The following is a 71856-nucleotide window of genomic DNA, read 5'->3' on the forward strand; positions in this document are numbered from 1 at the left end:
CTGATGCATATAATGCTATAAGTTCGGGGTGCCGCCATTGTGAAAGTGTTGGACTTTTCACACCATATTGTGGGGTATGTAAGCCCCTGGTGTATTGGCCGTACCAAAGTGTACGGTTGCAAGGCGTCGTTAATGAACACACATATATATATAATAAGAATGCAATAATAGTCGTGATGTTATGCATTGTTTATTCAAAAAGGTGTGTTAAGCAGAATGACACAGATAGTGCGATAAGCAAAGAGTAGGACTATGTCCCTTCCAAGGGCAAGCTGAGGAATGATATGAAATCGAATATTTCGCTTGTTACTGTAATCAACCTGGGAATTATGTGGTATGACGTAGCTGTCTGCCTCCTTGGTTGCTGCATCATGTGTTTGGCAATAGTGCTATCGTACCGTGTTTCCAGAGATTAAGGTCCTGAAAAAAAATAAAAAAATAACCAAACAGGAAGCCCCTAGTGCGGTTTAAGCCGCGTCTTGGGGGTGCCGCAGTTGTGCCCCCCTCCCCACCTGTGCCCATGGTATTTTTAATGCGTAATTATGTACTCGTGGCACAAGTTTCGCCGTTGGGCTGGGATTTGGGGGGGGGGCCATATTGCTACGCGAGCTCAGATTGCGCCAGGCGGTCTATTTGCCGATTGCCCCGAGCGCGCTTGAAGGTGTCCGGGCTTTGAAGCACCGAACTGGTTGATTGCCTTGAGAGGCGGCTTTGCACTTCTGCTGCGAGGGTCGCGGTGTGCTCCTCTGTTCAGAGAGAGCGCTCTGTGTTTCCATTGACTGTAATAACTCCGCGAGGTCCTGGCATCTTGAGCTTGAGGTATGCATAATGCGGTACCGCATTGAATCTAGCGAATGCGGTTCACCCGAGCAGCGCGTGATAACCACTGCGGAACGGGACTATATCGAAGATTAACTCTTCGCTTCGGAAATTATCCGGGGATCCGAAGACCACTTCCAGTGTAACTAAGCCTGTGCAATGGGCCTCCACACCTGGAATGACGCCTTTAAAGGTCGTTTTTGTGGGTTTGATCCTTGAGGGGTCTATACCCATTTTGCGCATTGTGTCCTGATAAAGCAGGTTCAGGCTGCTGCCGCCATCCATAAGGACTCGAGTGAGGTGGAATCCATCAATAATTGGGTCTAGGACCAGTGCGGCAAATCCGCCTTGACGGGTACTAGTGGGGTGGTCCCTGCGATCGAAGGTGATCGGACATGAGGACCAAGGATTGAACTTTGGGGCGACTGGCTCCAACGCATATACGTCCCTGAGCGCACGCTTCCGCTCCCTCTTGGGGATGTGGGTCGCGTATATCATGTTCACCGTCCGCACTTGCGGGGAAACCTCTTCTGCCCTCTGGTGTGCGGTTGCCGGGGCTCCTCTTCGTCATCGCTATGCGGCCCCTTGTCCTTGTTTTCGGCAATTAACTTGCCGGCCTGCTTGAACACCCAACAGTCCCTGTTGGTGTGATTGGCTAGCTTGTCTGGGGTGCCGTGTATTTGACACGAGCGATCGAGTATACGGTCCAAGCTGGACGGACCCGGCGTACTTTGTTTGAATGGCTTTTTCCGCTGACCGGGTTTAGAGCCTTTGAATCCGGCATTGACTGTCGTATCCTCAGTATTTTCGCTGTTAATGCGGTGCTTATGTTTGTTGCGACGTGACCTGCTATTGCCGTCCTTGGTATCTGAGGTACCATGGTTCTTTGATATATTATTACTGCGAGCCAGCCAACTATCTTCTCTCGCACAAAAGCGGGTCATGAGCGTCGTGAGAGCTGCCATAGATTTCGGCTTTTCCTGACCAAGGTGCCGGGCTAACCACTCGTCTCGGATGTTGTGTTTGAAAGCCGCTAAGGCCTCCGCATCCGGACAGTCGACGATTTGATTTTTTCTTTGTAAGGAACCGAGTCCAGAATTGCCTGGCCGACTCTTCTGGCTGCTGAATTATGTGGCTCAAGTCATCGGTGTCTGGTGGTCGCACATAAGTGCCCTGAAAGTTGTCGAGGAATGCGGCTTCCAGATCTTCCCAACAGCTAATGGAGTCCGCTGGCAAGCTGTTAAGCCAATGCCGCGCTAGTCCTTTGAGCTTTAGTGGGAGGTATTTGATGGCGTGTAAGTCATCACTGCGGGCCATGTGGATGTGGAGGAGGAAATCCTCAATCCATACTGCGGGATCTGTTGTGCCGTCGTATGATTCAATATTTACAGGTTTGAAACCTTCTGGGAATCGATGTTCCATTACTTCGTCTGTGAAGCATAGGGGGTGTGCGGCGCCTCTGTATTGGGCTATATCGCGACGCAGCTCGAATGGGTCTTGCCCGCTGTGCTCGGCCTGGCCGGATTTGCTTTTACTGTATCCGGCGTGACGTTTATCGTCTTGCAGAGTGGTGCGCTGTTGTGATCCGTAGATCGATCTTGCATGCTTTGCTTTGTCCTCCAATATGTCTCGCGGGTCTGGCATATCTCCCCATGACTTTTTATTTGAATGGCGTCGGGGTGGAGGTTGAGCTTTTGGCTGGAATGCCTCTCTATCGTGGCCACGAGGTGCCCGATCAGCCGTATCATACGCTTATTCCTCCAGTCGGGGTAGTAACCTGCACTTTGGGTAATTCTTGGAGGGGCGCTCGAGTTTATGTTCCTCGGCCGCGAGGACTTCAGTCCATCTGTCAGCTAGCAGATCTTGATCAGCTTGAAGTTGCTGCTGCTTTTTCTTCAGGCTATTTGTCATGGCCATAAGCCGGTGCTTGAAGCGCTCTTGTTTGATGGGATCCTCTGGTACGGCGAATTCACCGTCGCCGAGGCTTGCCTCGTCTTCGAAGGGGGGTATGTAATTGTCATCCTCCTCCTCTCCGTCTGCCGCTCTCTCAGGAGAGCTGGCTCCTTCATCCTCCTGCTCCAAATCTTGCTGGAGGGGATTGTTGTTGTCTTCGGCACTATCCGGAGTGTTATTATCTCATGTGCCGGTATCACCACTTTTGCTTTGGCGGGACTTAGAGCGGCGCCGCTGACGTCGGCGCTTGGGTTGCTTCTTGGAGGGGTCATCCTCCGCTATCTCGTCGCCATTGCCTTCGTTGGGTGTATCCACCATGTATATGTCATATGACGAGGTGGCTTTCCAATGCCCTATAGGCGCTGGTTCATGTTCGTCTCCTACATCGTCGTCCATACCGTCGATGTCTTCGGAGTCGAAATCGAGCATGTCGGTTAAATCATCGACAGTGGCTACTAAGTGGGTGGTGGGTGGGCGTCGAATTTCTTCGTCGTCCGTATCCCAATCCTGTTGGCCATAGTCCGGCCAGGGCTCTCCTGACAAAGAGAGAGACCTTAGTGAATTCAGAATGTCGCCGAAGGGCGAGTGCTGAAAGATATCCACGGCGGTGAATTCCATGATCGGCGCCCAATTGGATTCGATTGGCAGGGGCGCGGATGGTTCGGAGTCCGGAAAAGAGTCCGGCACCTTGGAGTCACGGGCTACGCAGAGGGTTAGGCTGGTGTTCGGCTCGATCACCGTTGAGACTGCAGCCCCTGAGGCGGTGTCTAAACACCCATCCTCGATTGGCGCAGTTGGCTCCGAGCTAAGGGTCGGAGCCGATGCGGGTGCGGCCTCTGGGGTACTGTTCGGCGGTAGAGCTAGGTCATACCCATCGTGACAGTGCGGCGCGCCCAGCTGTGGCTCGAATCCGTCGAAGATCAAGTCTCCGCGGATGTCGGTCGTGTAGTTCAAACTTCCAAATCTGACCTGACGGCTAGGGGCGTAGCTTTCAATCTGCTCCAGAAGGCCAAGCGAATTAGCCCACAGTGCAAAGCCGCCGAATACGAAGATCTGACCGGGGAGAAAAGTCTCACCCTGGACCGCATCGCTATCGATGATAGTAGGAGCCATCAAGCCTAACGGCGACGACACAGAGGAACTCTCAATGAAAGCACCAATGCCGGTGTCAAAACTGGCGGATCTCGGGTAGGGGGTCCCGAACTGTGTGTCTAGGCCGGATGGTAATAGGAGGCAGGGGACACAATGTTTTACCAAGGATTCGGGCCCTCTTGATGGAGGTAAAACCCTACGTCCTGCTTGATTAATATTGATGATATGGGTAGTACAAGAGTAGATCTACCACGAGATCAGAGAGGCTAAACCCTAGAAGCTAGCCTATGGTATGATTGTATCTTGTGATTGTTGTCCTACGGACTAAAACCCTTCAGTTTATATAGACACCGGAGAGGGTTAGGGTTACACAAGGTCGGTTACAAAGGAGGAGATATCCATATCCGTATTGCCTAGCTTGCCTTCCACGCCAAGTAGAGTCCCATCCGGACACGAGACGAAGTCTTCAATCTTGTATCTTCATAGTCTAACAGTCCGGCCAAAGGATATAGTCCGGCTGTCCAGAGACCCCCTAATCCAGGACTCCCTCAATAGCCATCATGCATCTTTGAAAGGTAGCAGGTGCATTACACAATCCAAAAGGCATATGTGTATAGGCAAAAGTACCAAAACGGCAAGTAAATGTAGTCTTTGATTGATCTTTGGCCGACATAGGTATTTGAGAGAAACCAGAATAACCATCTAGAAAGAAAAAATGTGTATGTTTGGATAATCTTTCTAGCATTTGATCGATAAAAGGTAAGGGGTAATGATCCTTTTTAGTGGCCTTATTTAATTTACGGAAATCAATTACCATCCTATAACCTGTAATAATTCTTTGAGGAATCAATTCATCTTTATCATTAGGAATGACAGTAATACCTCCCTTCTTAGGGACACAATGGACATGACTTACCCACTGACTATCAGCAACGGGATAAATTATACCTTCCTCAAGGAGCTTTAGTATTTCTTTTCTTACCACTTCTTTCATTTTAGGATTCAGCCATCGTTGATGATCACGAACTGGTTTAGCATCTTCTTCCAAATTAATTTTATGTTGACATAGAGTGGGACTAATGCCCTTAAGATCATCAAGAGTATACCCAATAGCAGCACGGTGCTTCTTCAGAGTTTTCAATAATCAATCTTCCTCATGCTCTGAAAGGTTAGCACTAATAATAACATGATATATGTTTTTCTCATCAAGATAAGCATATTTAAGAGTATCAGGCAATGGTTTAAGCTCAAACACGGGATCACCCTTGGGTGGAGGAGGATCCCCTAGGATTTCAACAGGTAAATTGTTTTTCAGAATAGGTTCCTGTTTAAAGAATACTTCATCTATTTCCCTTCTTTCATTCATAAACATATCATTCTCATGGTCTAGCAAATATTGTTCTAAAGGATCACTAGGAGTTACGACAATAGAAGCAAGACCAATAATTTCATCCTTACTAGGTAATTCTTCTTCACGGTGTCGTCTACTAAATTTAGAGAAATTAAATTCATGAGACATATCATCTAAACCGATAGTAACAACATCCCTTTTGCAATCTATGGTAGCATTAACAGTGTTCAGGAAGGGTCTACCAAATATAATGGGACAAAAGCTATCTTGTGGGGAACCAAAACAAGAAAATTAGCAGGATATTTAGTTTTCCTGCACAAGACTTCAACATCTCTAACAATTCCCATTGGTGAAACAGTATCTCTATTGGCAAGTTTAATTGTGACATCAATATCTTCTAACTCAACAGGTGCAATATCATGCATAATTTCTCTATAAAGGCTAATAGGTATTGCACTAGCACTGGCACCCATATCACATAAGCCATGATAACAATGATCTCCTATTTTAACAGAAATAACAGGCATGCCTACCATAGGTCTAGGTTTATCTTTAGCACACGGTTTAGCAATTCTAGCGGTTTCATCACAGAAATAAGTTTTAATATCAATATTATCAGACAAGAGATCTTTAAAAATAGCAATATTAGGTTCAACTTTAACTTGCTCAGGAGGTGTATAAGTTTTAATATTGATTTTACGAACCACAGTTGAAGCTTTAGCATGATCCTTTATCCTAACAGGGAAATGTGGTTTCTCAACATAAAAAGTAGGAACAATAGGATCATTATAAGTGACAATCTTTTCTTCAACTTTAATAGGTGCAGCTACTTTTACTTCTATGGGAGGATGACATTTAAACCACTTCTACTTGGGGAGATCAACATAAGTAGCAAAAGATTCACAGAAAGAAGCTACTATCTCAGAGTCAAGTCCATATTTAGTGCTAAACTTACAGAAAACATTGGTATCCATAAAAGATTTAACACAATCAGACCTAGGTTTCATACCTGACTCCTTACCTTTGTCGAGGTCCCAATCTTCAGAGTTGCGTTTAATTCTTTCCAATAAATCTCATTTGAATTCGATAGTCTTCATCATAAAAGAGCCAGCACAAGAAGTATCAAGCATGGTGCGATTGCTATCAGAAAGCCGAGCATACAAATTTTGAATAATCATTTCTCTTGAGAGCTCATGATTGGGGCATGAATATAACATTGATTTAAGCCTCCCCCAAGCTTGAGCGATGCTTTCTCCTTCGCAAGGCCAAAAATTATATATATAATTGCGATCACGATGAACAAGATGCATAGGATAAAACTTCTGATGAAATTACAATTTCAATCGTTTGTAATTCCAAGACCCCATATCATCACATAGCCTATACCATGTCGATGCATCTCCCTTCAAAGATAAAGGGAATACCTTCTTCTTAACAACATCTTCGGGTACACCTGCAAGCTTAAATAATCCACAAACTTCATCCACATATATTAGATGCTCATCAGGATGTTTTGTTCCATCTCCTAAAAAGGGATTAGCTAGCAGTTTTTCTATCATACCCGAAGAAATTTCAAAGCAAACATTTTTATTTTCAGTAGGTTCAGTAGGTTGAGGAGAAACTCTTTGCTCTACTGGTCGGGGTGAAGATACCCCGAACAAGCCCCTCAGAGGATTACTTTCCATAGTAACAAGTGACAGTAAATTTCAGCACACTGTATAAATTTTTCCTTACCAAATTCCACCTACCAAAGGCGCTCCACTCCCCGGCAACGGCGCCAGAAAAGAGTCTTGATGACCCACAAGTACAGGGGATCTATCGTAGTCCTTTCAATAAGTAAGAGTGTCGAACCCAACGAGGAACAGAAGGAAATGATAAGCGGTTTCCAGCAAGGTATTCTCTGCAAGTACTGAAATAAGTGGTAACAGATAGTTTTGTGATAGGATAATTTGTAACGAGCAACAAGTAAATGAAGTGCAGCAAGGTGGCCCAATCCTTTTTGTAGCAAAGGACAAGCCTGGACAAACTCTTATATAGAGAAAAGCGCTCCCGAGGACACATGGGAATATCGTCAAGCTAGTTTTCATCACGCTCATATGATTCGCGTTCGGTACTTTGATAATCTAATATGTGGGTGGACCGGTGCTTGGGTACTATCCTTACTTGGACAAGCATCCCACTTATGATTAAGCTCTATTGCAAGCATCCGCAACTACAACAAAATTATTAAGGTAAACCTAACTATAGCATGAAACATATGGATCCAAATCAGCCCCTTACGAAGCAACGCATAAACTAGGGTTTAAGCTTCTGTCACTCTAGCAACCCATCATCTCCTTATTACTTCAAAATGCCTTCCTCTAGGCCCAAATAATGGTGAAGTGTCATGTAGTCGGTGTTCACATAACACCACTAGAGGAGAGACAACATACATCTCATGAAAATATCGAACGAATACCAAATTCACATGACTACTAATAGCAAGACTTCTCCCATGTCCTCAGGAACAAACGTAACTACTCACAAAGCATAAACATGTTCATAATCAGAGGGGTATTAATATGCATATAGGATCTGAACATATGATCTTCCACCAAATAAACCAACTAGCATCAACTACAAGGAGTAATTAACACTACTAGCAACCTACTAGCACCAATCCCGGACTTGGAGACAAGAATTGGATACAAGAGATGAACTAGGGTTTTGAGAGGAGATGGTGCTGATGAAGATGTCGATGGAGATTGCCCTCTCCCGATGAGAGGAGCGTTGGTGATGACGATGGCGATGATTTCCCCCTCCGGGAGGGAAGTTTCCAAGGCAGAACAGCTCCGCCAGAGCCCTAGATTGGTTCCACCAAGGTTCCGCCTCGTGGCGGCGGAGTTTCGTCCGAGAAGATGGCTTATGATTTTTTTCCATCGAAAGACTTCATATAGCAGAAGATGGCCACCGGAGGGCCACCAGGGGGCCCACGAGGTAGGGGCGCGCCCCCCACCCTCGTGGGCAAGGTGTGGCCCCCCTGGTGAATCTCTTCCGCTGAGTATTTTTTATATATTCTGAAAACGTCTTCCGTGAAGTTTCAGGACTTCTGGAGCTGTGCAGAATAGGTCTCTAATATTTGCTCCTTTTCCAGCCCAGAATCCTAGCTGCCGGCATTCTCCCTCTTTCTGGAAACCTTGTAAAATAAGAGAGAATAGGCATAAGTATTATGACATAATGTGTAATAACAGCCCATAATGCAATGAACATCAATATAAAAGCTTGATGCAAAATGGACGTACCAAAGCACTAGAGCAAAAACTATATAACTCAAAAGATATAAGTAAAGCACATAGAGTATTCTAATAATTTCCGAATCATGTGTGTCTCTCTAAAAAAAGTGTGTGCAGAAAGGATGATTGTGGAAAACTAACAAATAAAGACTCAAATAATACAAGACGCTCCAAGCAAAACACATATCATGTGGTAAATAAAAATATAGCTCCAAGTAAAGTTACCGATAGAAGTAGACGAAATAGGGGATGCCTTCCGGGGCATCCCCAAGCTTTGGCTTTTAGGTGTCCTCCCAACAAGCGCTATCGTTTAACGCCCTTAGCTAGGCATAACAAGCAAGAATAGATCTAGGTATTGCCATCTTTGGTAGGCAATCCATAAGTGGCTCTCATAATAGATTCATAAGGTAATTTAATTTTATTTCTAGGAAAGTGTTCCATGCCTTTCCTTAATGGGAATTGGAATCTAATATTTCCTTCCTTCATATTAATAATTATACCAATCGTTCTCAGGAAAGGTCTACCAAGAATAATAGGACATGAAGGATTGCAATCTATGTCAAGAACAATAAAATCTACGGTCACATAATTCCTATTTGCAACAATAAGAACATCATTAATTCTTCCCATAGGTTTCTTAGTAGTGGAATCCGCAAGGTGCAAGTTTACAGAGCAATCATCAAAATCAAGGAAACCTAACAAATCACACAAAGTCTTTGGAATCGTGGAAACACTAGCACCCAAATCACATAAAGCATAGCATTTATAATCTTTAATTTTAATTTTAATAGTTGGTTCCCACTCATCATAAAGTTTTCTAGGGATAGAAACTTCCAATTCAAGTTTTTCTTCATAAGATTGCATCAAGGCATCAACGATATGTTCAGTAAATGCTTTATTTTGACTATAAATTGCTGGATGTGAGGAATTTATCTATTAACCATCTGAAAAATGAATTAACTAAATAGAACTTTCCAAATAAAAATGGCAGCAATTCTCGTGATCGCTAAAGTTTCTGTTTTTTTACAGCAAGTTCAACAAGACTTTCCCCAAGTCTTCCCAACGGTTCTACTTGGCACACACACTAATTAAACACAAAAAACACAACCAAAACAGAGGCTAGATAAATTATTTATTATTAAACAGGAGCAAAAAGCAAGGAATAAAAATAAAATTGGGTTGCCTCCCAACAAGCGTTATCGTTTAACGCCCCTAGCTAGGCATAAAAAGTAAGGATAGATCTAGGTGTTGCCATCATAGTAAGATAGACCATTAAAACTCATTTCATATTCTCTACGTTCAGCAGCAAGTTTTCTTTGAGGCAAGCAAAAGTAATCAAAAGGGCTAAATTTAATGGGACAAAAGTCCCCAAGATCAACTTTGGGAGGTATAGGATCCTCTTTTGGCCCTTCGTATTGCACAACCAATTCATCATTGTAAGCATTATTTTGACAGAACTTTGTGAGTCTATACTCAAAAGAATATCCTAGTTCATTATTTAGAATGGCCAAATCATCATTAAGTTCAGAAATTCTATCAACTAAAACATTGGTTGGAACCCTTTTTCTAAGATTTTCATTGAAAGCAACATAGTCTAGAGATTGAAAACGCATTATTTCTTCTTGATCAAAAAAGATAGCCTCTATGGGAGGACGGCAAGCGCCCACCCTATAATGCGCAAAGATTTCTTTGGCCTCTTTCATTATGAATCTAAACTCATGAGCCAAAAAGATAGTAGCGGCACGCTTAACAGAAGAATGCTCAATATTAGAAAATTCTAGGAAAATCCTTTGTATGCAAGGGTGCGTGTGCACGAATTGCCTTTCAAGTTCAACTACAAGCATGGCAATAGCGTATGCAAGACTACTAGTTCTATGAAGGATAGAACTACCTATAGAAGGTAAAGCACCGGCACAAGTAAGGAAATCTTGGATAACTCCTTTTCCAATAATATTACCACTACCAATACGGAATTTTTTGTATGTAAGATAGGGGGTTCTTCAGCAAGAGCATCAGAATTTTTCATGATATTATTATTGTCCATATCGACAATAATTTCCCCAATTTCAGACATAACGGCAGAAAGTGCAAAGGGCAAAAAAAGAGGCAAATCGAGAAAGAGAGGGAGGATAGAGAGAGAGACGGCGAATAAAACGGCAAGGGTGAAGTGGGGGAGAGGAAACGAGAGGCAAATGGCAAATAATGTAATGCGGGAGATATGGGTTGTGATGGGTACTTGGTATGTTGACTTTTGCGTAGACCTCCCCGGCAACGGCACCAGAAATCCTTCTTGGTACCTCTTGAGCACTTGTGTTGGTTTTCCCTTGAAGAGGAAAGGGTGGTGCAGCTAAGTAGCGTAAGTATTTCCCTCAGTTTTTGAGAACCAAGGTATCAATCCAGTAGGAGGCCATGCACGAGTCCCTCGTACCTACACAAACAAATAAATCCTCGCAACCAACGCGATAAGGGGTTGTCAATCCCTACATGGTCACTTACGAGAGTGAGATCTGATAGATATGATAAGATAAGATTTTTGGTATTTTTATGATAAAGATGCAAAGTAAAATAAAAGGCAATAAAAATAACTAAGTATTGGAAGATTGATATGATGGAAGATAGACTCGGGGGCCATAGGTTTCACTAGTGGCTTCTCTCGAGAGCATAAGTATTCACGGCGGGTAAACAAATTACTATTGAGCAATTGACAGGATTGAGCATAATTATTAGAATATCTAGGTATGATCATGTATATAGGCATCACGTCCGAGACAAGTAGACCGACTCCTGCCTGCATCTACTACTATTACTCCACACATCGACCGCTATCCAGCATGCATCTAGAGTATTAAGTTCAAGAGAACAGAGTAACGCTTTAAGCAAGATGACATGATGTAGAGGGATAAACTCATGCAATACGAAATAAACCCCATCTTGTTATCCTCGATGGCAAGAATACAATACGTGCCTTGCTGCCCCTACTGTCACTAGAAAAGGACACCGCAAGATTGAACCCAAAGCTAAGCACTTCTCCCATTGCAAGAAAGATCAATCTAGTAGGCCAAACCAAACTGATAATTTGAAGAGACTTGCAAAGATAACCAATCATACATAAAAGAATTCAGAGAAGATTCAAATATTGTTCATAGATAAACTTGATCATAAACCCACAATTCACCGATCTCAACAAACACACCGCAAAAGAAGATTACATCGAATAGATCTCCACAAGAGAGGGGGAGAACTTTGTATTGGTATCCAAAAAGAGAGAAGAAGCCATCTAGCTAATAACTATGGAACCGTAGGTCTAAGGTAAACTACTCACACTTCATCGCAAGGGCTATGGTGTTGATGTAGAAGCCCTCCGTGATCGATGCCCCCTCCGGCGGAGCTCCGGAACAGACTCCAAGATGGGATCTCGTGGATACAGGAAGTTACGGCGGTGGAATTAGGATTTTGGCTCCATATCTGGTAGTTTGGGGTACGTAGGTATATATAGGAGGAAGGAGTACGTCACTGGAGCAACAGGGGGCCCACGAGGGTGGAGGGCGCGCCCAGGGGGGTAGGCGTGCCCCTACCTCGTGGCTTCCTGGTTGATGTCTTTACGTAGGGTCCAAGTCCTCTGGATCACGTTCGTTCCAAAAATCACGTTCCCGAAGGTTTCATTCCGTTTGGACTCCGTTTGATATTCTTTTTCTGTGAAACCCTAAAATAGGCAAAAAAACAGCAATTCTGGGCTGGGCCTTCGGTTAATAGGTTAGTCCCAAAAATAATATAAAAGTGTATAATAAAGCCCAATAATGTCCAAAACAGAATATAATATAGCATGGAACAATCAAAAATTATAGATACGTTGGAGATGTATCATGGAACTCTCAATGAAAGCACCAATGTCGGTGTCAAAACAGGCGGATCTCGGGTAGGGGGTCCCGAAATGTGCATCTAAGGCAGATGGTAACAGGAGGTGGGGGACACGATGTTTACCCAGGTTCGGGCCCTCTCGATGGAGGTAATACCCTACTTCCTGCTTGATTGATCTTGATGATATAAGTATTACAAGAGTTGATCTACCACGAGATCGTAGAGGCTAAACCCTAGAAGCTAGCCTATGATTATGATTGTTCTTGTCCTACGGACTAAACCCTCCGGTTTATATAGACACCGGAGGGGGCTAGGGTTACACATAGTCGGTTACAAGGGAGGAGATCTACATATCAAAATTGCCAAGCTTGCCTTCCACGCAAAGGAGAGTCCCACCCGGACACGGGACGAAGTCTTCAATCTTGTATCTTCATAGTCCAACATTCCGGCCAAAGGATATAGTCCGGCTGTCCGGCGACCCCCTAATCCAGGACTCCCTCAGTAGTAACATAGACTAGTAACATATGCATGTTACTACTCTAAGTTACTCCCCACTATGACTAGTCTTGGAATGGGGCAACTTCATCCTTGCCGATGTTGTCCATAGCAACAGTCGGTGCACGAGGCGGCGGTGCGCCATATCTGGCATGGCAACAAGCAGGGTTGCGTGTGGAGCGTCGATTCATGGTTGCCGCCATTGCCGGGGAGTGTGCCTCCTCTTCCTGGCGGCAGATCACTGGTGCAGATGTTGTGGTGTGTCGTCCTTGGTCGTACAGATAGCAGGTCGGCAGTTGGAGGGGATCTTCCTTAGGTGGATCCCTTGTTGCCCCTTGTAGCTGATCTGAAGATGGTGGTCACCACCCTCGCTCTCCCCATTCCCCTCCAGACTGGGATGCCAATGACCTCCGTTTTTCCAGATCTGGTGGTTAGTGGAGCTTTTGGGGCTAGGGGTTCTAGATCAGGGAAATCCCTGGTCGGCGACGGCCACAATGAGGGCGATGCTCTGGATGCCATTCCTCTTCCTGTAGGTGGCATCAAGATCCAGGTCCAACCCTCTACCTAGCTACATGTCCCAGGTGAAAGCTCAAAATCTCCGGATTGTGTGGCAACGGTGCTCCAGTGTCGTTTCTCTTCTTGAAGGTGCCACCTTGGTTCTGTGGCGTGGTGATCGGGGATTTGGCATTGGAGGTGGGCCATTGAGATAACTTGAGTGGTCTTCCCACTCGGCGACTTGCAGCGACGTAGGTCCTTGTAGGAGACGCTAACAATGTATGGGGTGTCGCTTTTCGAGGTGAGGTCATCGTGTTTGCTGTCCTCTCCCCGGCAACCTATTGGTACATGTCATGCATGCTAGGAGGTGAGCGGCTGATAACCCACAAGTATAGGGGATCGCAACAGTTTTCGAGGGTAAAGTATTCAACCCAAATTTATTGATTCGACACAAGGGGAGTCAAAGAATACTCTCAAGTATTAGCAGCTGAGTTGTCAATTCAACCACACCTGGAAACTTAATATCTGTAGCAAAGTGTTTAGTAGCAAAGTAATATGATAGTAGTGATAACAGTAGCAAAAGGTAACAGTAGTAAAAGTAATGTTTTTGGTATTTTGTAGTGATGATAGCAATAGCAACGGGAAAGTAAATAAGCGAAGAACAATATATGGAAAGCTCGTAGGCAATGGATCAGTGATGGAGAATTATGCCGGATGCGGTTCATCATGTAACAGTCATAACCTAGGGTGACACAGAACTAGCTCCAGTTCATTGATATAATGTAGGCATGTATTCCGAACATAGTCATACGTGCTTATGGAAAAGAACTTTCATGACATCTTTTGTCCCACCCTCCCGTGACAGCAGGGTCCTTACGGAAACTAAGGGATATTAAGGCCTCCTTTTAATAGAGAACCGGAACAAAGCATTAACACATAGTGAATACATGAACTCCTCAAACTACGTTCATCACCGGTAAGTATCCCGATTATTGTCACTTCGGGGTTAACGAATCATAACACATAATAGGTGACTATAGACTTGCAAGATAGGATCAAGAACACTCATATATTGATGAAAACATAATAGGTTCAGATCTGAAATCATGGCACTCGGGCCCTAGTGACAAGCATTAAGCATAGCAAAGTCATAGCAACATCAATCTTAGAACATAGTGGACACTAGGGATCAAACCCTAACAAAACTAACTCGATTACATGATAGATCCCATCCAACCCATCACCGTCCAGCAAGCCTACGATGGAATTACTCACGCACAGCGGTGAGCATCATGAAATTGGTGATGGAGGATGGTTGATGATGAAGATGGCGATGGATTCCCCTCTCCGGAGCCCCGGACGGACTCCATATCAGCCCTCTCGAGAGGTTTTAGGGCTTGGTGGCGGCTCCGTATCGTAAAACGCGATGATTTCTTCTCTCTGATTTTTTTTCTCCCTGAAACACAATATATGGAGTTGGAGTTGGAGTCAGAGAGGCAACAGGGGGTCCAAGAGGTAGGGGGTGCGCCCCACCCTCGTGGAGAGGTGGTGGGCCCCCTTGCCTTCATCTTTTGCAGGTATTTTTCTTATTTTTTGAAAAGTCGCTCTGTGAAGTTTCAGGTCATTCCGAGAACGTTTGCTCCTACACATAAATAACACCATGGTAATTCTACTGAAAACAGCGTCAGTCCGGGTTAGTTCCATTCAAATCATGCAAGTTAGAGTCCAAAACAAGGGCAAAAGTGTTTGGAAAAGTAGACACGTTGGAGACGTATCAACTCCCCCAAGCTTAAACCTTTGCTTGTCCTCAAGCAATTCAGTTGACAAACTGAAAGTGATAAAGAAAAACTTTTACAAACTCTGTTTGCTCTTGTTGTTGTAAATATGTAAAGCCAGCATTCAAGTTTTCAGCAAAGATTATAACTAACCACATTCACAATAATGCATAGGTCTCAAGTTTACTCATATCAATAGCATAATCAACTAGCGAGCCATAATAATAAATCTCGGATGACAACACTTTATCAAAACAATCATAATATGATATAACAAGGTGGTGTCTTGCTAGCCCTTTCTGAGACCGCAAAACATAAATGCAGAGCACCTTTAAAGACCAAGGACTGACTAGACATTGTAATTCATGGTAAAAGAGATCCAGTCAAGTCATACTCAATGTAAATTAACAATAATGAATGTAAATGACAGCGATGCTCTCCAACCGGTGCTTTTTAATAAGAGGATGATGACTCAACATAAAAGTAAATAGATAGGCCCTTCGCAGAGGGAAGCAGGGATTTGTAGAGATGCCAGAGCTCGGTTTTGAAACAGAGGTGAATAATATTTTGAGCGGTATACTTTCATTGTCAACATAACAACCAAGAGATGGCGATATCTTCCATGCTACACACATTATAGGCGGTTCCCAAACAGAATGGTGAAGTTTATACTCCCCCTTCCACCAACAAGCATCAATCCATGGCTTGCTCGAAACAACGAGTGCCTCCAACTAACAAGAGTCCCAGGGGGAGTTTTGTTTGCAATTATTTTGATTTAGTTTGCATAAAGCATGGGACTGGGCATCCCGGTGACCAACCATTTATCTCGTGAGTGAGGAGCGGAGTCCACTCCTCTTGAGAATAACCCGCCTAACATGGAAGATATAGACAACCCTAGTTGATACATGAGCTATTCGAGCATACAAAACATGATATTTATTTGAAGGCTTAGAGTTTGGCACATACAAATTTACTTGGAACGGCAGGTAGATACCGTATATAGGTAGGTATAGTGGACTCATATGGAATAACTTTGGGGTTTATGGAGTTTGGATGCACAAGCAGTATTCCCGCTTAGTACAAGTGAAGGCTAGCAAAAGACTGGGAAGCGACCAGCTAGAGAGCGACAATAGTCATGAACATGCATTAAAATTAATCAACACCGAATGCAAGCATGAGTAGGATATAATCCACCATGAACGTAAATATCATGAAGGCTATGTTGATTTTGTTTCAACTACATACGTGAACATGCGCCAAGTCAAGTCACTTAAATCATTCAGAGGAGGATACCACCCTATCATACCACATCATAACCATCTCAATAGCATGTTGGCACGCAAGGTAAACCATTATAACTCAGCTAATCAAGCATGGCACAAGAAACTATGATCTCTAGTTGTCATTGCAAACATGTTTATTCATAATAGGCTGAATCAGGAACGATGAACTAATCATATTTACAAAAACAAAAGAGGTCGAGTTCATACCAGCTTTTCTCATCTCGGTCAGTCCATCATATATCGTCATAATTGCCTTTCACTTGCACGACCGAATAGTGTGAATAATAATAATAGTGCACGTGCATTGGACTAAGCTGGAATCTGCAGGCATTCAATAAATAGGAGAAGACAAGGCAATATGGGCTCTTTTGTCAGATAAACAATAATGCATATAAGAGCCACTTCAACAGTTTAATTATGGTCTTCTCCTGTTGACCCCCAAAGAAAAGAAATAAAACTATTTACACGGGAGAGCTCCCAACAAGTAAAAGAAGAACAGGAAATATTTTGGGGTTTTCTTTTTAATTACTACTACAAGCATGGAAAGTAAACTAATTAAAAGCTACAACTATTTTTTTGGTTTTTCTTAAGGTTTATTAAACACACAAGAAGAAAGCATAAAAAGGAATATAAACTAGCATGGATGATACAATGAAAAAGTATGAGCACCGACATCTAGCAATGAGTGTGTGAACATAAATGTAATGTCGGTGGGAAATACATACTCCCCAAGCTTAGGATTTTGGCCTAAGTTGGTCTATGGCCATGGTTGTCCTGGCGGATATCCATAATAGTAGTTGGGGTCGTACTGCGATGCAGCGGCTATCGCCTGCTGAGCTGCAGCGTGGCGACGAGCGGCCTCCGCTCTCATCTCGTACTCATCTGCCTCCTCTCTAGTAATAGTATATCTTCCTTTTGCCTGATAATCAAAGAAGGCAGGCGCAGGGAGAGTAATATGGACAGCATGGCGTCTGTCAAAGATTAGTCGATACTGGAGAGGTGATTCATTCCTCTCAACAAACTGGTGGTGAACCATAGCATTAAAGTCTAGGTAAGCAGGTGGTAATTCAATATCATCCTCGTGTATGGCTACACCAAGAAAATTAGCTATGCGGGTTGCATAAATTCCTCCAAAGAAATCTCCATTAAATCTATTAAGATGCAACCTACGTGCAACAATGACTCCCAAATTATAAGATTGGTCCCCTAACACAGCACTCCTAAGAATAATGAGATCGGGGACACACATGTGACATGCCTCACCTTTACCATTGATGCATCTACCTATGAAGAGAGCAAAATAATGTATAGCAGGAAAGTGAATGCTCCCTATGGTAGCTTGTGTAATATCTCTAGATTCTCCCACAGTTATGCTAGTAAGAAAATCTCTAAATTCATATTTGCGAGGATCCCTTATACTACCCATTGTGGAAGTTTGCATGCAGTGGTAAAATCCTCTAAGTCCATAGTGTAAGATTTATCATAAAGATCAAACAGGACAGTTGGAGAATTACGTGAAGTTGAAAATTCAAACCTCCTCACAAAGGTACTGGTGAGGTTGTGATACTGGCTACACTTCTCTTCCTCGAAGCTCACGAGATCAGCGTTACGCAAATATGCGTTGAATTCTTCCTTAATTCCCGCTCGATCCATAAAGTTCTCAGAGGGCCATTCACAAGGACACACTAGAGCGTTTCTTGGTGGCTCATCATCAGCATCACGCATTGCAAGCCTGGGTCCTTGCTTCCTTGAAGAACCACCTTGGAACATTTTCCTAAGTATATTCTTCCTCTGAAAAATTCTGAATTTTTTTAGTAACTTCAAAATAAAAGTAAACCAAACTCAATAATATTGATAGCAACTACTCCTACAAGTGCCTAGGGCCTATATCAGGCATCAAAACTACTTTTGACCATATAAATTTGACATGCAAGCTCAAGAACAGGGTCACCTAAGCAGCAAAAATTTGCAATGAATAAAGCACTAGAACAAAAACTAATTAGACCAATGGAGGAGTCACATACCAAGGAACAATCTCCCCAAGCAGTTTTGTGAGAGGTGCTTTGAGCAAGGAGATCGAAAATGGCAGCAAGATGAGCTAGAACTCGTGCTTGAGCTGGATATTCGTGTTTGTGGGAGGAAGATGAAGTGTGTGGGTGCAGGAATAAGTGGAGGATAGCCACCATGGGCCCACGAGGCAGGGGCGCGCCCTCCACCCTCGTGGGCAGGTGGTTGACCCCCTGATGTGTTCTCAGTGCCAAATATTCTCAAATATTCTAGAAAAATCATATTTAAATTTTAGGGCATTTGGAGAACTTTTATTTTCGAGGTATTTTTATATTGCATGGATAATCAGATAACAGACAGAAAAATATTTATTTTTATTTTCTTTAATATAAATAACAGAAAGTAAAAGTGGGGTACATAAGGTTGTGCCTTCTAGTTTCATCCATCTCATGGTCATCAAAAGGAATCCTCTAACAAGGTTGATCAAGTCTTGTTAACGAACTCATTCCGAATAACATGGAACCGGAGAAATTTCGAATAACACTATGTTACCTCAACGGGGATATGCACATCCCCAATAATAAGAATATCATATTTCTTCTTGACAGTAGGAAGAGGAAATTCAAAACCTCCAAATATAATCGATGGAATTTTTCCAATAGAGTTGATACTATGAACTTGAGGTTGTTTCCTCGGAAAGTGTACCGTATGCTCATTACCATTAACATGAAAAGTGACATTGCCTTTAGTGCAATCAATAACAGCCCCTGTAGTATTCAAATAGGGTCTTCCAAGAATAATAGGCATACTATCGTCCTCGGGAATATCAAGAATAACAAAGTGTTAAAATAGTAGCGTTTGCAACTACAACAGGCACATCCTCACAAATACCGACAGGTATAGCAGTTGATTTATCAGCCATTTGCAAAGATATTTCAGTAGGGGTCAACTTATTCAAATCAAGTCTACAATATAAAGAGAGAGGCATAACACTAACACCGGCTCCAAGATCACATAAAGCAGTTTTAACACAGTTTCTTTTAATGGAGCATGGTATAGTTGGTACACCGGGATCTCCAAGTTTCTTTGGTATTCCACCCTTAAAAGTATAATTAGCAAGCATGGTGGAAATTTCAGCTTCCGGTATCTTTCTTTTATTTGTAATAATATCTTTCATGTACTTAGCATAAGGATTTGTTTTGAGCATATCAGTTAATCGCATACGCAAAAAGATAGGTCTAATCATTTCAGCAAAGCGCTCAAAATCCTCATCATCCTTTTTCTTGGATGGTTTGGGAGGAAAAGGCATGGGTTTCTGAACCCAAGGCTCTCTTTCTTTACCATGTTTCCTAGCAACAAAGTCTTTCTTATCATAACGTTGATTCTTTGATTGTGGGTTATCAAGATCAATAGCAGGTTCAATTTCTATATCATTATCATTACTAGGTTGAGCATCATCTTGAACATTATTATTAGCATTATCACTAGTTTCAGGTTCATTACCAGATTGTGTTTCAGCATCAAAAATATAAATATCATTTGGATTCTCAGGTGTTTCAATAATAGGATCACTAGAAGCATGCAAAGTCCTATCATTTTTCTTTTTCTTCTTTTTAGGATGGCCTTCAGGATACAAAGGTTCATGAGTCATTCTACCAGTTCTAGTAGCCACTCTAACAGCATTATCATTATTCTTATTATTCAATTCATTGAGCAAGTCATTTTGAGCTTTAAGTACTTGTTCTACTTGAGTGGTAACCATAGAAGCATGTTTACTAATAAGTTTAAGTTCACCTTTAACATTAGCCATATAATCACCCAAGTGTTCAAGCATATTTGAATTGTATTTCAATTGTCTACCGAAATAAGCATTAAAATCTTCTTGCTTAGCCATAAATTTATCAAACTCATCTAAGCATGGGCTAGCAAACTTAGTAAACGGGATTTCAGCTTTATCATATCTATACAGAGAATTTACCTTTACTACCTATGTCGGGTTATCAAGACCATGAGTTTCTTCAATAGGAGAAGGATTTGGATTATATGTTTCTTCAACAGGCGGTAAATTAAGACCATGTATTTCTTCAATAGGAGGTAAATTCTTAACATCTTCAGCTTTAATACCTTTTTCTTTCATAGATTTCTTTGCCTCTTGCATATCTTCAGGACTGAGAAATAGAATACCCCTCTTCTTCAGAGTTGGTTTAGGAATAGGCTCAGGAATTGGCTCCGGAGGTGTCCAATTATTTTAATTTGTCAACATATTGTTCAATAGAATTTCAGCTTCATCTGGTGTTCTTTCCTTGAAAACAGAACCAGCACAACTATCCAGGTAATCTCTGGAAGCATCGGTTAGTCCATTATAAAAGATATCAAGTATTTCATTTTTCTTAAGAGGATGATCAGGCAAAGCATTAAGTAATTGGAGAAGCCTCCCCCAAGTTTGTGGGAGACTCTCTTCTTCAATTTGCACCAAATTATATATATCCCTTAAAGCAGCTTGTTTCTTATGAGCAGGGAAATATTTAGCAGAGAAGTAATAAATCATATCCTGGGGACTACACACACAACCAAGATCAAGAGAATTAAACCATATCTTAGCATCACCCTTTAATGAGAATGGAAATATTTTAAGGATGTAAAAGTAACGAGTTCTCTCATCTTTAGTAAACAGGGTGGCTATATCATTCAACTTAGATGTGCCACAACAGTTTCAGATTCATAACCATGAAAGATAGGTGAAGCAGCAAAAGCAGGGTCAGGTTTCATTCTAGTATTTAGAGATTGCTTACTCCATTTAGCTAATAACCTTTTGAGTTCATTTCTATTTTTGCAAGCTAAAATAGCGAAGGAAGCTTCTTGATCAAAAACATAACCCTTAGGAATAACAAGTGATTCTTCATCATCACTTTCATCAGTATCATCAGATTCAATATTTTCAATCTCTCTAGCCCTAGCAATTTGTTCATCAAGGAAATCACTAAGTGGCACGGTAGTATCAGGCATAGAGGTAGTTTCATCATAAGTATCATGCATAGCAGAAGTGGCATCATCAATAACATGCGACATATCAGAACGAATAGCAGAAGCAGGTGTAGGTGTCGCAAACTTACTCATAATAGAAGGTGAATCAAGTGTAGAGCTAGATGACAGTTCCTTACCTCCCGTCGTAGTTGAGGGATAGATCTTAGTTTTTGGATCTCTCAAGTTCTTCATAATGATAAGCAGATATATATCCCAAGTGACTCAAAGAATAGAGCTATGCTCCCGGGCAACGGCGCCAGAAAATAGTCTTGATAACCCACAAGTATAGGGGATCGCAACAGTTTTCGAGGGTAAAGTATTCAACCCAAATTTATTGATTAGATACAAGGGGAGTCAAAGAATACTCTCAAGTATTAGCAGTTGAGTTGTCAATTCAACCACACCTGGAAACTTAATATCTGCAGCAAAGTGTTTAGTAGCAAAGTAATATGATAGTAGTGATAACGGTAGCAAAAGGTAACAGTAGTAAAAGTAATGTTTTTGGTATTTTGTAGTGATGATAGCAATAGCAACGGGAAAGTAAATAAGCGAAGAACAATATATGGAAAGCTTGTAGGCAATGGATCAGTGATGGAGAATTATGCCGGATGCGGTTCATCATGTAACAGTCATAACCTAAGGTGACACAGAACTAGCTCCAGTTCATTGATATAATGTAGGCATGTATTCCGAACATAGTCATACGTGCTTATGGAAAAGAACTTTCATGACATCTTTTGTCCCACCCTCCCGTGACAGCAGGGTCCTTACGGAAACTAAGGGATATTAAGGCCTCCTTTTAATAGAGAACCGGAACAAAGCATTAACACATAGTGAATACATGAACTCCTCAAACTACGGTCATCACTGATAAGTATCCCGATTATTGTCACTTCGGGGTTAACGGATCATAACACATAATAGGTGGCTATAGACTTACAAGATAGGATCAAGAACACTCATATATTGATGAAAACATAATAGGTTCAGATCTGAAATCATGGCACTCGGGCCCTAGTGACAAGCATTAAGCATACCAAAGTCATAGCAACATCAATCTCAGAACATAGTGGACACTAGGGATCAAACCCTAACAAAACTAACTCGATTACATGATAGATCCCATCCAACCCATCACCGTCCAGCAAGCCTACGATGGAATTACTCACGCACGGCGGTGAGCATCATGAAATTGGTGATGGAGGATGGTTGATGATGACGATGGCGACGGATTCCCCTCTCCGGAGCCCCGAACGGACTCCAGATCAGCCCTCCCGAGAGGTTTTGGGGCTTGGCGGCAGCTCCGTATCGTAAAACGCGATGATTTCTTCTCTCTGATTTTTTCTCCCCGAAACACAATATATGGAGTTGGAGTTGGAGTCGGAGAGGCAACAGGGGGCCCACGAGGTAGGGGGCGCGCCCCCCACCCTCATGGAGAGGTGGTGGGCCCCCTGGCCTTCATCTTTTGCAAGTATTTTTCTTATTTTCTGAAAAGTCACTCCGTGAAGTTTCAGGTCATTCCGAGAACGTTTGCTCCTGCACATAAATAACACCATGGTAATTCTGCTGAAAACAGCGTCAGTCCGGGTTAGTTCCATTCAAATCATGCAAGTTAGAGTCCAAAACAAGGGCAAAAGTGTTTGGAAAAGTAGATATGTTGGAGACGTATCAGCGGCTCTGCCTGCTGACGGTGCGACATCCTCCGATCTAGGACGAGAGGGCAGGGGGTCCTCTTCGGAGGCAAAGGCGGATCATGGAACACCAATATAGTTGGCCTCATGGGAGTTGACGGAGCATGGTCCTCCTTTGGCGGCAAGCTGCTCCTTGTCCGCATCCATGGTAGGTTCTTGGTTTCATTGAGAGCTTCAATGCTCAAGCTTGCTGTTGGTACATTTGAAGTGTGTTAGCTGCTCTTGTAGTATCATGTATCGATATCATTTCTTTTTATATTTTGTTGTTTGTATGTTGGGTCGATGCTTTATCTATTAAGCAGGGCGAAAGCCTTTTTGGATAAAAAGTACTAAAAATTTTGATCACCAACCTTTACTAATGCTTTTCGGTGAAGCTTCGGCTCAGGATTGTAGCGCCCTTCAGTGCTTAGATTTGAGGCAAGATGACTCAAAGAAGCGAGCTTCAGAGATATTGTTGAAGAAGCTTGTGACGTATCTGCCCCCAAGCCCAAAGATTAAGCATGGCAGGCCGTTACTCCCTCTATCCATATATATAGGGTCTAATGCGTTTTTCGAGGCTAACTTTGACTAAATGATAGAGCAATAATATATGACATGCAAGTACACAAAGCATACCGTTAAATTTGTATGTGAAAAGAGCTTCCAATGATATCATTTTCACATTATACATCTCATATACTATTAATCTTATCAATAGTCAAAGACAGTCTCGAAAAACGCATTAGGCCCTATATAGATGGATGGAGGGAGTAGCTTTGATCCACTCTAGGTTGCATAGCTGGAAATGAAACACTTTGAAGAGAACAAAAAATATCCTAAGAAAGGCTCAAAAGGAGTTAGAGGAGGTTACAAGAGGTGAGCTGGCAGCGGAGGTTAATAAAAGAACACAAAGGTCTTGCTAGTGAAATTGAGAAGCTCCTGGAACCTGAAGAGATCCACTAGCCAAAGCGCGGAGCAATTGATTGGTTGAAGTATGGGTATAGTAACACTTCCTATTTCCAGAATTTTGCTTCTGACCTCCATAAAAAGAACCACATTGACCGGTTGAAAGATGGTCAAGGTTCTTGGAAGGAAGGTACAACGTATTTGCATCCTCTTATTAATGATTACTTTGCTAACCTTTAGAAATTCATGAATGGGACATCACCCTCATTGAAATGGTTGTCCATCGGATCTCTTCGAAAATGAATGAGGCCCTCTTGAAGCCATATATAACAGAAGATGTAGAGAACACATTGTTTTCCATTGGGCTTTTGAAATCCCCGGGTACATATGGTCTACATGTTGTTTCCTTTAGGACATGTTGGCATTGTGATGCCTTGACAATCAAAGTGCTAGAGGCAATAAAGAATAAATAAATCCCAAAGGGTGGAATGACATAGTAATTGTTCATATTCCAAAGATTGATAACCTGAATAGAATTTCCCAATGCGTTTATCTAATGTTTTATACAAAGTGATTTCCAAGATGATGCGCTCCGCCTAAAAGGTACCCTAAATGAGGTAATATCATCTGTCCAAAGTGCTTTTGTTCCCATAAGGTTAACCACAGACAATATTCTGTTAGCATACGAAAGTATGCACATGATAAATAATGATAAGAAAGATTTCAGGTACTATCTAGTAAAATTGGATATGCACAAGGCTTATGATTGTGCTGAGTGGATTTTCTTCGAAAGAATGATGCAAAGATTGGGTTTTGATAATAAATTTGTGCATTTGATAATGGTTTGTGTGAGAACAGTCAATTACAAAGTAAGATATAATGACAAACAAACGAATTCTTTTGTCCCTCCTAGGGGAATCCTTCAGGGAGACCCTTTACCACCATATTTATTATTGATTTGTGTGAAAGGTTAATCGAGTGTTCTGGCTCAAAAAGAGGAGGTTTGAGGCATCGAAGGTATTCGAGTGTGCAGAAATGCACCATCAATCTCTCATTAACTATTTGCTGATGACTCCCTATACTTTTGAAGGCGGATTTGACTAATGCAACCTCATTGAGATGGGCTCTTGATCACTATTATGAGAGATCGGGACAAATGGTGAGTGAAGCAAAGGGTAGTATCTTTTTCAACTCCAATGTGGATGGTGTTGTCAAAGCTCAAGTGTGTGTTGAACTAAATATTATGACTAAGGCTCTTTAAGATAAGTACATCGGTCTTTCATCTATCGTGGAACTTGATAGGACTACAAGCTTTGTCGGTTTGCTATAGAGAATTATTCAGCTTATTAAGGGTTGGAAGGAGAAACTTATGTTGATGAGAGCAAAGGAAATCCTATTCAAATATGTCATCCCGTCCATTTCTGTTTTTGCTATGTCTCTTTTCAAGATACCAAAAAAGCTTTTAGCGAGATGATGATGTCATGGCAGGATTTTGGTGGAGTGGTTCAAAGGACCAAAGAAAAATGCGTTGGGCTAAGTGGTGGATATTACGTATCCCAGAGAAAATGTGTGGAATGGGATTCCGTGATCTCCATGCTTTTAATCTTGTCAGGCTAGCAAAACAAAGTTGGAGATGAATCTAAAATCCTGAGACTTTGTGCGCTCATGTCCTTCGAGCAAAATGCTTTTTGGATGGGAACTTGTTGAAAGAGGGAATAAAGAAAGGTTTTTCTTTCACTTGGCAGAGCATTGTGGTTGTTCACAAACGTTTTGAATGTACGTGCACATATTTGGAGAGTGGGCTCAGGAAATAACATAAAACATTTGGGATGATAATTGGATTCCCAAACAACCCTTCGAGAACTCACCCTAAATTGTCAAAGTTTTGCTCAGAACGATGGATGAATTGATTCCCCCATTAAGTGGCCGCTGGAATGAAGCTTTGATTAGAGACATATTTCATTCAACTGATGCTGAAAGGATTCTAAAAAATTCATTGAATGAGCATGTATATGACAAATGATTCCATCACGTGGAACAAACACAAAATACTTCTCTTTCCTTGTTCGCTCGGCCTATTACCCTGAATGAGATCACCAATCCGGTAATAGAATGAGAAGGGAGAATGATCATGGCTCGGCAAAACCGAAACTAGTATGGGATATCTTATGGAAGCTAGATGTTCCCAGTAAAGTATTAACTTTTTGTGGAGGGCACGCCATGGAACAGTTCCTAGCATGACGATTCTAGTGGCGAGGCACATTCCGGTTATACTCAATGCCCAGTTTGTCATGCGGGGGCAAAAGATATTAGACACATGTCACATGCAATCGTGTGCATGAAGTATATACATCCCTTGGCATTTTTTATATAACTGAACAAGCGCTCACAGCTGACCAGTCGAGATCCATTGTCCCTGTGGAAATTCTGTGCAATCCTCTAAATAAATCTACTGTGCTTGGTCACATACGAGTTAAAGAATTAGTTTCAGTGGAAGCTTGGTACATATGGTGGCAAAGAACTGAGATGGTTAATGGAGAAACAAAGGCCTCCCCGGCGAGGTTTGCATCTGCTATACAAGCTTTCTCATCAAATTACTCATCAGTTCGAATCATGAAATACTATGGTCAAAACTTCCCCAAGAATCCTATAAAACTGAACAACGATGCTGCTTATTTTGAAGATGGTATGGGTGCTACGAGTGTTGTATTATGCAATGATCACGTTGAGGCTATTGTAGGTGTCATTGTTCAGCTATTTCAAACTGCTAATGCAGCTTCTGCAGAGGCCTTTGCAATGGAAAATGGTCTTGCCCTCCTGGAACAGTTAGGGTGCTCCCCAGTTATCATCGAATCCGACTCTTTGGATATTATTCAGCTATGCAAAGGTGATATGGAAGTCCTAACTATAGATGAGTTTTTGTGAGAGCTCAGATTAATTGGAACAGTCTCATTCCTACATTGTTCAAGGAGTGCTAATAAGGTGGCTCATTCTACCGCAAGGCATGCTTATGATTCAAAGTGTAGTCTATTTTTGGGACGGTGATCCACTCATGTTTGTCATGCCTCTTGTAATAACCAATGTAACGATATTGCAATAAACGAGCCACAAGACATTCTTTTCAAAAGAAAAAAGACTATGATTTGTATATTCTTTTGAGTGGCCAACTACATTTTGTAAGCTCTCACACACAAAAAAACTATTACCTCCATTCATTAATATAAGATGTTGGGGCGGTTTAATTTTAGGACCCTAATAAGTGTCACATGTGTGGCACGAACACATTGCAACTCCGAAAGTTTTTTATGACAAATTTAGTGACACGAGAATGTCAACTCTAATTGTCAAGCGTGGCAAATTTATTTTTCGGATGGCAAGTTTTAGTTTTTCGGGTTTGTTTTTTCTTTGTGGATGACAACTTTAGTTGTTAAAAATATCAGACGCAGAGTGCTTCATGCCACACGTGTGACACTTATCAATTGGGTAATTTTAAACTAACCCAACATCTTATATTAAGAAATGGAGGTAGTACAGGATGTATTTGGTTGCAACCCCGGAGAACAATTGCATGGCCTGAGACCTGCCTGAGATGTGCCTACATATTGTTTGGTTAGAGGCTTGGAATTTGGGATACCTCCCTGGCCTAGAACTGATAGCCTGGCTTGGGCCGATGAATTCGGACGCCTGGCTTCCAGGCTAATGCCACTCGGGACTAATTAGTGCACCTGCATGTGATTATTTATGGTTTGCATGCTAACTGCCGGTCAACTCAACCTGACATGCTGATTTCTTATTGTGTATACGTATGTGTGCCAGGCAAGGCGTTCAACCAAACAGCAGATACACAGGCAAGCCAGACATATTTTCCCATTTCTCCAGGCTACCAGGCATCTTTTTGCCTGGCATGAAGCCTAGGGCATCAACCAAACAGACCCACAATTTGTAAGCTCTTGTGAAAAAACTCATCCCCGTAGTTTCATGTAGGCCATTCTGGCCCATCTGGGTCGTAGCCAGCCCATTACTAACCTTCTCTAGCCATCTCATGTAGACCATTCTGGCCCATCTGGTGTCTTAGCCAGCCCATTTATTAGCCTTCCTTCTCTAACCTTTTCCCCAAGGAGAGAAACGAGAAAGGCTCACCGTGGAACCGATCGAATCGCAGCGAAGCAGCGGCGGCGGCGGCGATGGGGATCGGCGAGCACTTTGAGGGCGTGAAGCAGCACTGGGCGCGCAACTTCGCCTTCCTCGACTACTTCAAGAAGGTCTACGGCCGCGACCAGCCCCTCCCCAAGTGGTCCGACGCCGACGTCGAAGAGTTCATCGCCTCCGACCCCGTCTACGGCCCGCAGGTATCTCCCAACCCTACCCTGCACCCTCTCCGCAACCCGATCCCGATCCCTCTCTTCCTCCCCTTTCTAAATTACGGAGATCCGTTTCCAGCTCAAGGCCCTGAGGGAGTCCAGGAAGTTCGCGCTCGGCGGGGCCCTGGCCGGCGCCGCGCACCTCGGCGGCGTTGCCTTCAAGTACTCCAAGAGCCCGCACGGTACGAAAATCTCTCGATCGATCTTGATTCTTGGCCTGCCTACGTCGTCGTTGCTGCTGTGGCTGATCGAGATGCGGCGGGGAATTGATCCGTGTCTGACTGCCTTGCCTGCAGGTGTCGTGCTGGCGACCGGGTTCGGAGCGCTCACTGGCGCCGTGCTCGGGTCGGAGGTGGCCGAGCACTGGTACGAGCTCTACAAGATGGACAAGCAGGGGGCCAACCTCAGGTTCATCTACTGGTGGGAGGACAAGGTCTCAGGTGTGTTGCTTTCTTCTGGCTTCATTCCACATACTACTTCCTTCTGTTTATCCTCATTGTGTGATTCAATTCCAAAAGGCAGCATGTTGCATGTTAATACATGTATGCCATGCCACTTTGTAAGAGAACATTATGATAGTGATTCCATCGGTTCCTGGTCAGAAGTTTTGACTGGGAGGTCTTGATGCTATGCCACTTGAGTGAATTTGGATTTTGGGCTGTGATTATGTGGTATTGATGATATGCCGTTTGAGTGAATTGTGTTTTCGGACTGCAATTATATGGTGTTGGTGAAGTGTTGTCTGAGTGAACTAGGAACGCTAGAAGGATATGATGTGGTTGTATCAGTTTCAACATGATGATACTCATCAACTTGCACCTGATCATAGTCCAGTAAATGCATGACAGTGTTTCGTTTAGGTTGACATTTTTCTGTTTAGCTCTCACAAAACAATTATATTATATAAGAGTGAATCATGTAGTATGAATTGCCATGGTCAAGTGGCTGCGTACAGCTGCATGCCAATATCTCATTGAGCTTTGCGTATTTCTGTTTATTTTTCTTAGAACATTATATGATAGTGATTGGCATTGTGATTGTAATTGAGTGACAGTATGACACTGTTTCATTTAGTTTTGCATGTTTTTGTTTAGCTTTCTTAAAGCATTATATGATAGTGACTCTGGCAGTGTGATTGTTGAGTGACAGTATGACAATGTTCCATTTAGTTTTGTATGTTTCCGTTTAGCTCTACTAGAACATTATACTGATAGTATCTCCAGTAGTGTTGATGTGAAGGTCTTAGGGATTTATCATAAAGCTATTTATGTGAATTAGTAGTAGTAAGGTATAAGATGAAATATGATTGTTAATTTGATGATAGTACTTGCTAACGCACCATTGTTGATCAAATTGCCTGCATGAAAGTGTTTTGTTTACTTCCGCTGCCAAACATTTCCAAGATTATTCTAAACTTGCTGCAAATCTTCTTCTGTGAGCAGGCCAGAAGAATTGAAGAAGACTTCTGCATAAGCTTATGCCTGTTTCAGCATACTGGTTTGACAAGACAATGATGTCTCCAGTTTGGGATTTCTAGTTTTTACTTCCTAGTCTTTTTCCAATAAGGTGCATATTGGCAATCAACTGGACAATGTATTTTATTTTCTCTACTATGGGTTTGCTCTTAGTTTCTCTACGATGTTCATGTTTGCACCTGTGGAAAACTAAATGCCAGTACTTTTCAGTCTATCAGTTCGCACATGATCTGTAAGTATTCAATGACCGTAAAAATAATATCGGGGATGCCTACTTTCTTCAAAACCATTTCCACTCAGGTTTCCAGTTTGCACCTGTAGGTCTTGAGGCCTGGAATTATGATCTGGGGTTCAGAGACTGGTCTCTCCTACTGCAAGTGATTATGATTCCAATTGCATAGGAGAATTCTGGAACCAGCTTTCCTGACTTGATAACTGCGTGTTTATTTGGGTCATTATTTTGATGCTATGTCATGTTGTAAGCGTCACTGCATTTATTGCCTGAGAAACTATGTTGTATCAGCATTTCATAGGTATCAACACTTCTGTAAGTAGGCACATTCACCTACCCTGAGTTTAATTAGACTGTGTTTTCTAACTCAGCTGCCGCTGGATCTATCCTTGGTACTTGGTTTTAAATATGCCTCGTCAAATTATCTGATACTAGTGATTTTCCAGCATGGTTTCTCATGCCTAATGCTAACAGTTTTTGTTTGCATGTCACATTTGCTTAATGAACCAAGCTGATATCATGCATCAAATTCAAATAAACAATGTGCCCATGTAAAAACAAGTTACTCAAGGGATAATAAGTTTGCAACATCTCAACATTCGAAGCAACACACCAACAAAGGTCTTGATTATGTGAAATAGCAACATCAGAGCTCCTCAAGAGTTCTTTAGGTAATGTAAAAGCACAGTACAGTACACTACTTAAGGCCTTAAGGGCACTCCTGAGGGAATATGGCCTATATATAAATATTACAGAGTAGTACCAGAGCAAACCATACATAAAGCAAGCTTTGTTTAGTATTAACCACCATATTACACACTAATAATAGTCCCTCAGGGCGTTATTACCATCAGAAGGAATAGCCCATCTCTGAGCCCCTACAAGTAGAATAGCCACTCAGTATAGTCAGTGGGTTAGTGATCTCCTCTAACATTGGGACTGTACTAAAATGCCCATTCTGCTGATCTGCTATAGTCATGCCTACGTCGATCAGTCCATGCTGTTCTACTATCTGCAACCAGGAGCACATTTTTTGGTATCAGCAACCATGCTTGCACGGCGGTCTACAACACAAAATTCTAGTTTGCAGTTCCATGTGTCAATATACGTACAATTGGTACCTTTTCCTGGAGAATTTCGTTGGCAGCTTTCAACATGCCCTCCTGCATATAAAGAATCTAACTCTACTTTCAGCAAATTGTCAATGATATTTGGGTATTTATAGATTTGAACTGTTATTAATTGACTTGCCTTGCTCTTCAGTGCCTGGATCTCTTGAATCATTATCTGCATCTGTTAGATAAGAAAGTTTTAGTGGTGCCCAAAAGAGTTTCTCTTTCAATAATTTATAGGCTTTGTGTTGAATTACCTTTGCGGAGCGGATGTTGAACATCCATATCTCCAAGTACCTCTCCAGGGCATTCAGCTCGTCAACATTCATGTGCTCATTTGCCCTGTTTCCATAGATGTACCTGCCATGGTTTTCATTTTGCCAAGATTAAGTCTCAGAGTTCATCGAAGTATAGCTAGAAGACTTTGATGTTCACGTCACAGCCTTTTCCTTTCAATAAATAGTTTTGTTTGGTTGGTGGAGGGAGTTCAACTAAATGTAAGAGCAAAAGCAGGTTTCTAAGTTTGTGCTACTTACAAACAAGTTTGTGTTGCTTTGAGATGTTTTTGTGCAAGTAAACAAAATATTTCAGGGTTACCAGGGTGCAGTGGCGGACTTAGTGAGGGCCAAAGGGGGCCATGCCCCCCACCCCCCACCCCCCACCCCCAAAAAGAATCAAATTTATTTCTTTCCAAACATAAGTGACTTAACTTTATACTAATTTTGTACTCCCTCCGTCCCAATGTAAATGACTCAACTTTGTAGTACTAGTTAGTACATAGTCAGTTATTTTGGGAGTAATATTTAAAACTATTTGAGCCAAATTTAACGTAACACACTAGATTAGCCCTTTCAACTCTATTTAAAACTCATTTAGTCCCGTCTCAAATCGCGTTGAAGGTCCGCCACTACCAGGGCGGCTTTGAATATTAAACTATTTTTTTGCGGGGAAATAATAAACTATATTTGTGCTTATGAAATAAACTAGACATGCTGGAAACGTGTATCACTTCATCTCCATTTGTGAGCTAATGTAATCTTTACTTGGGCATAAATAATGTGACTTGTAGAGGCAAAGCGAAATGAGTAAGCAGGATGGAGTACCTCAGTCCCTTCTGCAAAAGGTCTATTTCTTGTTTCAGCACCATTGCCTCCTGCTTTGGGTCCTAGTGACAAACATGGTCAAGTTTTAGAATTTCACCAAGTTTTAGAACTGACATGCCCACTTAAAAGTCTCATGTGTGACTTAGACTTGTACATGAAGAGGAGAGGACATGTGAAGAAGCTTAATTACCACTCTCTGGTCGCCGCAGCCGTCGGCGGCCATGCCTTCTCCACTGGCACTCTTGTACCTCTCGATCAGCCCATCCATGGTTCTGCTCAAGACCAAGACAAAAAGAGATGAATGAGCTCGAGGTTGAAGGAGCAAATCAAGAGAGCCGAGAGGAAGTGCATGCACATCCTAGTCATACCCGGTGGTGGCGAGGTCGTAGAGCTTGCCGTGCGCAGAGAAGATGATGATGCCGATGTCGGCATCGCAGAGGACTGAGAGCTCCCTGGCCTTCTTGAGGAGCCCCGCGCGGCGCTTGCAGAAGGTGACCTGCCGGTGGACGGGGTTCTCGATGCGCCGGAGCTGGACCTTGCCTCTCGCCATGGATGATGATGGATGGGTGGATGGATGGATTGGTAAGGGATACAGACAGACAGAGACGAAGATGATGATAGATTGCACACAACCTTCCACTAGTTTGGACTAGCTTCGAGGTTGCTGCGGTTGCACCCTTGCAGCTCTCTCTATGTGAGACTACTGTCCTGCTTAAACCACAGGTGAGGATAGAGATGTCGTTTTTATAGTGGGAGCAGGAACCAATTCCCTCCCCCCTCCCCTGGCATCCCACACAATAATAATACTTGCCTCTCTAGGCCTACATCGTCCCCTACCAATCAGTGCTTGAGGCATTTGGGCGGTCAAGCTAACAGATGGGAGGGAAGAAAGTTGGTGTGGCACCTTGGAATCCATGTGTGGCGATGCACACATGTTGTACTCCACCCTTTATTACACTTGGCTTCTATTGAGTTCTTGAAGATGAGACATGTGGCGGTTCATGGAACGGTCATCGATCGTGACCGTCAATTGACATGACTGCTGGTTAGGATGAGCTTTCTGAAGTCAACCTGGCTGGGCACAAGAACAACAACAAAATAGGCACCAGCTAGTGAAATTTCAGATCAAAACAACAAAAAACAGGTGTTAAATAGTACTACCTCCGATCCACAATAAGTGTCGTAGTTTTGAACTAACCCCAGTTCAAAACGGCTACACTTATTTTGGATCGGAGGAAGTAGTAAATTTGGTCTGTGGGCTTAAGTATGATGAACTAAGGAAATAGACGAAGAAAAAGCATTGTAAAGAGATCAGATAAGTGCTAGATGTATTGTCATTTTTTCTGTTTTTTTAGAACAATTTGCTGACCTTCTTTGCCGCAACATTAGGTGGCTAATGTCTGTCTATGAATTCCTCCTCTGTTTGCTTTACGACTATATGTCTTGTTATAAAGATAGCTAGCTTTGCTAGCTTAATCAAAACAGGATGCTCATTTGGTGTCATGTCAATAACCCCTCTTTTCCATCTCTTTTGTTGGACAAAGCATCTGTACCCAACAATTTGCAGTTTTAAACACCTCACTTGATAGTGCTGCAAAAAATTCTTCATCCCTATCACCCTCTTAATATTTTCTTTTTGGCACACACAAAGCAAGGCTAAGCAAACACAGGGTAACTTGAGGACACATGAAAGTTGCTCTTTTTTCTTCCGAATGAGAATATATAGTACCTTGTTGGTGAAAACGATGTTTCCTCGTTAAAAATACACCCTGGCATAAACATAGAGTAATTCTTTTGATCTCTACATTATGCGCTGAAAATAAAAAAATATGAGTGGTTCTAGAAACTAAATGTATCTTCCCCGGTTTTGAAGGTGTGCATGAATCTGAATTCTGGAGATTTGTGAACCTCAAGAACCCCATTGTCTCTTGTTTGATTCAGATTGCAAGATCTTTAATTGCCTGGATCGCATGTAATTTGTTCTTTGGTTTTCAAGAGCTCACCTTCATTCACATCAATGGTAGACAAACAAAGTGCTGGAGAGTCAATCCCTAAAGACTTTGCATAAAGGGTGTATGGAGATCAGAACAAGAAAAACTACTTCTCCCAGATGTCAGTCTGGATTCATCAGTGAAATGGAGGAGTCATGGGAGGCTGCCACCTGTTGAGACATCTCCTTGTGGGATGCTTCATAGTAGATGCTAGTGGTTTAGGGCATAAAGCTTCAACAGATTCCAATTAATTTGCCTTTCGATTAATGAAAGGGAAAAGGAGGGTGAGTGCTCATTGGACATTCCCAAGAGAAAGATTGCTGTCATGTCATCTCCTCCCAGCTGCATGCTTGGCCTATGACACTTGAGACCTTTTAGATGCTAGCTCTTTCCAGTGTTCTCTAATCCACCAGCATAACATGCTGCTACTGTAGTTAAAGATGTATACTAGTACCATACTCCTAGCTAGTCATGGATATGTTATTATTTGTGGGCCACTTTCTGTTCATGGTTCTTTGGCCTTATTAGGTGGCTGCTGTAAGCCCAATTTTAAAATTACTCTATGTTGAGATAGCAATCTTGCCTATCATGGCCCTGTCTCTACAGATATACATAACTAACTAGTGTCATCAACAACAAGATTGTTTCAAGGAATATATTTGAAACTATACCAAAGTAAAGCGCATTTTGTCACAAATACGCAACGAGTTCAGCAATCTTAAATAATCAGGGAATATTAGCATTGGCTCTTGAAAAGTATAGCCCTCTCTTAAATCATCCAAATATTAAAATGAGTCTCATGGTAATGAACAACTTGGAGAATCAAGAATGAAGCCCGCCAATCATATTAGGTAACATCATCAGATTAAAAGCAGGCTGCAAATAATACTGCTTATATCCCCAAAGTTAAGCTCATGGCTTCACGGCTACAGATTGCTGTTATATTCTACCTAGGGTGAAAAAGTTACCTTTATCAGATATTATATTTATGTCTTAAACTATACAAGCGCATTAGCCCTCATTTCATAACCAAGGTGCGCAGCAGCTGCGCGAAGCAATCCATGATCGAATTCCTCCAAGATTCTTGTAGTTAGGGCTCTAGTTTAATGAAGCATCTTATTGAGCAATATCACACAAGAACTAGGCCACTTTTACTCCTTTCATATTTTGGCTCATGATATCTGGTCGGCTTAATCCGCTAACCGGCAATGGACAGAGAAGCTTGTCCACATCGTCTAAGATGGTTTGAGCATATACATCACAGGCCTACAGAAGCGCCAGTGCATAGCGAACGATTAAGGCGTGCTAATAATATCAAGAGAGGGCGGGGTAGACCAAACTTGACAAGGAAGGAGTCCGTAAAGAGAGATCTCAAGGACTAGAATATCATCAAAAGATCTAGCCATAGATAGGGGTGCATGGAAGTTAAACTATCCACGTGCCAAAACCATGACTTGGTTTAGACATCTTATGGATTTCAACTCTAGTCTACACCAACTTGTTTGGGATTGAAAGGCTTTGTTGTTGTTGTCGTCGTCTGCAACCACATTTATGCTAAGGGTGTGGCTAAGTCTCAGTCGACTGAGATTTAACGAAGCCTCAGTCAAGTGACATAATTTGCAAGAAAGAAAAAGAAAAAACTAAAAAGAAAATTTTGCACAGATCTCAATCGGATATAGCATCGACTGAGACATAACCAGTCTCAATAGACTGAGATTTAGCAAGATTGTAATGTTAATTTAACGACCATGTTCAACCTATCTAAGTTTTACATAGATTAAGGTAGAGATGATATGCAAACCTATACCTAGTCTATATGCCTAGGCACATAGAAAAGTTAACAGAAGGACTAGATATATGCTAGTGGCACAATGTGCAAGCACTTGCTCATGTCTGCCATGGTGCATTGAATTTTCTCTCCTCTTTGTCTTTGTTATTATGCTGCATGGTGGATGTACTAAGACATGACAACAAGTACTTAGTAATCATCAATTGGCTGCTACAGGTCGGTAGCCAATGGCGTCTGAAAAGCCCACTTTTGTATGATGCAAATGCCCAAGGCAGAGGAGAGCAAAACCATCCAGGACCACTGCCTGCCTGCCTGCCTTTGGCTCTGAATCTAGGAACACCAAAAGCAGCCAATGGAGAGCTTGGCAAGTTGCAGGGTCTGTTAGAACAAAGGAGAGAAATGCTTGGTTATGCATGCTGAAATAGATCCCTAGAGACGCATAGTTTATGGTTTCTAGTTAGGGAGCCTTGCTGGTCCAACAAATGTTGATTTGCTTTCTGCCATAGGAAGAGGTATATGAGGAAAAAGGAGCAAGATATGGTCCTATTTGTTTTGTTTGACTGAGAAAAACAAACCTGTTAAATAGTAGCCATTTCCCCTTATAAACAGGGATGTGTCCTTCGATTCCCGCCGGTTTCTATTCCTCTATTTTTTACCAAGAACATCAGTTCTATTTTCTCGATAGACAAATTAATCTCCAATGATTAGTGTAGCTAGGAGGACGTGGATGCAAACATGACATCCAATGAAGGACCATAATCTCTTTCAGAAATATGGGAATTTGGGCACAAACACTAACTTTTATCTTTTACAAATTTGGACGAAAACAAAAGACTTCTGAGAACAAAGATCTGCATATAATGCAACCATTTTTACTAGTGGAAAATGCATGAAACTTCAAAATTAGACAGACCACACCCGCCTTATAAAGCATAAACAAGTCCTGGAAACTAGCCAGACCACACCCGTATTCAGAATCATAAACAGGTCCTCCAGAGCCTAGCGCAGCAACTTGTTCCATGGTACGTCGGTGATCAGCGAAACCGCCGGGAGCTATCCTCACTTCCCAGTCCAAGGGATCTCTGTGCATTGGCAATTCCTTCTTCATCTGCAAGAGATGCAGTCAAAGCAGAAATAAGCAATTGTGTTGTAATTGAGAAAACAACGAGGGGCACGTTACATAAGTGAACTATTATAGATAAAGTTATCTTGGTATCTGGGCATCTGGCACATATTTTAGATTAACAACACAATTTATCTTGATGATATCTGGGCATCGAGCACATATTTTAGATTAACAACACAATTTATCTGGCACATATTCTATATAGATAAAGTTATCTTGATGTAGTGGCTTGAAATCAATAAGTGTTATTTTATAGGAGTAGTTAATTTATTCACTAGGAGGAAATGCTGAATTGCGTTCTACAGAACAACAAACGAATAGGATCAGAGTAAACCAGGTTAATACAATACTATCTTGCCATTGACTGAGCTCACCCCAGAACTGCGTGAAGATCTTGAAGAAAAAGTTCACATTACGGGAGACACTGTATGCCATCACAGGAGGAAGAGGCTTGACAAGTGTGTCCACCGTGAAAACTCTCCGCAGGAACTGCAAAACAAAGGGCTTCTTGTCAGACAATTAACCAACGACGAACAAAATAAGTACAAGATTCCTTTATTTCAAAATCAATTATCCTCGATAGGAGCAATTTGTTGATTTGCTTATTCGTCTAGACATCTACATAAACTTCGAAGTGAATGAAACATTAGGACCACACAAAGTGAATGAAGTATTAGGAATCACACACAATGAAAATATCTCTATCTTTTACCAAATAAGAAGTCAATATCTTCTGTCATAGTTCTTATGCACAATATCAGGATCGCCTGTTTGCAACCCCTCCTCTCCGGGTTAAGGTGCAACAAGGGGTATACCTCTTTGGGAGGATGGGTCGCAAACCAAACAATTCCGGGTCGACGGCCATGGTAGGACATAGTTTTTTTCACTGAGATTACTAGTACCATTTTTTTTCACTCACGCCAATTTTTAGAGGCTAAAAGTTTTGATATAGCAAACAATTATAGAAGATCAAATGTCTAAGTTGTGAAACAAATGGAAAAAGTTGGCATGTGACTTGCTGGGTTGGCCTAGCACAGCACACACATCTTTCTTATTTTCACGTACTCCAGCCCTAGCATCTTATTCTTACCCTCAACCACCAAGTCCTGAACACCATGTGTTAATTATATTCTAACCATCAGTCTCTCAGCTCCCACCAACACCCATCCTGCTGTCACTTCCGACCCCTCCATCCACCAGCGATAGATTGAAGCACCGCTGTGGTTGTCCGACAAAGAATCAAAGGCAACCACAGGTACGCTCAGCGCAGGAAAGGGGCGGGCAACATCCAAGCATGGTCATGGTGCCACCATGGTAATAGCAGGATGAGGAGCGCCAAGTGACACACAACAACGACTGCATAGTGCGAGTTCTCATTTGGGATCGAGAGCAACTGTTTTGCGCGGTGTTAAGTCCGCCAACCCACGGTGATCCCTACTTACTCGACACTAACCCTTGACTGGGGTGATCGATCACAGGTCAAGGGATGTGGCGCCGACCCATGATCCCTGTTTCTATGGGTAGGAATCATGAACAAGTTAGCACAGATTCAAGAAAAACTGTGATAAAAGCCATGTAGGGTAGAGGATACTCGGACATGGCCTTCCATTTACACAACTGTGCTTGTCAGCGGCAAATTATTTACTATTTTTTCTTGATAATCTTGAGTAAAATAATATGGTCACCTGAATTAAGATGGAAACCATGATATGAGAGAAACCAAGAGCTGGCAATTGTGGAGCTGTTTATTTCATCTAATACAATTTACAAATTTGTGTTGCTATTGACCGGACCCTTTGTCTTAATTATTGTGGTTAGGGGTATGACGGTAAAAGGTGAAGTGCGATCTTGTGAATTTTGGCCAGCAATGTTCAGATGGTTTTGAAGTGCCTCTATCCAAAAAACTAAATCTATTGTTTCAGTTTTACTACCATTAGGTCCATTACCAGTTGATTGAACCCTCAACTTGCTAATTAATCCAGAAGAAAATCCTTCTGTTACGACTGCAGCCTCCGCGAGTTCACAATCTGTCGAACACCTAGAGCGAATCGCCTAACAGCAATAAACAAGGAAGAAGCATAGGGGAAGGGGGAGGGAAGAGATTGGTGCGTGGCGCGGGCGGGGCATACCCTGCTGTTGCGCTGGAAGGAGTAGCGCAGCTCGGGGTCGATCTCGTCCTCCTCGAAGTCGTCGACGGCGAGGTCGAGGTCCGGGCGCTTGCTGCGTGGCATGTTCATGGTGGGCGTCTCCCCGGGGTTGCTGGTGACGGTGACCTTCCCCTCGCGGCTCATCCTGGACGCCTCGTCGTCCTCCTCCGCCTCCCCCGTCCGCCATGGCGCCGACGACAGCAGCTCCTTCCTCTTCCTCACCATCGTCCTCTCCTTTCTTCTCGCGTGTTGTCGTTTGCTTTCGGTTTGGTTTTGCGAGGAGGAAGGAAGGGGATGACGATGACGAGAGGATGAGGTAGGAAAGCTTTCCGTTGGGCTCTGTGGGTCGGATTGGAGAGGAAGTGGACTTTCGTGGGCTGAATCACGTGCTTTAGGATGGACGCGCTGAAGGATCTCAAAAAAAAAAAGGATGGACGCGCTGGATGTCGTATGGGCCTGCCCATTTTACGGTTTTTCTATCGTTTTTTCCCTCTTTTCTTTTTTCGTTTTCTACTTTTATTTTTATTTTTTTCGTTTAATTTTTATTTTTATTTTTAAAAAAATTCACGTGTTTTTGCGAATTTTATTTCCAAATTCGCGTACATTTTTTTCTTCATCGTATTCAAAAAATGTTCATCAATGTAAAAAAATATTTATCGAATTCATTTTTTGTTCATCGTATTTAAAAAACTTTTATCAAAATTCAAGATATGTCCATCGTATTCACAATTTGTTCATCATTCTCAAAAATATATTCATAAATTTCTATAATTGTTCATAAAATTCAAATTTTGATCATGGAATTCAAAATTTGTTCATCAATTTTTCAAAAAAAATCCACCTAACTCAAAAACATATTGATCTTATTCAAATTTTGTTCACCATAATTTTTAAAAATGTTCATCAATATCCAAATTCACTAGCATTTTTTGAAATGACGAACATTTTTAAAATTCGTGCATATTATTTGTATTCTGGGACATTTTTTGGCTCAACGAACTTTTCAAAATTCTCATTCTTTTTAAATTTGGAGCTATTCCGAAATCCTGAATTATTTAAATAATAAAAAATGAAAACAAAAAAATAGGGGGCGCCGCACCGCCACTCATGGGCCGGCTCAAATGGGCGCGCGAGGGGAGCAGGGTTGCGCGCTGTGTGACTCCCGCAGCGAGTGCGCCAAATAGGAGGACCCCTGTTGGATGTCGTAGGCCCTTTCGTGTCAAACTTGAATGGGCTGTCATTAATCAGCTTGCGGGCGTATACAAATCGAGTTGGATTTCATTGACTCAGAACGAAGCATCAAAAGAACACAGACACAACAACTCCACACCTGTGTCTAAAAAAACAAGTTCGCACCTGGCCTTTCCGAAGAAAATACAGTCCAGGATTCATTCCCACAGTTTTTTAATACAATAGATTTTTTTTACTTATCTCCTGAGAATACCATAGACGCCATTTCTTCACGAAACTTCATACGTGAATAAAATGGTCAACCAGGTTTGATACCCTAAAATTTCAGATTTTTATCATTTTTCCTGGTATTTTTTCATTACTATTCGTATAGGGTTCACGGGCACCCAAGAGCTCAAAGTCTGTGTCCCTACTATAATCTAATACTTCATCCATTTCTTTGCATATAAGTTTTGTCTTAAATCAAACTTCATAGAATTTCACCAAGATTGTGAGAAAAAGATCAACATTGACATCATCAAAACGATATCATTACATGCATCAAGGACTTAATTCATATCGTACACCTCAACTATTCTAGATGTTGATGCTTATATAGAAATTTGGTAAAATTTCACAAAGTTTGATTTAAGATAAATCTTATATGAAGAGTAAAAAGAAACGAAGGGAGTATTTCTCTAACGTGCATTGAGAATGCGCGCAATACATGATAGTGAAATGTAGGTCGCAACGGCTCAACGTGTTAGGAGAGAAACATAAATATGTTGAATTGTAATGCAGCGACGTAGGGACATTGACAAGTAGATAGCCGGCGGACGGAGAGAACTGCAGGCGTAGAGCGGCTGCGTTGGCACAACTTTCTTGTCATGATGGTGTCTTTTGTAGTTGGCAGCCCTGCTTCCGGTTGGAATTAGTCTCTGGTTTCATACCAGCGGCAGCTAAGCTGAAAGCCGGCCTCGCGTCCCTTTCGGATAGCTACCGTTCAACTGATGACGATCCATGCCTGCTTCACACGCTTAATCTTTCTTCTTGAGAAGAGGTGGTATCTGATGGTGGCTTCTTCCGGGCAAAATCACAACGAACCAGTTGTTTCCGAGCAGAAGCAAACGCCACAAACCGGAACTTTTCCTCGTATTTTTTTCCTCAGTGCATGCTTTTTTTTTTGAAGCATCGGTGCATGCTTTATTCTTGTTCTGGACGTAGGATCTGCTCCCCGTAAATTCCCGATATCTACTGGATTTTTTTCCTAGGGTGTTTTTTTTTCTTTTCATTTTGTCTGGATAACTGATTGTTACTTCAAGGAGAATGTGAAAATGTGAGGAAGGATTTTTAGATGTCACTGATTGTTAGGCCTATTTAAATATATCAAACTTTTTTTACAGCCGTATCAAACATTTTATGTTCTTGAGATTTCAACACCCTATCTATGCAAAGGACTGAAAGATGTGCGAGTGTGACACACATTCAGAGAAAGAGTGGGGCGGATATTTTCAACACATAGTAGACACTAGACACCATAGAGTTTACATATCAAGTTTGCGATGGGTATGTAACTTATATAACTAATCTATTCAGATATAATCGAACCTTTTTTTACAGTCATATCAAACATTTATGTTCTTGAGATTTCAATGCTCCTATGTAAACAAAGGACTGAATGATGTGCGAGTGTGAACAACATACGAAGTGAGAAAGAGTGGGGCAGATATTTTGAACACATAGGAGACACATAGATGTAACTTGTTGTCACGCCTGCTGATGATACATCCGCAGCGGACTGAAAGTGCAGTTCAGTTAACTGAACTAACTGAACTGCAACAGAGCTAGTGTGTGTGTGTTGGGCCAGAGGTAGTGTGTGGGTGTGAGAGGGCCCAGGTGGGCGGCTAGGCAGTGTGTGTTGGGCCTGAGGCCGTGTGTGGGTGTGAGAGGGCCCAGGTGGGCGGCTACATATTGTACCGTGGACGAGATGCTGGGTATGAATGGAAAAAGATCTCAATTCTCCTTTCCCCTTCTCCAAGCTCTCCTCTCACCCTCTGCATCTTGATCCCCTTTCTCATCCCGATCTCCCCTCTCCCCTGGGTCGTGACAAATCTGGTATTCAGAGCCAATTTTTTTGCCCACTACCTCGCCGCTGCCGCTGTCTCACACCCTCTCGATCGCCGGTAACATCCACCGGGTTAGGTGCGAGCCGCTCCGGCGAGTTCGCACAAAATCCTACCCGGGGTTCGGTTGATTTGGAGCGAGACCATGGCGCCGCCCTCCAAACCCTCGGCCCAGACTCGTCGGGTGCTCGACGCCATGTCGGAGACGACCGACAAGCTGCAGAACCTGCTCGAGTCGGTCATCCGCCGTCTCGACGCGAACCAGAAAACTGCCGACGAGCGCCACCAAGCACAGCTCTCCTACAACAACCAAGTCTCCGACGAACTCAAGCACCTCGCCAAGCAGATCGACCTCACCCAGGCCGACGTGGATGAGGCCCGCAAGACCCCGCCAGCGCCTGATCCAGTCACCACGCACGGCGCGGGCACCTCGTCTCCGTCAGCAACCGTGGACTCCTCCGCGCGTGCACCACCACCACCACCTCCACCACCGATCCGCCCCTCACCGACCCACCTCTACACGGACGGCGCGACGCAGCTCCCATTCGCGCGGCTCGTCAACCACGGCCCCCCGCTGCTGATTGCCGGGGCCCCGTCGCCCACCGAGCGCGAGCGCCAGGGTGACTACTACACGAAGCCGCCCAAGCATGATTTCCCTCGGTTCGACGGCACCACACCGCGCATCTGGATGGAGCGGTGCGTGTCCTACTTCAAGCTGTACCGTGTGCCGCCGCACAATTGGGTGACCACCGCCGCGTTGTACATGGAAGGCCTGGCGGCAATGTGGCTGCAAGCATACCGACAGAAGCATCCCGAGGTCAGTTGGGCGATTTTCAGAGCAGTAATCGAGGAGGAATTCGGGCCAGAAGAATTCGAAACACAGATGCATGAGTTGGTTCAGTTACGCCAGACAGGGAGTGTGCAGGATTATCGGCAGCAATTCGAGACCCGCATGTATCATCTCTTGTCCCTGGACCCGACCCTGAGCACACAGTTCTTCATATCACAGTTTCTGCTGGGACTTAAAGATGAGCTACGGCTTGGGGTGCGACTGCAGAGCCCCTCCAGCATCACACGAGCAGTCGTGTTTGCGCGCATCCAGGAAGAGGAATTGGAGAAACAGCGTCTGCCACGCCATCGCATTGTGCCAGTGGGTCGTCCTCCTCCCCCAGCAGCACCAGTTCCCGCACCGGCACGAGCAGCGGCACCTCCGCGACAGGGTGGGGACGAGTACGCCCGGGAACGTCAACTGCGCGAATTCAGGCATGCCAATGGCCTTTGTTTCCGCTGTGGTGACAAATACTCCCGCGAGCATCAGTGCAAACGCACTGGACAGATTTTGATGATAGAAGTGGGTGATTTCGGCGAGATTTTGTCTGATGACACGGTGCATGCATTGCAGCTGCTGGATGCACCAAGGGCGCAAGAGCCTGAATGTTGCTCTCTGTCTGAACATGCTGTATCTGGCGAGGAAGGCCCTGCTACAATTCGCTTGCGCGCACAAGTGGGTGATCAGGTTATGCTGCTGCTGATGGACTCGGGAAGCTCACACAGTTTCATCAGTGAAGCGTTCACCGCCCGGATCGCTACCCGAACAGAGAAGTTACCCGCGGTTACAGTTCGAGTGGCCAATGGTCAGAGATTGCATTGTGACAAAATTGTTCACTAGTTGGCATGGCAGGTCCCAGGGCACACTTTCCATACCGATCTCCGGGTTCTGCCGCTGAGTGCGTATGATGGAGTGCTTGGCATCGACTGGCTCTTAGCGCACAGCCCCATGCTCTGTCACTGGCAACTGAAGACGATCCAATTCGATGTCAATGGCAAAACTATCCACCTGCAGGGAGTAAAATCTTCAGACCCGCCTCGCATAGCGGAATTGGATGCCTATGAATTGCATCGCATGGAAGTGGCGAATGACATTTGGACAGCAGCCCTGATTACCATCAAGCGGACGGACAAAACCCAACCTGAACTTGTTCCCCCAAATATTCAGAAGGTGTTATCTGAATTTGAAGACGTGTTTGCTGAACCCACTACTTTGCCACCCCGTCGTCAATATGACCATGGCATTCATTTGGAGCCAGGCACTACGCCTATCAACACCAAACCTTACCGTTACTCGCCGGCACAAAAAGATGAAATTGAGCGGCAAGTACAGGACATGCTCAACTCCGGTGTTATCGCGCACAGCATGAGCCCTTACGCTGCCCCGGTCCTGCTGGTCAAGAAGAAGGACGGCAGTTGGCGTTTCTGTGTCGATTTTCGACGACTTAACTCTGCAACAGTGAAGAACAAATTTCCCCTCTCGGTAGTTGACGAGCTCCTGGACGAATTGGCCGGCGCCAAGTACTTCTCCAAGATTGATTTACGTGCTGGATACCATCAATTTGAATGCGGGAAGAGGACGAGGAAAAGACTGCCTTCAAGACACACCACGGCCACTACCACTTCCGGGTGATGCCATTCGGCCTTTGCAATGCGCCGGCAACCTTCCAGTGCTTGATGAATACAGTGTTCGGCCGTTATGTGCGTAAGTTCATCATCATATTTTTGGACGACATCTTGGTATTCAGCACTGACCTGCAGGAACACGAGGAACATCTTCGCCTCACTCTGCAACTCCTCCGCGAGCATCAACTATTCGCCAAGGCCAGCAAGTGTTCGTTCGCACAAACAAGCATTGAATACCTCGGGCATGTGATCTCACAAGAGGGAGTTGCTACGGACAATAGCAAGACCAGCGCCATGCAGTCCTGGCCCGTGCCCACCACGCCCACGGAGCTGCGCGGCTTCTTGGGGCTGACAGGCTACTACCGTAAATTCGTCCCCCATTACGGCATCATCGCCAAGCCTCTGACGCAACTGTTGACGAAGAAAGGGTTTCTCTGGGACGACAAAGCGCAGCAAGCATTTGACATGCTCAAGCGCGCCATGGTGAGCACGCCAGTGTTGGCACTGCCCAATTTCAATCGCCCGTTCGCCATCGAAACGGATGCGTGCGATACCAGCGTGGGCGCGGTGCTTATGCAAGATGGCCATCCAGTGGCCTACCTCAGCAAGGCTCTGGGAGTATGCAATCAGAAGCTATCCACATATGAGAAGGAATTTCTCGCCGTCATGATGGCCATCGACAAATGGCGGCCGTACCTGCAGCGTGCTCCATTTGAGATCGTCACGGACCACAAGAGTCTTTGTGCACTTGACGATCAACAACTGGTAACCGATCTCCAGCGCAAAGCCATGTCTAAGATGGTGGGGCTGCAGTTCTCCTTCCGTTACAAGAAGGGCGTCGACAACAGTGCTGCCGATGCGCTGTCCCGCGTCGGTCATCTCCTGGAGCTCGACGCACTGTCCATGTGCCAACCACAATGGCTACAAGAAGTTGCCAATTCCTATGAGACCGACCCCGACTCTCAAGAGCTGCTCACCAAGCTGGCTGTCATCAACACTGACGATCAAGGGTGCACCCTGCAGCAAGGCGTAATCCGGCAACGCGGTCGACTCTGGATCGGCGCCAACTCAGCTCTTCAGACCAAACTCATCGCTGCTCTCCACCATAGCGTCGTGGGAGGTCACTCAGGCGCCACAGCAACATATCACAGAGTGTGCAAACTTTTTGCCTGGCCAGGTCTGAAGCGTGCCGTTGAGGATTTTGTTCGCCAATGCACTGTCTGCCAGCATGCCAAGCATGAGAACACGCACCAGGCGGGCAAGCTCCAACCCCTTCCAATACCTACAGCGCCATGGCAAGACCTCACCATGGACTTCGTCGAGGGATTACCCAAATCTAAAGGGTACGATTCCATCATGGTCGTCGTCGATCGCCTGACTAAGTTCGCGCACTTTGTGCCGCTCCGGCACCCCTTCACCGCGGTCCACGTCGCCCACGCGTTTTGGGACAACGTCATCAAGCTGCACGGCGTGCCTCTCTCCATCGTCTCTGATCGGGACAAGATCTTCACTAGTGCCATGTGGCGCGAACTGCTCACCGCGGCAGGCACCAAGCTGCTGTACTCCACCGCCTATCACCCGCAGACGGACGGGCAGACGGAGCGCGTCAACCAGTGCCTGGAGATGTATCTCCGGTGCGCCGTCCACGACACCCCGCATCGATGGCGCAAGTGGCTGCCGGCAGCTGAGTTTTGGTACAACTCTTCCCACCACTCATCTCTGAAGTGCTCCCCGTTCAAGGCGCTCTACGGCACAGAACCCAACCTGGGCGGCCTTCCTCAACTCAGCTCCGCGCTGCCCGTCGACGCGTCCTCTGGTGACCTGGACTGGGCCGCGCACACCGACCTGTTGCGCGCGCAGCTCTCGCACGCCCAGGCGCGTTTCAAGAAGCAGGCGGATCAACACCGTGCGGAGCGCGCTTTCGATGTGGGAGAGCAGGTCCTGCTCAAGCTCCAACCGTACGCTCAATCTTCCGTCGTCAACCGCCCCTGCCGCATGCATGGACTTCACTCCATTATCGGCTCTACTATAAAAGAAATTCCTCTTGACATGTTTTTTTTGAAACGGAGGCAAAAGCTTTGCTTCATCTCATTCATAAAGAAGGAACTACTAACAAAGTTCGACGAGATCCATTACACCTCCACAAATGGAAGCGAAAAGCCTAGTCTCGCTGTATCAAATAACTCAAATGTTCTACCCCCGCAGTAACCATCGCTGATAAACAGGCTGCTAGTGTGTGCGTGAGAGGAGCGGCTGAGTAGGCCAGTTATACGTCTCCAACATATCTATAATTTTTGATTGCTCCATGCTATATTATCTACTGTTTTGGATGTTTATGGGCTTTATTATACACTTTTATATCATTTTTGGGACTAACCTATTAACCCAGAGCCCAGTGAGAGTTTCTGTTTTTACCTTGTTTTAGAATATCGCAGAAAAGGAAAACCAAATGGAGTCCAATTGACCTGAAACTTCACGGAACTTATTTTTGGATCAAAGAAGCCCAAAAAAGACTTGGAGTGCACGTCAGGGGATCTACGAGGAGGCCACAAGGCAAGGGGGCACGCCCACCCCCTGGGCGCGCCCTCCACCCTCGTGGGCCCCTCGTGGCCCCCTGGCGTACTTCTTCCGCCTATATATCTCCATATACCCTAAAAACATCGGGGAGCATAATAGATCGGGAGTTCCGCCGCCAGAAGTCTCCGTAGCCACCGAAAACCAATCTAGACCCATTCTGGTACCCTACCGGAGGGGGAATCCCTCTTCGGTGGCCATCTTCATCATCCCGGTGCTCTCCATGACGAGGAGGGAGTAGTTCTCCCTCGAGGCTGAGGGTATGTACCAGTAGCTATGTGTTTGATCTCTCTCTCTCTCTCTCTCTCTCGTGTTCTTGAGGTGATACGATCTTGATGTATCGCGAGATTTGCTATTATAGTTGGATCCTATGATGTTTCTTCCCCCCTCTACTCTCTTGTAATGAATTGAGTTTCCCCTTTGAAGTTATCTTATAGGATTGAGTCTTTAAAGATTTGAGAACACTTGATGTATGTCTTGCCGTGCGTATCTGTGGTGACAATGGGATATCACGTGATTCACTTGATGTATGTTTTGGTGACAATGGGATATGCATAATTATTCAACTACTCATTGATCTTCACTTATATCTCTCGGAGTAGTTTGTCATTTGCTCTAGTGCTTCACTTATATCTTTTAGAGCATGGTGGTAGTTTTATTTTGAAGAAATAGATGAACTCTCATGCTTCACTTAGATTATTTTTAGAGTCTTAATAGCATGGTAATTTGCTTAAAATCCTAATATGCTAGGTATTCAAGAATAATAAAACTTTCTTATGAGTGTGTTGAATACTAAGAGAAGTTTGATGCTTGATGATTGTTTTGAGATATGGGGGTAATAATATCAAAGTCGTGCTAGTTGAGTAGTTGTGAAATTGAGAAATACTTGTGTTGAAGTTTGCAAGTCCCGTAGCATGCACGTATGGTAAACGTTATGCAACAAATTTGAAACATGAGGTGTTATTTGATTGTCTTCCTTATGAGTGGCGGTCAGGGACGAGCGATGGTCTTTTCCTACCAATCTATCCCCCTAGGAGCATGCGCGTAGTACCGAGGTTTTTGATGACTTGTAGATTTTTGCAATAAGTATGTGAGTTCTTTATGACTAATGTTGAGTCCATGGATTATACGCACTCTCACCCTTCCATCCTTGCTAGCCTCTTCGGTACCGTGCATTGCCCTTTCTCACATTGAGAGTTGGCGCAAACTTCGCCGGTGCATCCAAATCCCGTGATATGATACACTCTTTCACACATAAACCTCCTTATATCTTCCTCAAAACAACCACCATACCTACCTATTATGGCATTTCCATAGCCACTCCGAGATATATTGCCATGCAACTTTCCATCATTCCGTTCATCATGACACATTCATCATTGTCATATTGCTTAGCATGATCATGTAGTTGACATAGTATTTGTGGCAAAGCCACCGTTCATAATTCTTTCATACATGTCACTCTTGGTTCATTGCATATCTCGGTACACCGCCGGAGGCATTCATATAGAGTCATCTTTGTTCTAGTATCGAGTTGTAATCATTGAGTTGTAAATAAATAAAAGTGTGATGATCATCATTATTAGAGCATTGTCCCAAGTGAGGAATAAAGAAAAGAGAAAGGCCATAAAATAAGAGAAGGCCTAAAAAAAGAGAAAGGCCATAAAAGAAAAGAGAAGGCCCAAAAAAATGAGAGAAAAAGAGAGAAGGGACAATGTTACTATCCTTTGCCACACTTGTGCTTCAAAGTAGCACCATGATCTTCATAGTAGAGAGTCTCTCATGTTATCACTTTCATATACTAGTGGGAATTTTTCATTATAAAACTTGGCTTGTATATTCCAACAATGGGCCTCCTCAAGTTCCCTAGGTCTTCGTGAGCAAGCAAGTTGGATGCACACCCACTTAGTTTCTTTTGTTGAGCTTTCATACATTTATAGCTCTAGTGCATCCATTGCATGGCGATCCCTACTCCTTGCATTAACATCAATCGGTGGGCATCTCCATAGCCCATTGATTAGCCTTGTTGATGTGAGACTTTCTCCTTTTTGTCTTCTCCACATAACCCCCCTCATTATATTCTATTCCACCCATAGTGCTATATCCATGGCTCGCGCTCATATATTGCGTGAAAGTTTATAGGTTTGAGATTACTAAAGTATGAAACAATTGCTTGGCTTGTCATCGGGGTTGTGCATGATGAGAGCATTCTTGTGTGACGAAAATGGAGCATGACTAAACTATATGGTTTTGTAGGGATGAACTTTCTTTGGCCATGTTATTTTGAGAAGACATAATTGCTTAGTTGGTATGCTTGAAGTATTATCATTTTTATGTCAATATGAACTTTTGTCTTGAATCTTTCGGATCTGAATATTCATACCACAATTTAGAAGAATTACATTGAAATTATGCCAAGTAGCACTCCGCATCAAAAATTCTGTTTTTATCATTTACCTACTCGAGGACGAGCAGGAATTAAGCTTGGGGATGCAGATACGTCTCCAAGGTATCTATAATTTTTGATTGCTCCATGCTATATTATCTACTGTTTTGGATGTTTATGGGCTTTATTATACACTTTTATATCATTTTTGGGACTAACCTATTAACCCAGAGCCCAGTGCCAGTTTCTGTTTTTACCTTGTTTTAGAATATGACAGAAAAGGAAAACCAAACAGAGTCCAATTGACCTGAAACTTCACGGAACTTATTTTTGGATCAGAAGAAGCCCAGAAGACTTGGAGTGCACATCAGGGGATCTACGACGAGGCCACGAGGCAGGGGGATGCGCCCACCCCCTGGGTGCGCCCTCCACCCTCGTGGGCCCCTCGTGCCCCCCTGACGTACTTCTTCCGCCTATATATCTCCATATACCCTAAAAACATCGGGGAGCACAATAGATCAGGAGTTTCACCGCCAGAAGTCTCTGTAGCCACCAAAAACCAATCTAGACCCGTTCCGGCACCCTGCCGGAGGGGTAATCCCTCTCCGGTGGCCATCTTCATAATCCCGGTGCTCTCCATGACGAGGAGGGAGTAGTTCTCCCTCGGGGCTGAGGGTATGTACCAGTAGCTATGTGTTTGATCTCTCTCTCTCTCTCATGTTCTTGAGGTGATACGATCTTGATGTATCGCGAGCTTTGCTATTATAGTTGGATCCTATGATGTTTCTTCCCGCCTCTACTCTCTTGTAATGAATTGAGTTTCCCCTTTGAAGTTATCGTATCGGATTGAGTCTTTAAAGATTTGAAAACACTTGATGTATGTCTTGCCGTGCGTATCTGTGGTGACAATGGGATATCACGTGATTCACTTGATGTATGTTTTGGTGATCAACTTGCGGGTTCCGCCCATGAACCTATGCATAGGAGTTGACACACGTTTTCGTCGTGATTCTCCGGTAGAAACTTTGGGGCACTCTTTGAGGTTCTATGTGTTGGTTGAATAGATGAATCCGAGATTGTGTGACGCATATCGTATAATCATACCCACAGATACTTGAGGTGACATTGAAGTATCTAGGTGACATTAGGGTTTTGGTTGATTTGTGTCTTAAGGTGTTATTCTAGTACGAACTCTAGGGCTGTTTGTGACACTTATAGGAATAGCCCAACGGATTGATTGGAAAGAATAACTTTGAGGTGGTTTCGTACCCTACCATAATCTCTTCGTTCGTTCTCCGCTATTAGTGACTTTGGAGTGACTCTTTGTTGCATGTTGAGGGATAGTTATGTGATCCAATTATGTTATTATTGTTGAGAGGACTTGCACTAGTGAAAGTATGAACCCTAGGCCTTGTTTCCTAGCATTGCAATACCGTTTACGCTCACTTTTATCATTAGTTACCTTGCTGTTTTTATAATTTCAGATTACAAAAACCTTTATCTACCATCCATATACCACTTGTATCACCATCTCTTCGCCGAACTAGTGCACCCATACAATTTACCATTGTATTGAGTCTGTTGGGGACACAAGAGACTCTTTGTTATTTGGTTGCAGGGTTGCTTGAGAGAGACCATCTTCATCCTACGCCTCCTACGGATTGATAAACCTTAGGTCATCCACTTGAGGGAAATTTGCTACTGTCCTACAAACCTCTGCACTTGGAGGCCCAAGAACGTCTACAAGAAGAAGGTTGTGTAGTAGACATCAGCCAGCTACGTGAGAGGAGCGGCTGAATAGAGCACCGAGAGTACCCACTAGGCCACTACGCAGGTGTACTTCCCCTGCATTGACAGTGCAGCGATGGTTCTAGAGAACAGTAGTACCCTCCACTTCCAACTGTAGCTCCTTGGCCTTGAGATTCAAGAGTTCAAAACTGGTGCACTATACTAGAATAGACTAGAAGTACAGTACATCGCACTACTAGTTGAGAAAAGTAGTACTAGTACTGCTATAGTACGAGTACGTACTCCTCCGTCACATAATGTAAGACGTTTTTTGACACTAGTTGGCGTGTACAAAAAATGGCAAAAACATACCCAAAATTTCTTAATCCACGCCAAAAACTACTACCTAGTGCGAAAAATTTCTTACTAGTGCTATTATTTACAGTATAATGCAATCCCATAACGTTCCATAATGCTAGTACTCCCTCTGTCCAGGTGCATAAGGCACCTAAGAGAATTTAGGATTTTCAAGTATATTAGTCGCTGGACCTAAAGAATTGTGTGAAACAATCCGTTAGCCTATGCATGGTTAGTCCTACCATCATTACACTTAATGCGAGATTAACTAGAGGGAGAGAAAAACGTGATGAGCGTCCAAGCAACATATGCCTAGTTCACGATGCCATTTCTTAGGTGCCCTATGCACCTGGACGGAGGGAGTACTAGTAGTAAATAATAGTCTCACCCCTTCGCTGAGGAACGATCTACAGTTGGAAGGGATGAGGCCCTGCGGTTACTATGCTCTTATGTCCTCCTCGCTAGTTCCCCTCCCCCCGAAGAGAAGGCAGTTCGTCGCTGCTCCCATGGATTCGCTAGGCGGTTCTCCTCCTCGTCGGGGCTGGGAGACCTTGGACGACGATCCTGTGGGAGAAATCGCACCCCGCTCCGACGTCCTCACCGCCGCAAGACTCGGTGCTTCCTGCACCAACTTTTTCAAGACGCTGCTTAAACAGGCCATGCTTGTTGGTCTTCCATGCGTCCTCGAGGAGAAGGTTCTTCTATGGGACAATCCTTCGAACAGTCCACCGCTCCCTAGCCATGGTTGCACATTGACTCCGCTAGAGTTGCCGATGTTGAGAGGTAGTCGGGATTTTGTCCGATGAGCAGGTCAGTAATGGAGTTTGATCGTGTAGTACTTAGTTATTCCATTTCCATCCCGTAATTTCTCCGCTGCCCACCATCTTATATATAGGTCTGGGTCGGTGCCAATGAAGATTGGCTTGCATACCTCCGGCCGGATACCACCATCATTTTGCACAACATCCACAGCAGTGCGGCCATTCCGGTAGACCCCTTCTCCACCATTGAGATCGGCCTTCCGGACTGGCTGGGCTTGAATACGTATGATGATGCCTACATGAGATTGAAGAAGATAGCAATTGCAGACCCACCGACAAAGCGACGCGGCTACGACAATTACTATCTCATCGCGGTGTTCGACATAAGGATTGCCATCAATACAAGAGGCAGTAATGGCAGAGGCTGGCGCATGTTGGCGGCGGCAGATTTGTACCCCTACACGTTCGAAGACGCCGTGCGCCATCTAGGCCGCATCTTCGCGGTGACAAGCCAGGGGAGTTGTTTCATCTGGTTGCCATCCTACGGTACGGGAGATTACAAACGGAATGCACAAACCATCATTTGTATCCCTAATGGTACTCCATTATTTCGCAGGGACCAGTCATCCCCCGATCAAAATAAGATCGCCGATCCTGGATGTGCATTTGCATCCGCGATTCGGTCTAACCTGGAACCATGTAGCTGACTTTGGCATATTGGGATCAACTATCTTAGTAGTCGTTACCCATGGTACCACCGATGTGCAACATGGTCACACAATCTACCACGATCGGACTGTCACCATCTACCCAGGTATTCCATTTTTTAACCCGCTCGCCTTCTCTTTCATTGTTGTACTAGTAGTATACTTTGTAGTACTAGTAGGAGTACTTTTTACCTTGGAGGACGCGTATAGTGAGCTAGGCCCTTGAAGACTTGAACCCACTAGCTGCCACCATTTTTGTTTTTCCATGTCTTACTATCTCATCCATGTAGCCAAGAGTGGCTATATATAATAAGCTGGTTATTTTACTTCCTCTATACCGGAGTAGTACTATTTGTTGCACAGTATTACTGACCGCCATATTTGAGCACAACATTATTATGCATGGACCTTGACTATGTACGTCACTATGTGTCCAGATCTGGGATGCCGCGTGTACCAGATGAACGGCGTCGAGTTCGACCCCCGTGATGCTATGTGGGTGCCGAGGAACACTCTTGGAGAGTACTCGCTTTTCATCGGGGACAGCTACCCCATTGTGAAGCGGATGCCACCTTCTGTGCACGACACGGAAGGCCTGCCATTCATGAAGCATGATGTATCTTCAGTGTGCACCGCCGGATGAACGACATGCTGGGACACGCTATCCCTGATTTATGCCGCTTCAGCTTGGATGAGTCTCCATCGTGTGGAACCAGACTAGAAAGCTGCGACAATGATTCCCGTTGCCCACCGCTATGGATCGTGCCATCCATGAAGAACACCTGGGACTGGAACCTGGAGGAGGACATGTAGCCCATCTATAACATGTAAGTGGAGTACGGTAATTGTGAACGGTAGGCTGTGAATATATGTAGACTAGTCGTGCACAAATTTATCACATGAATTGGAGATGAACTTGTGTGCCATACTGGCATTTGTCCTTTAGAATTTATTACTAGTAAATGTGTTATGTGTACGTGCAACTTGTGTGGTTGTTGCACGGGCTCCAACACGCTCTTTGAGAAAAAAAGGTGGCACAGCTTTGGATATACGTGACGTGGCGGCATCATACAGTAGCATCGTTCGCTATAGTTGTAGTACACTCCTACTAGGACGACAACTCCTATAAAACCTTGCGCTTGGCTCTTTGCCTCTTCGGGAGGTTCAACAGTTCGTACTCGTGTGAACCTTGCACTTGGCTCTTCGCCTCTTCGGAAGGTCCAACAATGATGATGCTACAGTACAATATGCTTTTGGCAATCTGACACCGATTGAACTGCTGCACGTCCACCGCGAGGGCGAGGGCGAGGGTGAGGGAGAGGGAGAGGGAGAGGGAGAGGGAGAGGGCGCTGTAGTCAAAACCCTCTCCTCGTCCTGCGAACCACCGCGCACGTGGGCGAGGGAGAGGCGTAGTAAGCAAGCTTCTCCTTGTTCGGCGAGTTGACGGGACACATCAAAGCAGTACTAGTACTAGTAGTAGTAGTCCATACTGCGTCCTTTCCGATTAATATGGCTTAATTTGAAACGAGAAAAATACACTAGTGGTCAACGTATGTAACAATACGCTCTTTACAGTCACTATATATAGTTTTGCGGCGATTATACGATCACTAGCTCATCGTAGAGCACCGTATTGCACCCTAATGACCGGCCACATAGTCGATGTGGCACTTTGTTGACTGGTTAAATTGTCACCTGGTTTCTGGGTCCCACCTATCAGTTGGCAGAGCAAAGAAATTAGTTAAACAAAACTTTACAGAGGCGCGACATGAGTCCAACCCTTGCGTGCGAACCGCCCTGGCTGTGTATGTGAGTGCATGCACGTGTCCTCCCTCGGTCTTCCAACAAAGAGTGTACATCGGCTATAAACCAAAGAGTGTAGTACATGATGTACATCTACACTTCCAATGCATTTAGCCTTTAATCTAAATCGATATTGATTGACTAATGCACCAACTTGTGCTGTAGGTATAGGCTACATGTCTATCTGTCGGCGTTCTGGGAACGGGGGTCCCCAGACTTGCCTGCCTGCGGCCTGCGGCGTGGCTCAAAGAGGGGCCCAGCACGGCCCATCTTCACCAACTCAAACTCAAGACCCTCGCGAGGGGCCAAGCCTCGCGGGGCGGACGACACAGAGCTTCCTCAGGCATGGCCTCGTCAGGCTGGCTCGCGAGGAGGCGGAGAGATCAAGGCGGGGTACCTCGTGAGGTGCCCATGACGCAAGCCATGACGACTCAGGGCGCCAGGCGGGTGCCAGCCCATGCAGCGTCCTCCTTTCCTCTTTGGTGCAAAGGGGGCAAGCGCAGCCGCGGAGTACCGAGGCATCAGGCAAAGGTGGCCATTCCGGTGCAACGAGACCAAGACCAGGAGGACTACGAGACGGAGGTCACCGTGGAGCCCAAGACTGCGTCATCACCAGAGCTTTGCGCAGGCGAAGACTACTTTTGTCAGGATAGCTGATGCTTGCTGTCCCCCTTCAAATTAGCCCGCCATTGTTGGCTCCCTTCCCGCTCAATATTTGGGAAGAGGACCAGGGCCTCTATAAATAGGACCAGCCACCCACACAGCAAAGGGGGGGAAGTCGTCCGGTTGGAAGCAGAGAGAGAGAGAGAGAGAGAAAGGTGACTGAACTCCTCCCAGCAGTTCATCCCCCCAGCCAAGAATAGACCCTCGCGAGGCTGTTCTTCCTTGTATTGTTCATCATCATCAGCCCAAGAGGCAATCCACACACCACACACTGGAGTAGGGTATTACACCACAACGGTGGCCCGAACCAGTATAAACCCTGTGTCTCTTGTGCTGTTCTTCCCATAGCTTTGATCCTAGCGTGGCAGAGGGGTGCAGGTAGGTAGGAGGCGAAAACTCCACGCGCACCCCAGTGTTCGAACCTTAAGGGTCTGCCGGAACCCGAAATCTGACATTTGGCGCGCCAGGTAGGGGTGCGCCGGAATTCGTCTTCCACCGCCCCGTTCTCCTCCGACCATCGCGCTCATGTCTGACGCTCGTCGGGCCCGCGCGGAGCGCCGGGCCGCCCTCGCTTCCCGCGTCGCCCAGACGGCCCCTGTCGGCGGGCGTCCTCGCCGTTCCCCGTCACCTGCCGTCAACGCCGCCACCGGCCCGGCGGGGGACGAGCAGCAAGCATCATCTCAGCATCCGTCCGTGCGGCAAGACGGCCGCACTGCAACTCCCTCACTCGCCCCAGCTGGATCTTTGTCTCGCGCGCTCCGCGCGCCCATGGAGGCTCGGGCTGCACTCATCGCGGTGAACGAGCTCCTGCGCTACCGTCCCGTCGACGATGTCTATGAAGAATGGCTCGACCGCGTCGCCGAGCTCGTCCGCGCCGCAGGGGGCTCTTCCGCGCCATCCGTTCCGCTGCACCGTACTCCGCCCCGCGCGGGCGAAGAGGCTCCGGCGGCGCCCCGGCCGCCTCCTTCTCAAGAAGACGCCATGGCTCCAAGGCGCATGGCCCCTAGGCGGAACCCGCTCCGTCAGGTGCCAACGCGGCAAGAACAGAGCTGCCAAGAAGTCCCTCGCCCGCCAGAAGCTGCCCGGGCGCTCCCTGCGCCAGCACGTTGCGACCATCCTCCTGCTCCAGCGCGTGGGGACATGCAAGACCAGGCTCTCCATCACCCAAGGCCTCCCCTGGCCACAGCAGGCTGCCGCGCCTACACCACCGAACTGCGCAGCGTCGCGTGGCCAGGCAAGTTCAAGCCGGACCTGCCTCCTCGCTACGACGGCATGACCGACCCTGCGGAGTTCCTCCAGCTCTACGAGCTGGGCACCGAAGCTGCCAACGGAGACGAGAAGGTCATGGCGAACTGGTTTCCCATGGCGCTCAAGGACGGGGCCCGCACCTGGCTCCTGAACCTGGCTCCAGGCACAATCTCCTCCTGGGAAGAGATGCGCACCCGCTTCATCGCCAACTTCCAAGGTACTCGCGACCGGCCACTCGCCGTGAGCGACATGCGCCGCATCAAGCAACAACCCGGGGAGACCCTGCAGAAGTATATCCAGCGCTTCAACAACGCACGCCTCAAGATCCCCAAGGTGACTGAAGAGGCCATCATCTCAGCCTTCTCCGACGGCGTGCGCGACCTCAAGATGAAGGAGGAGCTGGTGATGCATGAAGACCTGTGCACTTCCTTGGAGCTGTTCAACTTGGCGAACAAGTGCACCAGGGCTGAGGAAGGGCGTCTCTCCCTCCTCGAGCTGCCTGCCGCAGACCCAGAAGAGAAGAAGCTCAAGGCCAAGGAAGTGAAGTGCAAGGGGGCTGCCGTGCTCGCGGCAGAACCGGACACCAAGCGGGGCAGAGATCAGCCCGAACCTCCCAAGGGAAGCCGGTACTGCGTGTACCACAACCTCCACACCCACAACACCAGCGAATGCCAAGAACTCCGAGCCGTGCGAGAAGGAAGGATCGGCCGTCGCCCTGACCGCGGTGACCGGGGCTACGACCGAGAAGGAGGAAGGAACTCATGGCGCTGGGAAGACCATGGCCCGCTCCAAGGGTGGCGCGACCAACCTCGCGAGGATCGCTGGCAAGACCCACCTCACGAGGGAGGCTGGAGGGATCAGCCTCGCGAGGATCGCCTGTAGGGCAACACAGGCCTCCCGCCGCTGCCGTCGCAGCCAAGGAGAAACGAGGACCGCCACCAGGACGAGGAGGCTGGGGGCTTCTAGGAGCCGCGCGCGATCGCCTGCATCCTGGGCGGAGCTCAAGCCCCAGCCTCTCAACACATCTTTAAGCAGTTCGCCCGCGAAGTGAATGCTGCCCTCCCCAGGCTCGAAGCCACGCGCCCTCTCAGGTGGTCGGCATGCGCCATCACGTTCAGCTCAGCGGACCAACTCAAGTGTGCAGCTACAGCCGGAGTCCTCCCGATGCTTTGTTCCCCAATCATCAGCAACGTGGTGGTCACCAAGACCCTCATCGATGGTGGGGCAGGGCTCAACGTCCTGTCCGTAGAGACATTCAACAACCTCCAAGTGCCCTACAGCCAACTCCAGCCAACCAAGCCTTTCTCCGGCATCACCGACGGCTCCACGGTCCCGATCGGGCAGGTCCGCCTCCCTGTCACCTTCGGGGCACGCGACAACTACCGCACCGAGCTCATCGACTTCGACGTCGCTCACATCCGCCTACCGTACAACGCCATCCTTGGGTACCCAGCGCTGGCCAAGTTCATGGCCGTGACTCACCACGGCTACAACGTCCTCAAGATGCCAGGAAGCGGCGGAGTCATCACGGTGCCCTGTGAAGAGAAGGACGCGGTGTGTTCCCTGGAGCGAGCCTTTCAGGCTGCGTCACTGGAAGACCCGGATCGCGGAAGCAGGAGGCTTCCCAAGGCCGCCCCCAAGAAGAAGAAGACATCGTCCGGCCTGGCCCCTCAGGAGGCAGGCCCCTCTGGGCCCGTGCCTGCCTAGGGGGAACCTCCTTCCATCGCATAGGAAAGCGCGCCCGGTGCCCTCCTCAGGCAGGGCTCGGGGGCTCTCCCCTGGAGGGCCACCGACCTAGCTAGGGTCACGAGGGAGGCGCTTGGGCACCACATGGAGGCGTGTTTCGAAGCATGTTTCCCTCAAGAAGGAGCAAGGCAAGGAGATCCAGACCCACAGGAGTTCGTCAGCAAGGCCATTCAGGAGTTACAGGAGTCAAGAGTCATGAGAGGCGCCCGCTGCCTACCAGCAGTGGCCCCCCATCCAGGCGAGGATGGCGAGCTGCGCGTCTGCGTCGACGTACCAGGGCTCAACCAAGTCGCCTCCCTGGAGCGCCTCTGGCCCTCGCGAGTGGGGCGCTGCGGAGGTCCACCCCACAGCTACGTTCGCATGCCTCGCGGCTTGCCGAGCGCGGCTGACACGCACCAGCGCCTCATGAGGGGCATCACGGAGGCACAAGAGGTCAGGCGCTCCGCAGCCCTGGCGGAGATGAAGATGGCCCGCGAGGAACCGCCAGCGCCTCCGGAACCTCCCGAGGCCCCTGGGCCTGGGGGCTCATGAGGATCGGCCTCCGCACCCCACCGAGCCGGCTACACCAACACCCCTTCGTCCTCAGCATCATCAGGTGACATCTTTCAAGTTTCACTTCCAGCTGGGAGCGCCCCCAGGGCTGCATTATTCCCAGGCCGCGTGGGTCCGTCCCTGCGGCGTGTATCCCTTTACATTCCATGTTGTTAGCTTACCTTGTTGGGGGCGCCCCTCGGGCAGCATGACCCCCAAGTAGCTCGCGCCTGACCCAGTGATCTCCGCATTCCCAGCATCTATTTGAACGAATCCACTCCTTCGCGGCTAATGTGCTTTACCTAGTTGCCTGCTCAGCTGACGCCAACTAACGGAGCTACTCCCAAACGGCACGACGCTTGCGCATGGGTCCGTCCCAGCAACGCCGACAAACCTGGATGGCTGAGCTCTGGCCACGGCATCCCCGCATAGTGTCACCTCGTCAAGCCTTCAGTGCCTCACTACCCTTCGGAAGCAACCAACGGCTGACCATCAATTGTTATGGCAACCCCTTGCTTTTTCTATGATGGACATGCAGGACCTCCTGAAGGAGCTGCGTCAGGCGAGGCTCTTGCTGTGTCTCCTTCGCTCTCGTCCGCGTGAACCGCTTGCACGTTAAAGGGGGGGGGTGCCTGAGCATCGCGACTTAGGGCTCCTACTGGCTCTCCAGCCCTCACCCTCTGGCCTTGACCACGGCATCGCGACCTGGCATACCAGCGATGGCTGAGACTCGCTCGAGGGCCGGGACCCGAGGACGTAGAGCAGAAAGGGGAGCAAAGGCGAGAGGGGAGAGACACACGAGGACCTCGCCGAGCAACCTCGCGCCTGTCGATGCACGGACCCGGCCACACACTAGAGAGCGGCCCCTGATCCTCGAGATAAGTTATCGCCCTGAAGCGCCAGCTACCGTGGCACCATCCCTGCACCTAATGCTATCCCATGTTAGTGACGTCGCTCCCCTTTCTCACCGAACGACGGCTGCTTGGGCGCCAAAGGGGACCTCCTGAGCATCGCGACTCAGGGGCTCTTACCGGACTCCGGGTCGCTCACCTCCTGGCCTTGACCACAGCATCGCGACCTGGCATACCAGCGACGGCTGAAGCCGCCTTGGGACAGGGACCTATCGGCGCAGAGCACCAAGCCCTCGTGAGGTTCGAAAGGGGGGACCGAGCTAAGACGGGATGAGCAACTCGCACAAATCTACGACAAGGGTTATATTAACAAAACAGGATCACAGGCACCTTACAAGCCCCCACGGGGCGCGTTTTTGGTTCCTCGCAGGGAACAGATCCTAAAGAGACGCAAACTGCGCGCATCGCTACAAAAGACGCCATCATCAACAGTGGGCCGTCAAGCACCGACGCCAACCCCATCCAGATCAGAGTCGGCGGCGGCCTGACGAGCCTGCCCTGCTCCGGGAGCGGTGCTGGCGGGGGCTCGTAGCTGTCGTCGCTCGTCTCCGGAGTCGCGAAGGGCTCGCCGGAGTCGCTGGAGCCTCCGACGTCCCCACCGCCCGAGGAGCCGCCAAGGGAGCGATTGGCGAGCCTAGTCCTCATCGCAGCAGGGCCCTGGCCGCCTTCACCGGGGCAGCACTCCACCCGGTGCCCGTTCGCGTCGAAGACCTTGAGGAGCATCACGGAAGCACCATCGTAGTCCAAGTGGGCCACGAAGACGCCCCTTGTCCTGCAAACCCGGGCAATCTCTCTCCAGCCTCGGGTCATGTAGACCTCGCCCGGGGCGATGACCGCGACCTCTGCCTCGGTCGCGAGGGTGCTGCAGCCGGCGTGCTGCAGCCAGAGCTCCAGGGGCTCCCCCTGCGGGATGACGAAGGCGAAGAAGGGAGGAAGGCGGATCCAAGACTGAAGAGGAATGGCGAGGTGGAGCACGAACTCTTGGGAGGAGCCCTCGGTGTGGGCCCCAGGGGGACGACCCACACCTTCGTGACCCATCGGCGCCGACGGTGGCGCCGCCCGTGGCGGTCGGCATTAGCTCCTTCGGGGCCCTCGACGTGGGCGTACAATGGAAGCGGGAACCCCGGTGGCGCCCGCTCGCCCCAAGGCCTCGACACCACCTGAAGGGCCCCCTCGTCCGGGCCACGGTGGACATGCCGTTTCTTCGACGGAAGTGGGTCTGGTCCCTCTCGGGGAGCCTTTCCCTTCTCTGCCGTCGAGAACCGGCGGATCGGAGCCATCGTGGCAAGACGGAGCAAGGATCGGGAAGAAGGAGAAGCGAGGAGGAGTGGACTGGAAGGGCGCGCGCCGTCCCGTACTTATGTACAGCGGCCAGGGTGTAAGAAAGAAAATACGACCACGTATGTGTACATACGGGCGGGGTCTCGAACGCCTACTCGTGCATACGTACGGCCAGGGCTCGTGTACATGGCTGGGTCAGAACAGAGAAACAGCGTCGTCGTTGTGTTCATGGGGAGGCAACGGAATGCGTCGTGTTCATGGGGAGGCAACGGAATGCGTCGTGTTCATCGGGAGGCAACGGAAGGCGTGGGAGCCAACCGGCTGGGTCGGAACGGAATGCGTGGTCGTGTTCATCGGGAGGGCTTGGACGGAACAGGCGATGGAAACGAGGCCTGGCGTACCGCACAACAGAGGAAGCAGACCTCCTACGTTCGGAACGGGGTCCTATTGATCGGGAGGGGTCTGGCGTACTGTAAAACGGAGGAAACGGACATCCTGCGGTCGAAACGGGGGTCCTGTTCATCAGGAGGGGTGTGGCGTACCGCAAAATGGAGGAAACGGACCTCCTACGGTCGAGACGGGGGTCCTGTTGATCGGGAGGGGTGTGGCGTACCGCAAAACGGACGAAACAGACCTCCTACGGTCGAAACGGGGGTCCTGTTCATTAGGAGGGGTGTGGCGTACCGCAAAACGGGACTCCACGGGATACTGTTCATCTCCACCCTCGACCTCCTCCAGCCTCCATGGTGTAGGATCTAGAAGTAGATGTGTCTAGAGGGGGGTGATTAGACACTTCGTGCTAAAGTTGCAATTTTTAAGCCTTTTTGGTTAAGTGGAGTTTAGGCACAATTTCAGCACACACAATACATATCAAGCAAGCAAGCAAAGAGTATATGAGCAGCGGAATGTAAAGCATGTAACTTGCAAGAATGTAAAGGGAAGGGTTTGGATATTTCAAACGCAATAGGAGACACAGATGTTTTTCCCGTGGTTCGGATAGGTGGTGCTATCCTACATCCACGTTGATGGAGACTTCAACCCACGAAGGGTAACGGTTGCGCGAGTCCACACAGGGCTCCACCCAAGGGCAACGGTTGCGCGAGTCCACGAAGGGCTCCACCCACGAAGGGTCCACGAAGAAGCAACCACCCACAAAGGGTCCACGAAGAAGCAACCTTGTCTATCCCACCATGGCCAACGCCCACGAAGGACTTTCCTCACTAGCGGTAGATCTTCACGAAGTAGGCGATCTCCTTGCCCTTACAAACTCCTTGGTTCAACTCCACAATCTTGTCGGAGGCTCCCAAGTGACACCTAGCCAATCTAGGAGACACCACTCTCCAAGAAGTAACAAATGGTGTGTAGGTAATGAACTCCTTGCTCTTGTGCTTCAAATGATAGTCTCCCCAACACTCAACTCTCTCTCATAGGATTTGGATTTGGTGGAAAGAAGATTTGAGTGGAAAGCAACTTGGGAAGGCTAGAAATCAAGATTCATATGGTAGGAATGGAATGTCTTGATCTCAACACATGAGTAGGTGGTTTTCTCTCAGAACATATGAGTAGGAATGGTGTGTGTGTTCTGATGGCTCTCTCATCGAATGAGAAGGAGGTGGAGGGGTATATATAGCCTCCACTCAAAATCCAACCGTTACACACAATTTACCAATCTCGGTGGGACCGAATCAGAAAACTCGGTCGGACAGAAATGGTAAACCTAGTGACCGTTAGGAATTTCGGTGGGACTGACATGCAACTCGGTAGGACCGATTCGGTTAGGGTTTGGGCATAACGTAATCTCGGTGAGACCGATTACACAAACTCGGTGGGACCGAGTTTGGTAATTAGCTAACCAGAGAGTTGGTCAGGCAAACTCGGTGGGACCGATTTGCTCTTTCGGTGGGACCGAGTGGAACTCGGTGAGACCGAAAAGTTACAAAGGGGAAACACTGAGTTTACATTGCAATCTCGGTGGGACCGATTACACAAACTCGGTGGGACCGAGAATAGTGCAATGGGTAACAGAGAGTTTGCAACCCCATCTCGGTGGGACCGAGATCCTTATCGGTAGAACCGAATTGCTAGGGTTTGGCAGTGGCTGATGACAAGTGAAACTCGGTGGCGCCGGATAGGAAAAATCGGTAGGACCGAGTTTGGCTTAGAGTTTAGGTCATATGTGGATATGGGAAAGTAGTTGAGGGTTTTGGAGCATATCATTAAGCACATGGAGCAATAGGCTCATTAAGCAACACCTCATCCCTCCTTGATAGTATTGGCTTTTCCTATGGACTCAATGTGATCTTGGATCACTAAAATATAAAATGAAGAGTCTTGAGCTTTTGAGCTTGAGCCAATCCTTTGTCCTTAGCATTTTGAGGGTTCCTCTTTCACATGCATGCCATGCCATTGTTGAACTTATCTGAAACATGCTAGATAGAAGTGTTAGTCCAACACGAGATATGTTGTCATCAATTATCAAAACCACCTAGGGAGCACTTGTGCTTTCAATCTCCCCCTTTTTGGTAATTGATGGCAACATACATCAAAGCTTTTAGATAAAGATATAAAGAACAACGAGTAAAGCTTTGGAAGAACATGTAGCAAGCATAGGCTCCCCCTACATGTATGCACTCATGTAAATATGAAATATAGAGGCATGTGAGAGCACAAACATGACAGAGTAGGCAATGTGTTACATGTATCTTGGCCATATGCATCAGAGCCAAAGATTATCAAGAAAAATACCTTCATGCTCATGAGTCCTTCTTGCAAACAGTATGTACATAAGCAAGAACTCCTCATACTCATGATCTTGATGCATATACTTACCTTGTGGTCTCGAGTTGGCTTAGGATGGAATGGACCTGCAAACAAGGTTAGATAACATAGGTACGTCCACTAGCCAGAGCAAACAAAAGAAACCACAAGAATGCCAAGACTGGGATGACATGTAGAGAGTGAGTACAAGGTACCACATTGGATTCAACATGTCCCCACGAATAAAGATATGCAATGAATTTGGCTGATTTCTTCTCCTTTAGGTGTCTTGCTCCCCCTGAATCTTACATGGGATATTGGGAGAAGATAGGAGACAGAAAATCAGAGCTGAATAGAAATTAATTCAAATGAGTTCATATGAACATGTCTTTCCCCCAAAAGGACATGTGGCATCTCTCCTCTTGAACATCTAGCATCTGGGATCCTTGAGTATTTTTCTCTCCCCCTTAACAACATCTGGGATCCTTGAGACTTTCTCTCCCCCTTAACACTTTTTCTCTCTTGGTGTGATCTCTCTTTCCTACAGGCTTTGATGTGATCTCTCTCTCCCCCTTTGACATCAATTTCCAAGAAGGTTTTTCCTGGAATCCGTCGAAATAGGTTTGGTCCTTGAGATTCAGCACAAAGCAAAGGATAAAATTGTGATGCTTGTAGAGGACAAGATTCATTGAGTGGAGCTGGATCCGAAGAGATGTAGAATAAGTGGCAAATTGGTTTTCTGATTGCAAAGTCGGTGGCACCGAGTGGCATATTTCGGTGGTACCGAAAATATTCGGTTGGACCGAAATTTGCAAGTCGGTGGTACCGAGTTTACACATAGAAACACACTTGTCACCTCAGCTCACTAGACAAGTAAGATCTCACAAAGATTTGCAATGAATTACCTGAAGGATTTGCAAGGAATTAAATGCAGAAAATGCAGAACAAACACAAAGAGAAAAGAAGAAACTGAAAGATCTAGATGAAGTTTTTTTGTTTGTTAAATGACAGAAACTAAACATGCATGAGACAAATGCAATAACACAGAAAAGAACACAAGAGAACTTCATCTAGAGTTGGGTGGTGACACAATCACCTATGTTAGAGTATATTGACTTAGGAGTCAAGTGAGAACACTTGATCATAGGTCATACTCATCGTTTTAAGCTCAAAATGGGGTTACCATTTTTCGTTTAAGCATCTTGATGTATTCACATCTTGTTGAGTTGCTTTGACTCATGTCTTGGAGTAAAGCTTCTCTAAGATGGAATAACATACCTTGGGTGGTGGTGTGATTCTTGCTCATGTAGTTGAACTTGTGTGGGTGCTCAAGGTTGATGTAGCTCATCAAGAGTTGGGAGCACCACTTGGAGTTTGAGTTCATCTACCTACATGGGTTAGTTCTTGCAAGGAAGAGCACTTGTGTATCCAAAAATGACACTCATGAAGCTCATCATAGAATTTGTCAAAGGATATGTTTGAATGGTTTTGTGCTTCCTTGTCTTCAACCACCATTGTGTAGAGTCTTGGTGATGTAGAGATTGCTCAAGATGTGAGTGAGTCGCAATCTCATGGAATTAGATTCAACCAAGCACCTACATGGGTTAGACAACATGCAAGGTACAAATATATCCAAGACATAAGATAGTCATCATAAGAGATATATCATGGATTAGTCATAAGCTCATGTCTTGCATGTATACAATGGAGTTTCTACTCCAAGTTCGGAGCATCAATGATGTTCAATTCTCCTCTCAACCTGCAAAACACTTTCTCATCAAGCGGTTTAGTGAATATATCCGCTAATTGTTTATCGATGCGAACATGCTTAAGATTGATGTCACCCTTAGCAACATGATCTCGAATGAAATGATGACGAACTTCAATATGCTTAGTTCGAGAATGTTGTATAGGATTATGACCAATTTTGATAGCACTTTCATTGTCACAAAGCAGTGGAACATGTTTCACATAAATCCCATAATCTTTAAGAGTTTGGGTCATCCAAAGTAATTGAGCACAACATGAACCAGCGGCAATGTATTCCGCTTCGGCGGTGGATAAGGATACCGAGTTTTGTTTCTTGGAAGACCAAGACACAAGAGATCTACCAAGAAATTGACAAGTACCCGAAGTGGACTTTCTATCAACCTTGTCTCCGGCATAATCTAAGTCGGAATAGCCAACAAGATCAAAAGAAGACCTCTTAGGATACCAAATGCCAAAATTTGGTGTATGGATTAAATATATCACTATCCTTTTCACAGCCTTAAGATGACAATCTTTAGGAGCAGCTTGATATCGAGCACACATACACACACTTAGCATAATATCGGGACGTGAAGCACATAGGTATAACAATGAACCAATCATAGCGCGATAAACCTTTTGATCAACGGGTTCACCATCTTTGGTCAAATCATTATGTCCACTAGTAGGCATGGGTGTAGACATACCTTTGCATTCTTGCATGTTGAACTTCTTGAATAAGTCCTTGGTGTACTTTGTTTGAGAGACAAATGTTCCTTCCTTAGTTTGCTTGATTTGCAACCCAAGAAAGAATTTGAGTTCACTCATCATAGACATCTCAAACTTCTCTGACATTAGCTTTCCAAACTTTTCACTAAAGAGAGGGTTAGTTGAACCAAATATGATGTCATCAACATAAATTTGGCATACAAAAAGTTCTCCATTAACCTTTTTAGTGAAAAGAGTAGAGTCAATTTTACCAATTTCAAAACCACTTGTAGTAAGGAACTTGGTCAAGCATTTATACCATGCTCTAGGAGCTTGTTTAAGACCATAAAGAGCTTTGTGAAGTTTGTAAACATGATTTGGTTTCTTAGGATTGACAAAGCCGGGAGGTTGTTTGACATAAACTTCCTCCTCTATTTCTCAATTTAGAAAAGCACTTTTAATGTCCATTTGGTACAAGGTGATATTATGGTGATTAGCATAGGCAAGTAAGATGTGAATGGACTCAAGTCTAGCAACGGGAGCATATGTCTCACCATAGTCCATACCTTCGACTTGTGTGTATCCTTGGGCGACGAGACGTGCTTTGTTGCGAACCACTTGTCCATCTTCATCTTGCTTGTTGCGAAACACCCATTTGGTACCAATGATGTTGTGTTTGTTGTCGGGCTTCTCAACCAATGTCCAAACTTGGTTTCTCTCAAAATTGTGTAGCTCTTCATGCATAGCGTTTATCCAATCCGGATCTTCCAATGCTTCTTCAACCTTCATTGGTTCAATGCTCGAGATGAATGAATAGTTTTCACAAAAGTTAGCTAAACGAGTTTTTGAGCGAGTGATTCTCCCGGTTTGTATATCATTGAGAATTTGCTCGACGGGATGATCTTTGGCAATTCTTGCTCGAATTCGTGAGAGCTTTTGCTTGGGTCTTTGTTGAGCATCTTCTTCATCTTGTTCTTCTTCTTGGCCTTCTTCATTGTTGACGTCGTCGTTCTCTTGTCGTGGTGGAGAGGGAGGTTGTTGATGTTCATCTTGACGTACTTCCTCGTTTTCTTCATCTTGGTGTGTCCCACTTGTGGATGCTTCCGTGTCGATCCTTGGTTCACCTTGTTGTGAAGTAGAAGCTTCCACTTGGACGGATGAAGTACTCTCCTTCACCTCCGTTGGACGAATTTTGCCAATGGACAAATCTCGAATTGCTTCTGAAGGGTCTTTGTCTCCTACATCAATTGGCAATTGCTCTACTTGCGAGCCATTAGATTCATCAAACTTCACATCTACCGTCTCTTCAACCTTTCGGGTGAAATTGTTGTAGACATGGTAAGTGTGAGAGTTTGAGCCATAACCAAGTAGAAAACCTTCATGAGATTTGGGAGCAAACTTTGAACGACGATGCTTATCAAGAATGTAGCACCTTGAGCCGAATACTCGAAAGTATCCAACTTGAGGCTTGTTACCGGTGAGGAGCTCGTATGCCGTCTTGCCGAGTAGCTTGTGAAGATATAAGCGATTTGTTGCGTGACAAGCTGTCTCAACTGCTTCTGCCCAAAAGTGCTTTGGCGTCTTGTATTCATCAAGCATTGTCCTTGCCATTTCAATGAGCGTCCAGTTCTTCCTCTCAACAACCCCGTTTTGTTGAGGTGTGTATGTAGCCGAGAACTCGTGTGAAATCCCTTCTTCGTCAAGAAAGGTGTCCACATTTGCGTTCTTGAACTCTATTCCATTGTCACTCCGAACCTTCTTGATCTTCACATCAAACTGATTTTGGGCTTTCCTAGCGAAGTTTTTGAAGATCTTCTGGACCTGTGATTTTTCATTGAGGAAAAATACCCATGTAAATCTTGAAAAATCATCAACTATAATTAGACCAAAGGAATTTCCACCGAGACTCTTGTAGGCATTGGGACCAAAAAGATCCATGTGAAGCAGCTCAAGTGGCCTCCTTGTGGTCATGATGTTCTTCACTTGATGTCTTCCTCCAACCTATTTACCTTCTTGACAAGCATTGCAAAGTCTATCCTTATCAAATATGACATCGTTAATTCCAAGGATATGATTTCCTTTAATAAGCTCGTCAAGGTTTCTCATGCCAACGTGACCTAGTCGTCTATGCCACAACCAACCTTTTGAGGATTTAGCAACAAAGCAAGTTTTAGGTTGTGCCTTTTTAGAGAAATCGACGATGTAAAGATCACCTCTACGCATGCCGGTAAAGACCATTTTATGATTGTCCCGACGAAATACTTGGCAATCTACCTCAGTAAATAGGACATTCAAACCGAAATCAGCAAGTCTAGATACTGAAAGTAAGTTGTAGCCAAGAGATTCAACGAGCATGACATTTTGAATGGAGCTATCATGTGAGATGGCCACCTTACCAAGGCCAACCACTTTACCCTTTGAATTATCACCAAAGGTGACATATTTTCGAGGACCGTTGTTTTAAGCAAGCTCACGAAACATCTCTTCATCTCCGGTCATAGGATCAGTACATCCACTATCAAGAACCCATTCCTTTCCTCCTGATTCATATCCCCGAAGATTTGCCATAAGACCAAAATGTCTCATTGCATCGTCGAGATCGAAGTCACTATCATCATCATCATAATATTCATGTTCATCATGATCTTGTGACTCGTCATTTCCTAGAGAGGGCAATTCATTAGATAAATGATCAAAGTGGTTACTTTTGTGAATTCTCAAGGCTTTGAGTATGATATCATTAATGATTCCAACATCCCCTTTAGCATGCTTAAGATTGGCAAGTTCAAGAAGACATTTACCAAAACTAGGATCACTAGAGTTCATCTTACTCAAGGCAATGGATTTATGGAGAATTTCATCCAAAGTTTTCAAGGAATGATTGGGAAATCGATCCTCAAGAAATTTCCATATAGTATAGGCACAATCTTGAGTAGGCAAACTAGCAATCAAATTTTTGGGCAATCCTCTAATGATGAGCTCAATAGTTCTAAGATTGCGAATCATGTCAATATCTTCATCTAGGGTAGGATGCAAGGGATCAATATGGGGTGCACAAGGGCTAGCAATATACTTGTTCAAATGATATTGATTGAAGATTACAAGCATCTCATTTTTCCACTCATGAAAATACTTTCCATCAAGAATAGGCACTCTATGTCTAAGACTCCCTAGAGTAGACACATCCATCTTCCTCCAATGGTGATTAGACCAAGGCAATGGAGACCAATGCTCTGATACCACTTGTAGGATCTAGAAGTAGATGTGTCTAGAGGGGGGTGATTAGACACTTCGTGCTAAAGTTGCAATTTTTAAGCCTTTTTGGTTAAGTGGAGTTTAGGCACAATTTCAGCACACACAATACATATCAAGCAAGCAAGCAAAGAGTATATGAGCAGCGGAATGTAAAGCATGTAACTTGCAAGAATGTAAAGGGAAGGGTTTGGATATTTCAAACGCATAGGAGACACAGATGTTTTTCCCGTGGTTCGGATAGGTGGTGCTATCCTACATCCACGTTGATGGAGACTTCAACCCACGAAGGGTAACGGTTGCGCGAGTCCACACAGGGCTCCACCCAAGGGCAACGGTTGCGCGAGTCCACGAAGGGCTCCACCCACGAAGGGTCCACGAAGAAGCAACCACCCACAAAGGGTCCACGAAGAAGCAACCTTGTCTATCCCACCATGGCCAACGCCCACGAAGGACTTTCCTCACTAGCGGTAGATCTTCACGAAGTAGGCGATCTCCTTGCCCTTACAAACTCCTTGGTTCAACTCCACAATCTTGTCGGAGGCTCCCAAGTGACACCTAGCCAATCTAGGAGACACCACTCTCCAAGAAGTAACAAATGGTGTGTAGGTAATGAACTCCTTGCTCTTGTGCTTCAAATGATAGTCTCCCCAACACTCAACTCTCTCTCATAGGATTTGGATTTGGTGGAAAGAAGATTTGAGTGGAAAGCAACTTGGGAAGGCTAGAAATCAAGATTCATATGGTAGGAATGGAATGTCTTGATCTCAACACATGAGTAGGTGGTTTTCTCTCAGAACATATGAGTAGGAATGGTGTGTGTGTTCTGATGGCTCTCTCATCGAATGAGAAGGAGGTGGAGGGGTATATATAGCCTCCACTCAAAATCCAACCGTTACACACAATTTACCAATCTCGGTGGGACCGAATCAGAAAACTCGGTCGGACAGAAATGGTAAACCTAGTGACCGTTAGGAATTTCGGTGGGACTGACATGCAACTCGGTAGGACCGATTCGGTTAGGGTTTGGGCATAACGTAATCTCGGTGAGACCGATTACACAAACTCGGTGGGACCGAGTTTGGTAATTAGCTAACCAGAGAGTTGGTCAGGCAAACTCGGTGGGACCGATTTGCTCTTTCGGTGGGACCGAGTGGAACTCGGTGAGACCGAAAAGTTACAAAGGGGAAACACTGAGTTTACATTGCAATCTCGGTGGGACCGATTACACAAACTCGGTGGGACCGAGAATAGTGCAATGGGTAACAGAGAGTTTGCAACCCCATCTCGGTGGGACCGAGATCCTTATCGGTAGAACCGAATTGCTAGGGTTTGGCAGTGGCTGATGACAAGTGAAACTCGGTGGCGCCGGATAGGAAAAATCGGTAGGACCGAGTTTGGCTTAGAGTTTAGGTCATATGTGGATATGGGAAAGTAGTTGAGGGTTTTGGAGCATATCATTAAGCACATGGAGCAATAGGCTCATTAAGCAACACCTCATCCCTCCTTGATAGTATTGGCTTTTCCTATGGACTCAATGTGATCTTGGATCACTAAAATATAAAATGAAGAGTCTTGAGCTTTTGAGCTTGAGCCAATCCTTTGTCCTTA

At 45.5% G+C, this 71856-nt stretch overlaps 3 protein-coding genes across 4 annotated transcripts; 1 reads left to right on the plus strand and 2 right to left on the minus strand.

Annotated features, from left to right (window-relative positions):
• Window positions 1–28095: 28095 nt before the first annotated feature.
• SDH6 (succinate dehydrogenase subunit) lies at window positions 28096–30122 on the plus strand. The gene is made up of 4 exons (XM_048685769.2): window positions 28096–28349; window positions 28441–28543; window positions 28658–28801; window positions 29804–30122. Exons 1-4 carry the CDS (start codon window positions 28185–28187, stop codon window positions 29815–29817), a joined length of 426 nt encoding a protein of 141 aa, XP_048541726.1. The 5' UTR covers window positions 28096–28184; the 3' UTR covers window positions 29818–30122.
• A 544-nt stretch (window positions 30123–30666) lies between these two features.
• Window positions 30667–33015, minus strand: LOC125520753 (MADS-box transcription factor 26). Of its 2 annotated transcripts, none has more exons than XM_048685767.2 (7): window positions 32652–33015; window positions 32474–32555; window positions 32284–32345; window positions 31438–31540; window positions 31320–31361; window positions 31181–31231; window positions 30667–31080 (listed from the first exon to the last, which is right to left on the minus strand). In XM_048685767.2, exons 1-7 carry the CDS (start codon window positions 32831–32833, stop codon window positions 30919–30921), a joined length of 684 nt encoding a protein of 227 aa, XP_048541724.1. In that variant the 5' UTR covers window positions 32834–33015; the 3' UTR covers window positions 30667–30918. The 2 variants fall into 2 exon arrangements, with proteins under 2 accessions (XP_048541724.1, XP_048541725.1); XM_048685768.2 differs by having other exon boundaries at window positions 31190–31231; window positions 32652–33012.
• A 3789-nt stretch (window positions 33016–36804) lies between these two features.
• On the minus strand, window positions 36805–39636 carry LOC125523253 (zinc finger/BTB domain protein). The gene is made up of 3 exons (XM_048688305.2): window positions 39319–39636; window positions 37564–37678; window positions 36805–37171 (listed from the first exon to the last, which is right to left on the minus strand). The coding sequence occupies exons 1-3, from the start codon at window positions 39559–39561 to the stop codon at window positions 37098–37100; spliced, it is 432 nt and encodes a 143-aa protein (XP_048544262.1). The 5' UTR covers window positions 39562–39636; the 3' UTR covers window positions 36805–37097.
• Window positions 39637–71856: the final 32220 nt, after the last annotated feature.

The sequence above is a fragment of the Triticum urartu genome, chromosome 7A, assembly GCF_056163025.1.
Source record: "Triticum urartu cultivar PI428250 chromosome 7A, HENAU_Tu73, whole genome shotgun sequence".
Lineage (NCBI taxonomy): Eukaryota > Viridiplantae > Streptophyta > Magnoliopsida > Poales > Poaceae > Triticum > Triticum urartu.

Bases quoted from the DNA above. Each gene is read 5' to 3' on its own strand.
- SDH6 (XM_048685769.2), top strand. From the start codon at position 28,185: ATGGGGATCGGCGAGCACTTTGAGGGCGTGAAGCAGCACTGGGCGCGC. The intron at 28,350-28,440 runs GTATCTCCCAAC...ATCCGTTTCCAG, and splicing joins ACCCCGTCTACGGCCCGCAG to CTCAAGGCCCTGAGGGAGTC. The intron at 28,544-28,657 runs GTACGAAAATCT...CCTTGCCTGCAG, and splicing joins GTACTCCAAGAGCCCGCACG to GTGTCGTGCTGGCGACCGGG.
- LOC125520753 (XM_048685767.2), bottom strand. From the start codon at position 32,833: ATGGCGAGAGGCAAGGTCCAGCTCCGGCGCATCGAGAACCCCGTCCAC. The intron at 31,541-32,283 runs GTACTCCATCCT...AAACCATGGCAG, and splicing joins CTTTTGCAGAAGGGACTGAG to GTACATCTATGGAAACAGGG. The intron at 31,232-31,319 runs GCAAGTCAATTA...CTTTATATGCAG, and splicing joins TCCAGGCACTGAAGAGCAAG to GAGGGCATGTTGAAAGCTGC.
- LOC125523253 (XM_048688305.2), bottom strand. From the start codon at position 39,561: ATGGTGAGGAAGAGGAAGGAGCTGCTGTCGTCGGCGCCATGGCGGACG. The intron at 37,679-39,318 runs GTATGCCCCGCC...TTTGTTTTGCAG, and splicing joins CCTTCCAGCGCAACAGCAGG to TTCCTGCGGAGAGTTTTCAC. The intron at 37,172-37,563 runs GTGAGCTCAGTC...CATCTCTTGCAG, and splicing joins GATCTTCACGCAGTTCTGGG to ATGAAGAAGGAATTGCCAAT.